The sequence below is a fragment of the Triturus cristatus genome, chromosome 11 (assembly GCF_964204655.1).
Source record: "Triturus cristatus chromosome 11, aTriCri1.1, whole genome shotgun sequence".
NCBI classification, from domain to species: Eukaryota; Metazoa; Chordata; class Amphibia; order Caudata; family Salamandridae; genus Triturus; species Triturus cristatus.
In genome coordinates this window covers 873,676,251-873,748,339 of record NC_140594.1, presented here as the reverse complement: position 1 = coordinate 873,748,339, position 72,089 = coordinate 873,676,251, and positions in this window count along the sequence as shown.

Genomic DNA, 72,089 nt, shown 5'->3' with positions numbered 1-72,089 from the left:
AGCATGGCCTAGATGCCGTATTATATCTCGAATTGTGGGTAGATTACACCAAGGATTTAGCAGAGAATCAGAGATGGCCCACTACTGGGACATGGGATGCAGATTGCATCATGAGAGTAGAAGAAGCATTATGGAAAAAGAAAGCCAGACAGTCACAGAAAGATGCCATTGAATTATGGCGTAAAGAATCGCATAGACGCACAGAGAAAGCGCTCAGAAAAGAAGAAAGAAGTAGGGAGGATTCAGACAAAGCCCGAGAAAATGTATTAATTAAGGAAGGTATCCGAGCAAAAGCCGAACAAGTAGACAGACAACGAAACACTCTTATGAATGGTATGTATCCTCTTCTGGCCGAGGGTTTACCTAAGGCCACCCCGGAAGTACCGAAAGATCTGCCACCTCCATTGCTTCCGACTAAATTGCACCCCAAGACTGCAAAGGACATTTTCCTTTCTTCCTATTTAGACGATGTAGCCCCCGAATATGTTAACCCTCCGCCGCCACGCACACCGCCTGCTAATGGCGCACGACCCCGAGAAAATCTGTCCCCACTCCCGCAGCAACATACTCCTCCGTCCGTTCAAAACCTTCCGCCCGTTCCTTCACTTCTCCCTGCATCTATTCTTCCTACCTTACACCCAACGAATCCTTTTGGACCTAGCACCTCAGGAGGTGCGACAGGAAGTTTTCATACGCCGCCATCAGTGCGTCGATTGACTTATAGGGATTTAGCACACCAACGTACACCGCAAACAACGAATTATGACATACTTAAAGAGCCTCTTACAGATTGTAGATATGATCCAGTACCAGGTAAAGACGACAGAATGATGCTATCATCAGTACGTCTACGACGAGTTGCGAACTATTTAATGATACTACCAGGAATGATTGGTCATCTAGACAAAATATATCACTTTGTCCAAACAGGGCAAGGTCCTGAAAGTATTGGCGAGGCCATGGCATACCAGAAAGTGGACACGCAGAAACTGTTGTTACGCTTCTTCATAAACTGCCTGATAAGACACAGAGATAGGCCAGGTGTAGACGCGGAAGAAATGAGAGCCCTTAACAAATGGGGCCAGAATATAGCAGACGGAAAACATGATAAACAGAATAGTATAGAAAGTATGTACCGAAGGATCAGAAAAAAAGTAGAACAAATATGTGAAAAAGAACAGCCTGAAAGAGAAACAGATGCAGATAAAACCGAGTCCTCAGGGGATGAGGAACAACTAGAAATGACAACAGGGCAATTACAATTACCAGCTAGAGAAACGATAGCTTATGTAGGAAAAGGAAGATCCTTCAATAATCCAATACGTCCGATACGTCCAGAAAGTAAGAGAAGTTTTCAAGCAGCCATGTCAAACCCAAAGACCCCTGAACACTTATTCCAGGCTACTGATAAAATACTTCAAGAACGAATGGGGTACCATGTACTCGATTCTATGGATGAACAAGAATTAGCCAGGTCAGCAGTGCAATGGGCTGACAGTTCTGATAAATATAGTGATGATGCGCTAGCACATACGTTTTTGAATCTTTCACCAGACGAACAGCGATTAGCTGGTATATACATGATACAACATCTCCTCATATTATATAAAGGCCAACACTCCGATCCTGGTCCCCTACCTGATATACTGATAGAACTACTCATGAATAAATGGAGAGGTCTAGGTACAGATCTAATTAAAATAATTCTAGAACATCGACACAGATATAGTGCCTTTCTGTGTCCAGAACACGATCCAGCTCCCTCCATGGAAAGGAAGACGTATTACATAGACAGACAGAATCCCTTACGCGAAGTACACCCAGTTAGAAATGAGGATAATACTTTTAGACGCGTGTTCGTGTACACGCCTATAACTAAAATAGAACTATTGGAAATGAAAAAAGTAGTGCCCAGCCATGACAGAGATCCAGCAGGTTTTCACCGTGAAATAAAAGACATGCTACTCATGGGTGATTATACCTATCCTGACATTATGAAAATATTGAAAGTATTATTGCCTGCCGGTATTTACGAGAAACTCAAAGAAAAAGAGTGGGAGGTGGGAGAACAAAAGATTGATTGGACAGCATTAGAAAACGAAGAAAATACCCGAACTGCAGGTCTAGGGCTTGGAGACAAAACTAAAGCGTTACCAGGATTATTAGTACAAGTGTTGCCACGTTTATTAACTACGAAAAAGGAAGACTGGGGAGCAATCTCAGCTTGCAAACAGAAACCCGATGAAGACACTAGTGATTTTTATTCCCGATTTGAAAAATGTTTTGGTATTAATAGCGGTCTGAAAGCAAGTAGCGATTCATATCCACATCTTTTTGTAACGAAACTAGTCGAAAATTCCTTGCCTCAGGTTAAGAACAGAGTATTGAAAGTAGAGAGCTCTTGGCAAGCTAATACCCCGTCACAAATGTTACAGATGTTACAGTACCACCAGAATAGAATTAGAGAAGAACAAGAACACGAACAAAAACGTATGAAAGACACGAAAATGAAAATGCTCGTCGCCCAGTCAGTTCCAGCTGACAGTCATAAAAAGGGTGCGACACAGTTCAGTAATTCAGCAGTTCCTGTTAAAGGGACATGCAACTATTGTAAACAGCCAGGTCATTATATAAACGATTGTGCAGTTCTGAAACATAATATCTCTACGGGTAAAACCAAGGAGAGACCGCGTCCACCTAGACAGGATCAGATCCAACAACAAGTACCTCAGAACGTACAGCCTATGCAAGCTGCACAACAGACCGTAGCGGTACCACAGCCACAGCCTAGTGCCGCAACACAAAACACGACACAACAGATGTACCAGTATGCACAAAATGACTATCCAGATTATCAGCGATACACATGAAACAGCCTAGAGAGGGAAGTTGGCTTACCCCTTATAGAGGTACCTGTAGATCAAGAGGGTCCTTATGTACATAGTCAAGTATTAGGGAAAGACAGAAAGTTTTTAATTGATACAGGGGCAAGCAGAACCACTATAAGTCACGACGAGGTTCCAGGGGCACCCCTCTCAGGCTCACAGAATATTTCCCTTGGATTTTCAGGAAAACCTATTGTTAATGAAGTATCGCAACCTCTGCCTCTTGCAGTTGGTCCATTGACACGGACTACAGATCTATTGCTTACAAAATCATGCCCAGAAAACTTGTTAGGTATAAAGACACTAAAAGCTCTAGGAGCTGTAATATGTTGTTCCCCGGAGGGGGTACGATTATTTTTGCGTGACTTTAAAGGTCACTATGTATTTAGAGACATGGATCACAGGTTACAGAATGTCCCTGCACATTTATGGGCGCAAGGCCCCACTGATGTAGGTTGTATGCATATTACACCATATCGAGTCACACTCAAAGCAGGAGTGGTATTACCACGAATCCGACAATACAAGTTACCTCCAGATGCTGTAGTGGCTTTGCTGCAAATCATTGACGAGCTCATTGCACAAGGAGTGGTTGTGGAAACGGACTCCAATGTGTGTAATTCTCCTATTATTCCAATTCTTAAACGAACTGATCCAAAAGCATCTCCAGTTTATCGATTAATTATTGATCTGCGCGAATTGAATAAATGCATTGTGCCACAATATCCCGTGGTTCCAGATATCTCTTCACTATTAACAGCTATTGATTCAGAAGCAACGTTCTTTACTGTAATTGACCTCAAGAATGCCTTCTTTAGCGTCCCAATTGATCCGGAAAGCCAATATTTGTTCGGATTTAGTTTAAATGGACGAAGCTTCAAATTTGCACGCGCACCTCAAGGATTCACAGAAAGCCCCAGCATCTATAGCCAAGCACTGAAAAGACAACTTGACAGTATCCACATGCCTGTTAACACTGCCCTGCTTCAGTATGTCGATGATCTGCTGATCACCGCCCGAAGCGAACCCGAATGTGAAAAAGCATCACTGACGGTTTTACATTTTCTGGCCGACAAGGGGCACAAGGTGTCCCCTTCGAAGCTGCAATTTTGTGTTCAGCAAGTTGTGTACCTTGGGCACTTGCTGTCCAAGGGGGGGAGACAGCTCACACCTGATCACATCCAGTTAATTGTAAACATGCCACCACCCAAGACACAAAAGGAGGTGCGGGCCTTCATAGGTCTCACTTCATACTGTAGACAATGGATTCCCCAATATGCATTTCTAGTAAAGCCACTCATTCAGTTGACAACCCAGGAGGCAGCGACTTCGACTGTCCTCCCTTGGACTCAGGCACATACACAAGCTTTTGAAGACTTAAAGAAAGCCTTATGTCAAGCACCTGTTTTAGCGACACCATGTTACAGTAAGCCTTTTACACTCTTTGTTACAGAACGCGAAGGTACTGCCTTGTCAGTACTCACCCAGGAACAAGCAGGTTCACACAATACGTGTGCTTACTTTTCTAGCACATTAGATCCAGTAGCTCAGGCTCTGCCTACATGCCTGAAATCAGTCGCAGCGACAGCTTTAGCAATCAGACAAAGCGATTCCATAGTATTAGGACATCAATTGACAGTGCAAGTTCCACATTCCGTGGAAGTTCTTTTAAACAGAACTCAGACTCAGCACTTGACTATAGCACGACTGACAGGTTACGAATTAACATTGTTTCAGCCACACATAGAAATCAGACGCTGTAGTACATTAAATCCTGCCACACTTTTGCCATTAAGTGGAACAGACCCATTGGCACATGATTGTATTGAAGTCATTACTATTACGACGAAACCCAGACAAGACTTGACAGACGTTCCATTATCAGATCCAGACCTGACACTTTATGTGGATGGTTCATGCATGAGAACAAGTACAGGAGAATTAGTGGCCGCTTACGCAGTCATGACAGACACCGAAGTTATTGAAACAAATTGTATTGACACATTGTCAGCTCAAGCAGCAGAGCTCATCGCTCCAGCGCAAGCCTGTATTCAAGCAAAAAATAAAAGAGTCAACATATACACAGATTCACGTTATGCATTCGGAGTTGTACACGACTTCGGAGTCCTTTGGCGAGAGAGAGGTTATTTGACTTCTCACGGTGCCAACATTCAACACGGTCCCCTTATTCAAGCTCTGTTAGATGCAATACATCTGCCTACTTCGATATCTATCATGAAGTGCAAGGCTCATACAAAAGTCACCGATATCATTTCCCAGGGTAACGACCTAGCAGACCGAACGGCTAAGCAAACAGCACAGAATCGGACTCATGCAACTGACTTGATAAAGCCAATAGTTCCGACATCGACACACTGCATGACAGTTAAGGATCCCGCCCTTGATGTAATCGACATACAGACACATGCTACGCCAGAGGAAATCAAGAAATGGACTGAACTAGGAGGGATCCAAACAGATCAGGGATGGATGACGAAGGGAAAATCTACATGGTTTCTCCCCGACTCCATGGTTCAAGTTATCATTAACACAATACATAGTCCAGCACATCTAGGAGAGAAAGCTATGTTAGACAGTATTCAAAACATTTGGTTTAATAAACACTTACGAGCTGCAGCCAAACAGAAAGTCCGTACCTGCATGATTTGTTGTCAGTTCAACCCAGGTAAAGGCGTACCTGTAGAGCAAGGTGGATTTCAACCTCCTGATCACCCTTTTGAAGTCCTCCAGATGGATTATATCCAGATGGAACGATGTCGAGGATTCAAATATGTCCTCGTAGTTGTATGCGCTCTTTCCCGTTGGACAGAAGCATATCCAGTCTCAGATTACACTGCCCCGACCACTGCCAAGCAGTTGGTTCGTGAATTCTTCCCACGGTATGGTTTGCCCCGTATCGTGTACTCAGATAATGGCCAACCGTTCTCATCCGAGCTAATGAAACACATTTCACTCCTGTTAGGCTATCAATGGAAATTCCACTGTGTCCGGCATCCCGAGGCAGCAGGTCTCGTGGAACGTCATAACCAGACTCTGAAAATTCGACTCTCTAAAATCTGTAGAGAGAAAGGCGTCGACTGGATAGTAGCCTTACCAGTTGCACTATTTTACATGAGAATTATAGCACATTCTCGAACAGGGCTATCCCCGTACGAGGTGGTCTTTGGTAGGCCACCAAATATGTGGGGGACGCCTATACCTCGTAAAATCACTGATGTTGATTGTAATATGCTGACAGATTACCTTGCTTCCTTGATGTCTGCACTACAATCTTGCCGTTCACAGGTAGCTGCAGCCTTTCCCGACAATACCGAGGTGAAGCCCCATGAAGTGGTTCCCGGAGATTTTGTCTTCATAAGAAATTTCGACAGGAGGAGCCCGCTGGAGCCTCGCTGGCAAACGCCGAAATTGGTACTTCTGACCACGAGGACAGCAGTGAAGGTCGAGGGTCGCAAGGGTTGGCTACACTCGAGCCATATCAAGAAATGTCATGGACTACCCTCTGATTTGAACTCTCAGCCCTGCCCCCCTCCACAGACTGATTCAAAACTTCCCCTGGTCGAGAACACTGCTTCCCAAAACTATAAACTGAAACTAAGGTCTAGCAAGTCAGACAATTTGATTGTTTAAGTCCTCTTCTAGGTGAACCGGTTAAATTAGTCTCTGACATGTATCCTCTAGACCGAAATCGAGAGAGAGATAGACAAAAACAGCTCAAGAAACGTGCATATTGTAAATTACTTCATAGTCACTGTATAGTGACATTGTTGATTATGTTTTTTCTAAATCTTCTGATTATTGCTGCAAGTATACTGTTGCACATATACTATCCTATTTTCAAACGAGCTCATTCTGCTTACAATGTTACTGCCGAACATTCTTTTAGCGAATTACCTTCACATGAGTTGCCTTATAGACTTGCGCTGCGCAATAACACATTCATTAGTATGTTACATCATTCCCATCAGGCCAACAACGCTACAAATTGTTGGATATGTGGCCGACTCCCTCCCTATCAGAAATACAAGGGAGTTCTGCCTCTCTTTCCTTATCCATTCACACACAATGGTTCCTGTGGTGCATGGTTTAGTTTGATTAATTCTTTAGATTCAAATACCGTAGTTTACCAGAGCAACTGGGTATGGGGAAACCTGAACTTAAACCTGAACTTAGTTTTGCTTGAAGCCTGCTACCCTAACAAGGAGGGACTTCCCAAAAGGACAGGAACTGATCTAGAAAACGAAGTATATGGATTAGGTAACTTTACACTTAACCTCATGATTCTGAATGTTGAATCTGAAACTGCACTAGTCTTGCCTGCTATGTCCGTATTACCAGTCAAAGGTGAATTATGTGTAAGAAAGAATGGTTCAGTACACCTGGGTCATAGTATATGTACTACTGTGATCGGATTCAGTGATAAAGGCAAGTCTACATCTAGAGCTTCCCGTCATTCCTACTTCATTTGTGGTCATACCGCATATATACGCTTACCTCTAGATTGGGATGGTACCTGTTACATTGCATTCCTTCTGCCACCTGTTTTCCTAGCCCCTCCTGATTATCATAGAAATACCCATCTAGTACACAATAGACCCCAGAGAGATCTCCCGATTGTCGACTACACTGAAACAGCATGGGAACAATATACAGACTTCAATAAAGGTCTCTTTCCCTACATAGGTGTTGTCTCTAACAGTAAACTGATACGCAGATTAACCAGAACCCTTGAAGCAGTAGTGAATGAAACTACCTCTGCCCTAGGCAACTTAACAGAGGAGCAGTCTGCGATGTGGATTGTTGTTCTCCAAAATCGTCTTGTCCTTGACGTCATCCTGGCCGATAGGGGCGGAGCCTGTAGAGTCATCGGATCAAGTTGCTGTGTTTTCATTCCAGAAAACGCGCCATCCGTATATAAAGCCATAACTCGTCTTCATAAGATTGCAAGCCAGATACATCAGAATCCAGGCACCTGGACATGGTCCGGTTGGTTCTGGAGCGTGTTGTCAGCCTGGGGATGGAAAGTCCTATCCTTCCTAGGTATTGGCCTTCTCATAGTATTCAGTTGCTGCCTGTGTCTACAATGTGGACCAGCGATTTGCGGCCTGTGTGCCACATCATGTATTCCACATTCAAGTTCTCGTTCAAAATCACGGAAGAAGAAAGAAGAGCAAATGATGTTACATGAACAGATTGATGGATTCCTGAGGATCGATATCTCATGAAGGGTCCGTAGGGGACAAGGAGGGAATGAGGAAATATGAATTTTTATGATCAATTGTGTCCCCTATCTTAGACCCCAACGGCTCCATGTACATACTACAAGTACATGTATGTTCCCTCCACTTCCAGTTATGAAGACGCAAATACATATGCGTCCAACGTTAACATGTCCTCTTTCAGATCCACCATGAATGGATCGAATATTCCGTTCCTAAGTATGCCTTGCCACCGTCTTTATATGGTATACTTTTCACGTTTCTCAGTTCTGGCAAGGTAGGCCCTGAATTCTGCCATCGAGCCTTTTCCTGCTTTCTGCCTCTGAATGCTCCAGCCTGGACCTGTATCTGTATCCATGACCTTTGTCTTACTTCCTGCGCGGCTAACGGTGCCTGGCCCGGCCTGTTGCCTGCCAAGACTGTATTCAGCCTTCAAGTTATCTGCTCCGCTCCTCGAGAAATACATTCCTGTCTAGTAGTTTAGGTAAACATCCTTCCAGCTACAGAGCAAAGGGCCCGGCCTTACTGTCTCCGTGCAAGTAATTCATGGCTCCTGTTGCCATGGTAGGCCCATGCCCCCTCGCATCTCATGTAGACACGTAGACGCTTATACACGCACTAGAAGTCAGTATAGGATAGCCTCTGCCTGAGAGACCTTTCCTTCCAGATAATACAGTTCCCTAAACACAAGATATTAGATACGATTTGGGATTAGGTTGTTCTGACATCCCAGACTTCTGTCTCCTCATGTAGGGCTAAATGTCAAGTCCCCTTCACCCTCCAGTTACACGTCAAACACACGTCATGCTACTGCGCGCACATCTCTGCCAAGTATTTCTGCTGACTTTGCAGGATTCACTTATGGATCCACCCACCTGTGTCATCATCAGAATGACGTTTCTAGTACACGCCCTTATGCACGCCTATTGTAACGCTTTTTTTTCATTACGTATGTGTATTCTTATCTCTCTTCTCAGCTGTTACGCCTTCTGCATATGTCTTCACTGTAATGCATTTACTATAAATATGACAACTTGTCAATAAAGTGTTGCCTCTATCCCTTCCCGAACCTTAGTGGTGACGGAATACGATTGCCTGGTTCGAACCAATTCCTTTGTAAGGAATAAACCCCCTTTTAAAACCTCAAATACCACGGATTCTGCCTCTTATTTTTACTGAGTTATTCTTATTGAATTTTACCGCATAAATTAAGTCCAGGTAATTTAAATTTACCACAAGGTGGTAGAGCAGTTTTTGTGATAGAGTCACATGAATCTCACCAGACAGAGGTATTCTATTCATGGATAGTATTCCCAGAATCAAATCCAGTTACTAAAACATTTCACTTCTACAAAGAAGATGAACCACCTGAGGAATATATTCCTTTCGAGGATATTGAAATTCCACTCACATGCCAGGAGCATGATCTCTGGTTGAAAGGCGCCCTAAAACATTACAATCACATTACCAGACTCAGTCCACTAGGTAGACCAGGAGCAACATGGCCGAGTTTAGCCGGCTACACACCTCATCCGGACATTGAAGCAATGTCAGACGTAGAATTACTTAATCAGATACAAAATTCAATAGAATTAAACAGTTAAACGACAACTGTTTGAAAGTCCTGAAAAGGCCTTTACTAAAAATAATCCTACCTCTTCTAAAAAGAAGAGGGAAAATAACAAACAACATTAAAAAGAGAAAGATTCTCATTCCCGAGGTAGGTCCCCTCAAAAGGAGCCCTCTGAAAGGAGGTATAACCTCAGGAATAGGGATAATTTTAGAAAACCTGACAGGTATCAAGATACTGATAAACGTTCCTCTCGTACCTTTCAGATATCGTCACAGACATCCGAAAGAAGAGGACGGTCAGATCAAAAAGAAGAACGCGTGAAGTCCAAAGACGATCAACATGTTCAGAAAAACAAACCAAAACCTCGATTCTCCAAGAAGAAAGTAGCAGGTCTGAAGATTAGACATGCCGAGGAGTCTGAGAACACAACTCAAGAACGGAGAATGGGCTCAGACAATGTTGGACAGTGCAGCAGAAGTGTCAATAGCTCGCCAGAACCTGAAGGGACTTCTGGAGTCAGTGGACCTAAATGAAGACATTCAAGTTGAGACTGCGGACACCAGGGTTAGTTCTCCACAAAGGTTATATGAAATAACACTCCGGAAGGAGGGAGGCATACCAAGAAAAGTGAAAGCACTCTTTTGGGAGCGACTTTCAAATGGTTATGATATACTTCTAGCAGAACGGGGCTGGCGACCTGAATTTGTCACGAGACTGCCCACATGGCGAAGACATCATCATGCCAGCCTTCTCTAACCATGTTCCAGTACATTTAAAATATACTGATGCCAGGAAATGGGCAGTGGCCCAAGCCCCAGCATTATACAAAAATCATGTAGGATGGGATGAGGACTCACCTCACCATAAGATCCAGTTAAAAAATCAACCAACTGCACAAAGTCAGTATCCAATTAAGCAAGAAGCTAAAAAACAGGTCAGGGAGATCTTAGATCAACTTGAATACCAAGGGGTGATTGAAACATGCACCTCATCAATGAACAATCCTTTGTTTCCTGTTTCCAAACCAGATAATACATAGGTGCCAATTCCGATCCGGTAAAAAAATTCCCCGTCCGACTCGTATCCGGATTTTTTTCCGTCCGAATCGTCAAAGTAGCGTACAAACTGCCAAGTACGATTCGAACGGAAAAAAGTCCATACGAATCGCATTGGGAAGATTTCCCCACACGTCCTCGGGTCGGGAAAAGTCACCGACACGTCCCCGGGCGAGAAACCCACCGTGCGGAAAAATAAAGTCCGACTGCGCAAGTACGATCCCTCCCGTCCTCCCCATTTCACAACCGTACGCAAAAAACACCGTCCGAACCGAACTCCCATAGCAACCATGGAGACATGTGCCCGCATACGCGCCGAACACCCCACCACCCCCCGCCCGCGTATGTACGCCCCGAACCCCCACCCGTGTATGTACGGACCGAACCCCCACCCCAGCAGAGTATGTACGCCCCGAACCCCCACCCGTGTATGTACGCACCAAACACCCACCCGTGTATGTACGCCCCCGAACCCCCCCCCAGCCGTGTATGTACGCACCGAACCACCAGCCGTGTATGTACGCCCCCGAACCCCCCCCAGCCGTGTATGTACGCACCGAACCACCAGCCGTGTATGTACGCACCAAACCCCCCCCAGCCGTGTATGTACGCACCGAACCACCAGCCGTGTATGTACGCCCCCGAACCCCCCCCCAGCCGTGTATGTACGCACCGAACCACCAGCCGTGTATGTACGCACCAAACACCCACCCGTGTATGTACGCCCCCGAACCCCCCCCAGCCGTGTATGTACGCACCGAACCACCAGCCGTGTATGTACGCCCCCGAACCCCCCCCAGCCGTGTATGTACGCACCGAACCACCACCCGTGTATGTACGCCCCCGAACCCCCCCCAGCCGTGTATGTACGCACCGAACCACCAGCCGTGTATGTACGCACCAAACACCCACCCGTGTATGTACGCCCCCGAACCCCCCCCCAGCCGTGTATGTACGCACCGAACCACCACCCGTGTATGTACGCACCAAACACCCACCCCAGCCGTGTATGTACGCACCAAACCCCCACCCCAGCCGTGTATGTACGCACCAAACCCCCACCCCAGCCGTGTATGTACGCACCTAACCACCAGCCGTGTATGTACGCCCCCGAACCCCCCCCAGCCGTGTATGTACGCACCTAACCACCAGCCGTGTATGTACGCCCCCGAACCCCCCCCAGCCGTGTATGTACGCACCGAACCAACAGCCGTGTATGTACGCCCCCGAACCCCCCCCAGCCGTGTATGTACGCACCGAACCACCACCCGTGTATGTACGCACCAAACACCCACCCCAGCCGTGTATGTACGCACCAAACCCCCACCCCAGCCGTGTATGTACGCACCAAACCCCCACCCCAGCCGTGTATGTACGCACCTAACCACCAGCCGTGTATGTACGCCCCCGAACCCCCCCCCCAGCCGTGTATGTACGCACCTAACCACCAGCCGTGTATGTACGCCCCCGAACCCCCCCCAGCCGTGTATGTACGCACCGAACCAACAGCCGTGTATGTACGCCCCCGAACCCCCCCCAGCCGTGTATGTACGCACCGAACCAACAGCCGTGTATGTACGCACCAAACCCCCACCCCAGCCGTGTATGTACGCACCGAACCACCAGCCGTGTATGTACGCACCAAACACCCACCCGTGTATGTACGCCCCCGAACCCCCCCCCCAGCCGTGTATGTACGCACCGAACCACCAGCCGTGTATGTACGCCCCCGAACCCCCCCCCCAGCCGTGTATGTACGCACCGAACCACCAGCCGTGTATGTACGCCCCCGAACCCCCCCCCAGCCGTGTATGTACGCCCCGAACCACCAGCCGTGTATGTACGCACCAAACACCCACCCGTGTATGTACGCCCCCGAACCCCCCCCCAGCCGTGTATGTACGCACCGAACCACCACCCGTGTATGTACGCCCCCGAACCCCCCCCAGCCGTGTATGTACGCACCGAACCACCAGCCGTGTATGTACGCACCAAACCCCCACCCCAGCCGTGTATGTACGCACCGAACCACCACCCGTGTATGTACGCCCCCGAACCCCCCCAGCCGTGTATGTACGCACCGAACCACCACCCGTGTATGTACGCACCAAACACCCACCCCAGCCGTGTATGTACGCACCAAACCCCCACCCCAGCCGTGTATGTACGCACCAAACCCCCACCCCAGCCGTGTATGTACGCACCTAACCACCAGCCGTGTATGTACGCCCCCGAACCCCCCCCAGCCGTGTATGTACGCACCGAACCACCACCCGTGTATGTACGCCCCCGAACCCCCCCCAGCCGTGTATGTACGCACCGAACCACCACCCGTGTATGTACGCACCAAACACCCACCCCAGCCGTGTATGTACGCACCAAACCCCCACCCCAGCCGTGTATGTACGCACCAAACCCCCACCCCAGCCGTGTATGTACGCACCTAACCACCAGCCGTGTATGTACGCCCCCGAACCCCCCCCAGCCGTGTATGTACGCACCGAACCACCACCCGTGTATGTACGCACCAAACACCCACCCCAGCCGTGTATGTACGCACCGAACCACCACCCCACCAGGGAATGTACGGACCGCACCCCCACCAGTGCATGTACGGACCGTACTGACGCCAAAAAAACACGTACTGAACCCGGACAAACCATATTTACACAAGGAGAGTCAAGTAGAGTTTCCCCACACCACCAAACAGGCCCAACAACCCCACAAACATCACATACACTCACCTGCAACTGCCAAACTGCCAAACAGAGGCCCAAAACTCAATCACTCCTCATAACACACCCACACAAATTTCAAACACAGCCACACCCACAAATGGACCAATAAAAATGGACCACACACACAAACCATGAGCCTTTGCAACAGACCCACTGCTGCCAGAGCCCACAGACGACCCACACCACCATACTTGAACCTCACACTTGCATACCTTCACACAACCACCTACACAAACACCCCCTCATCACATTCACACACACACCTCCACTACCACACCCACACACCCACAGCCATCCACACCCACACCCCCACAACCACACCCCACGCCATGTCCACCACCAAGAATCCAAAGTTCACAAAGGAGGAGCTGGAGATCCTTGTCGACGAAATCCTCAGAGTCGAGCCACAGCTCTTTGGGACATTGGTCAGACAGACCAGCATATCCGAAAAAACCGCCATGTGGCAGAGGATCGTCGATTCTGTGAATGCTGTTGGGACAACCAGAAGGACCAGGCACGAGTGCCAATCCAGGTGGTACGATCTGCGGAGGACGGTCAAGAGGAAGATGACTGACAATCACAACCAGGGGAACATCACTGGAGGAGGGCCGCCCCCCAGACCGGTACAATACCATCCCTGGGAGGAGAAGGTGATGTCCACGCTGGCGGTGGAGGGACTACACGGACTGCCAGGACTCCCAGACCCTGGTGAGTACACAAACAACTCACCTCACATGGGGGGGATGCCATACACAATCAATCATGCATGCCACCCCCCCCCAAGCCACCACCGGACACAACAACACTCCACAAACACACACATGCCACTGGCGCCTCCATGCCCCATGCATCAATCAGGGCCATGCCAAGTCACAGGCCACACAAAACACCAACACAACACAGGATGTGGTCGATGCTGGGAGTGGGGGCAGCAAAACTAACATTGAGCAACTCACAAGCACACAACAATGCCCTCAGCCCATATGGCCCAGGGCACAGCCATACAAACTGTGTGTACCCACACAGTACTGTCTTGCCTGCAAATGATGGCTGCCATGCAGGATGCCATGGGTCTGAAGGCACAATTTGCACATAACAGCAGACAATGAAGATGCATCGCTCTGATAGAGTCTCAGCACACACCGCCACAGCAGCAGCCGACACTCAGACACACTGCCCAATGGGTGCCCGGAGAACAGGGACTAACTCACATGAACAAGCCAATGGCCATTCAAAGACCGGCTAACTGTGTGTGCCCAGGAAGCTGGCCTGAGGTGACAGAGAGTGACAAAGAGAGGGAGGGAGAGGGGGAATGAGAGGGAAGGAGACAGAGGGGGGACACAGGGAGACAGACAGAGGGAGGGAGTAGGGTGACAGAGGGAGACCGACAGAGGGAGGGAGGAGGGTGACAGAGGGAGGGAGGAAGGGAGACACAGGGAGACTAAATCACCCTTGGGTGGTGTGGCCATGTCCACTCGTCAGCCGGTGGACTGTGTGCATGCAGACCAGGTCTGGCAGTGCCTCAACCCCCCCTTCCGTAGATGAAGACCGGTCCATGTGTCAATCTGTGCACGAGTCCATCCGTGCTGCAGGCACAGACCTAACCACACACCCAGTATACCCACCCACCGTGTCGGTAAGAACCCTGTCACAAATGCTTCAGTCCCCTACCTGCAACATCAAATTGCCTTGCCAAAACACCATTTGGCCACGTACAGTGCAACACGTAAGGCGCCTCTGCATGGCTCGCTACGCCCGCACACCACACTGCTGACTGTGTACCCAAATAGATGCATCAACTAAGATAGTGTCTCACACATGCGTAAAGCCCTGACAGCTGTGGCCAAGGGACATAGCCATGCACAAGTGCACTGTGAGAGGAATGCAGGACAGATCCAACTACCCAGAGGAAGAGTGCCAAATCAGAAATGCATGCAACATGGATGCCACATGTGACACTGTTAACATTGTCTCTCTCACACACAGGTCAACGTCGACGAACACCCCCCAACACTGGGGGGGAAGTCACACAGGACCAGGCTCCGCGGGATGATGACCCCACCGCCAGCGATGACTCTCACCACTCCGTGGATGACCCAGACCAACCTGGCCCCTCTGGTGTCCAACCACCTGCAGCACCTGCGTCAGGTACAACTGTGCCAACCACCACCCCCATTCCTGCCACATCCCAGGAGACGTCCAGGAGCCCTGCCCGCACACGACCACCCAGCCAGTCTGCCCAGGAGGGACACGGTCCTCCGGGCACCCAGGAGGAGGCAGGCGGCAACGCAGATGCCATCCCTCAGGGGTCCCGGAGACCCGATGCACCCACAACGGCAGGCCAGGTGCACGTGGGCAGGGGTGGCGGGAGTGGAGGACGGCGGAGGCGCGAACCTGACCAGGCAGCTCAGGACCCGGTAGTGTCCCAGGTCAGCAACATCCTGGATACATACCGGCGTGACACCAGGGGCATGGACCAGATTGCGTCCACCCTCAATGACATCAAGGGGACCCTCCAGGAGATGAAGACCCTGCAGTCCCAGCAACATGCCTGTCAACTGCAACACCAAGGAAGGATGGAGGATAGACAGGCTGAGCTCGTGGCGGTGCAAACCCAAATGACCGGTGTACTCCGTCGGATTGCCGACAACATGGGCAACCCTCCCTGTGGCACCAGGCGAAGGCCATTACCAGACACAGGGAGGGATCAGGAGGAGGAGGATTCATCCGACGGAGCGTCACAGACATCGTCATGGACTGCTTCCGAGGGTCCCCGCAGGAAGGTGGGTCGTCCACGAAAAAGACTGTGAGAGTCAGCAGAACATCACCATCTCCCAGGTCACCTGGCCTGGCACCTGGCCCTCTGGCCCAATAGCAGCACATGACATTCTCTGCCACATGGACTTGCTGGTCACTGTCTGACCTATGTTGACGAAGACTGTGGCATGGACTCTGACATTTTGCTACGACAAGGATACCAACTCCCCCAGTGAACTTTGGATTCTACACTCCCGCTGTGCACCTCTTGTCATCCCCACAAACCCGTACCCCACCACAAATAAATTAATCACACTTACAAGATGATGCCGTGATTCTACATTATTACAATACATGTGTGTGTCGTACAGTCAAAGCATGCCTGATCTCAGAATTAACTCCAACCATCCAAACCGTGGGGTCGCAGTCTTGCCCAGGACACACATGGGTCCCAATGTCTCATCTGATACAGACATGGAGTACCAAACTCACCTGTGCTGGGCCCAACCAGCTGAGTGGTTCCCGCACAACTGTGGCTACAGACACATTCAGGGGAGCAACAGTCATGCGCAGAGGTCAGGGATCATGTTGAGTGACCTGGCTTGCCGCTCCCAGGTATGTCTAGACATGTGTCCCTACAATGTGCAGCATGCTTGCGTCAGGCGGATGTTGAGAATGGTGGCTAGGCCAAGGTTGGATGCATGGAGATGCCAGAATGCAGTTTAGGATCACTGTGCCACATGGTTGTGTTGGGGTTGTGGGCTGCATCATGAGTGTGGGCGTGGATCTAGAAGGTCATCCTGCAGCTGGCTGTGAAACATTCCCCCCATCCCGTTAGGACGTTGATGTGGCCTGGTTGCCCGACGCAGTAGCAGAGCTGTGCAGATGCACTCCGGATATGGACAAGTACCATGGGAGTCGTGAGGCACATGTCCGTAGACTGCAGGGTAGGATTCGACACGGATGTTGTAGTTGCCCTGGGGGATGGTCTCTCTTGCCTTGAGGTGGATGGAACTGTGCATCTTGTGCATAATACAGTTCCCACTCCCTGACAAACCCCTAGCATCTTGTCACTCTACACATAGACACATATGCACCACCTATGAAAACTATGCCAGACCTGCGGCACGCACAGTGGCAACAGGGCACCATTGACAGGGAAGAGGCACCTTGGAGACAGAGGGACAAATTTATTAGTCATGTGTGTTGGAATGACAATGATACTCTGTCAACACATACACAGGTCATGTGGATGTACATGTGGGAGCAACACTGGCACCCCCCATTGCAACACAGATGCTGGCATCCCATTGACCTGGCACACAAGTGACGGATAACAGCTAAACACCCCCTGCTGCCACGGAGAGGCCGCTATACACCATTGAGGCCCTGATGGGGCAATCACACACCATGTCAACCCGGTGCAACCTGTATGTTTCCGAGGCCAGTGTTACACACAATGATGGCCTCATCACAATCCCCAATCCCCTGCCACATGACAGTCACCAAGTCTGAGCATGGCTCCAGGTGAAGCCTGCCCCATGTCATGTTCCCCATGTAGGATCACCATGTATGCAAATGGAACACACATGAACCGGAGAAGTGCACACAGACTACAAACAATTCACACACCCAAAACGACGTGAGGCATCCCTTACCCTGAGGAGATTTCAACACTTGCCCGTGCATGTGACGCTGAATCAGCACATGTCGCTGTGTTCATGAGGAGTAGCAGGAGCACAACAATGCCACCAGCAGACAGCATGCACATGGACCTGTGGAAGAGAGACACACAAGGATTCAGCACAAAGGAGCACATCCGCAAGCATGTACTTAACACGTATCATGTTGTTAACATGACAGGTGACAATGATGACCCTCAGACAACATCCTTCCATTGCGCCATCACTTGAGTGACACTTCAATACACACCACTGACTCACTTGGCAGACATGCAGATGGACACACACATTGCAACACATGCCACACACGGCCCAATGCGTGCACACTCAGACACTGGAACTCACCACTAAGCAAAGAAGTTGCGTATGAGCCGACTCCGCATGTCCTCCACAGCCTCCTCCTCCTCCACATCACTTGCCCCGTCACCAAGCCCTTCATCCTCCACGGGTGGATGGTCCTGGTCATCTTGATCCAGTATGAGTGGAACAGCTTCCTCCACTGCCATGTTGTGCAGCATGCAGCAGACGATGATGATCTTGCACACCTTCACCGGGGCATATGGGAGTGCTCCGCCGGTCTTGTGGAGGCACCGGAATCGGCTCTTCAGAAGTCCAAACGTCCTCTCAATGACTCTCCTGGTCCGCCCATGTGCGTTGTTGTAGCGGTGCTCGGCAGCCGTGCTGGGGTTGCGGACAGGCGTCATCAGCCATGGCATGTTGGGATAGCCAGCGTCCCCTACAAGGAAACATCATGGACAGAAGTGTGTCAGCACAGGCAGTGAGATTGGAAGATGACGCCAAACACTGAACTGCCAGAGTCTACCCACCAACAATACATGCTCGCTCGTTCCGCAGCTGCAGCATCATTTCTGGCACCCTGCTACGCCTCATGATGAAGGCATCGTGTGCTGATCCTGGAAAGCGAACACAGACATGTGAAATCACCATGTTGGACAGACACACCACAAGGGCATTAATGGAGTGATAATGTTTGCGATTCCTATACACCACCTCCTGTGCCTGTGGTGGTACCAACGCAACATGTGTCCCATCTATGGACCCAATGACATGGGGCATCCCTCCCAGGGCATAGAACTCACGCTTGACATCTGTCAACTGCTCACGATTTGGGAATTTAATGTACTCATCCAGGTGAACCAACATGGCCTCTAAGAAATCATGCAGAACACGGCTGAACATCGTCTGGGACATGCCCCCGACATCAGCAATGGTATGTTGGAACGTACCCGTGGCAAGGAAATGTAGGGCTGCCATCACCTTCAACTTGGGTGTCAGTGCACTTGGATACCTGTGGCGCGGGAGGAGTTGTGCTTCCAGCCGGCCAGTCAACTCATCAATCAACCGTTGGCTGAATCTGTAGCGGCGTATACAGTCCCGTTCATGCAGGGCAGCAATGTCTGGCATACGTCGAGGGAGAGGCGGAGCCCTGCAGTGAAATGGAAGGAACACCTAAGAGTGAGCACTGTACAACAACATCGTCAATGCACTGAGCACATGTTACACAGCCAATACACATATGCCACGTTGTGAGTCAGGTCTGTGCCCCAGTTCCTGGACACGTACGCCAGTCAGGTTACACTCCTACCAAGGGACAGCCACTAACGGAGGGGGGCAAGATCACGATGACATGGCATGAGACTAGCTGTGGGCCAGTGTAAGTGAACATGCACACGCATCACAGGATTCACAGACATCCACACATGTGCAGAAGTAGTATGCGTATGGTACAGACAGGTAGTTGGATGCGATATGCACTGGTCACATGTCATAGGAATAGGACAGGCCACACACATTGCCTTTGAGGAGTACATGTCGAGACAGAACATACATAGGGAGCATGTGGATATGTACTTGTGTTGATACTCCGTGTAGTTGGATACATACACACCTCATGGCAAATCACATATGTGGGCTGGTGTGCGGAACAGTGTGCCATGCCCATCGACACACAGACACATGTTGGCAGCAGCAACTGCTGACGCATTGAACCACACACCTACAGCAAAATCATGGAAAGACATGCCACACACATGACATGGTTGCAGCATGCAACGCAGCCATACACGTGTCATATGTAATATTCCGTGTACCTGGCATCAGGGGACAGGTGCGGGTGTCCGTGACTGGGACATGCAAGTGACTCATGGCTCCACTAGTGTGTACGACATGCACACATGTCAAAGGAGTGCAGGGGATGTGTGGTACAATGCGCACCATCACACACGACATGTGTACACAGCTCATCGTACATGTGCTTTGCCCACACCTCAGGGGTAAAGTGCCACATCACATCCTGACACACCTGTGTCACACACAGGTGGTATTGCACAGACAATGCATTTGTGTCCACCCTTGGCAATACCTGTCCGCTCCATTCCTGTCTGTGTGCCGCCTGTCACCACTGACAGTTGTTATACGCACCGTACATACGCTCGGAGCGCGTGTATAGGGTCCCTGGGCCAATATTGCCGCTGGCGTATGCGTACGCCACAGTAGTACGGACTGTACACGCGCTTGTGCGGTCCGGATCACAATAAGGGCGCTGGCGTATGCGTACGCCACAGTAGTACGGACTGTACACGCGCTTGTGCGGTCCGGATCACAATATGGGCGCTGGCGTATGCGTACGCCACAGTAGTACGGACCGTACAAGCGCGTGTACAGTCCGTACTACTGTGGCGTACGCATACGCCAGCGCCCTTATTGTGATCCGGACCGCACAAGCGCGTGTACAGTCCGTACTACTGTGGCGTACGCATACGCCAGCGCCCATATTGTGATCCGGACCGCACAAGCGCGTGTACAGTCCGTACTACTGTGGCGTACGCATACGCCAGCGCCCATATTGTGATCCGGACCGTACAAGCGCATGTACGGTCGGTATCACTGCTTGTGGGGTGCCTAGGGCGTGGAACGCACCGTACCTGTGTGTAAATGTATGAAAACACATAGGGGACACATGAGGGACAAGTATAAGGGCCTAAATGCCTGATGGTTGCCATGGAGACTGAGTTAAATTTTTGAATTTGAGCACCAGGTGCACAGCAGAAGTCAGTTTGAAAGCATCTACATTGTTGCAATGTGGATGTTGACTTGACATCATTATCAAAACTGAAACCATGCAAAGCCACACACTGGGGTAGGTTTGAAGGGATTGGATGAAACGTAGGATGCTAATGTGACTGACCAATCAATCTGTACTCCTATACATGAACAGGCCAGCCAGGCATATATAAGGCAGCCAGGTCCCATGAGAGAGCACTTGCCTGCACATCCATTCATCCATGACCACTGCTGCTGATAGTGATTCCTCTGGCACCATGTCCAGGACTGTGGAGAGGTCACAGCCATTCACCCAGGAGGAGAACCTTGCCCTGATAGATGTGATCCTCCCACAGTTCCAGAGCCTGTATGGTCGACCAGGGGTTCAGGTGAGTGCAGACTCCACTAGCTTAGACTGTGCCCCTTTTGTGTGACAGTGACTTCTGGCATTGTGTCCATGTGTGACAGACATGCACTGTTGTTTGGAGTGGGTCCCAGGGTGTGGAAGGCCTCATGTCACCCATGCAGAGCATGCTGTGTTTCCTGTGTGCACTCCTCACTTGCATAGTGCCTACTGTGACAATGAATGCAAGGTGCATGCCACATTCTGCCTGCATACTCCTCCTGGGGATGTTGTTTCCACAGTCCTGATGTGATCCTGTGTTCCCCCCAGTGTGACAGGTGTCAGTACCCATGGATGTGTGTTTGTTCAGTGTACCTGTGCTGTGAGTGTCCAAAGGCCGTGTTCGTCCCCTGCACATTGGTGTGTGTGTTAGTCCCCTGTCATGTGGGTGAGTGCATATGGGGAGTGTTGCACACAAGCAGCATGAGGGATGGATATGGCCTGGCCATCGGATGTGAGCAGGGAGCAGTGCTGTGTGCATGCCGTGCTGAGCCAGCCCCACACCTGTGACACCCCCGTCTACTGGCACATGGGCAGAGTGAGGTGTGTACCCGCAGTTGGCAATGCCATGTGATTGTCCTGTACCTGTGTGTGTCTGTGTACTCTGCTGAGGTAGCATCAGTGTGCTGGGGCAGGTGACTGCTGTGAGGTGCTGTACATAATCCTGGTGTAGCCTGTGAGGCACAGTGTGATCCCTGGTCAGTGAGTGTGTGGTACCCCTCATGCCACCCGTGTGCTTCCACTGGCACGTAGTGCATTTGGCCTTCCACAGTGGATAATGTCCCTATGACAAAGGTGCAATTAGTTGCATGCATACCATGGCCTGTTCATAATGAGGATTGTTCTATATGTGTGTCTCTGTGTCTTTGCTCATGTGGATTAATGTATTCTCTCTTTTGCATCCTCACAGGTAGGCGCCATTGCCAAGGGGGAGATCTGGAGGGAAGCCGTCAGTGCCGTGAGGGGTACAGAGGGTCGGAGGCGGAGCCTGTCTCAGGTGAGGAAACGCTGGCAGGACATCCGGTGCTGGACGAGGAGGATTGCACGGCTCCTGCTGGGGGACTCACCTGAGAGCCGTAAGAACCGTGGCCGCCGTCGTCTGACCCACATCCAGAAGCGTGTGCTGGCGGTGGTCTTCCCCGATATGGACAGGCGCCTACAGGAGAGGCAGCAGCAGGAAGGGGGTAGGTACATGTGTGTCAGGTGTGTGTCCCCAGCCAATGTAAGTGTGCAGTTGCATGGATACACTGCCAGGGTTTGATTGTGCAGTGCGTCAACTTCTCCACAAAGTAGCACAGTGCTGTTCTCACTCCCTCCCTTCCCCTCCTTGCAATGTGTTCCCTGGTCTGTCGCCACTCTTGCACACGGTTATTTAGGCAGGCAGTTCATGCAGGTGCCCTATGCTATCAGCATCATGTGTGGGGGTGATGTGCCACAGGTATGGGGACCTTGCGTGTGCCATGGCCAATTTCAGTCATTGTGGTGTCCATGTCACTTGGCACTGATTGTGAATCACGACATAGGGGTGTGTCTCCAAAATGTACAGCCTTCCAGCATGCATGTCCAATTGTGTGCCCTCTGACATGATGTGCCTGAGTGGGAGGCCTGCTAAGTGCAGGGACGGTTGCTTAATTTGCAGTTATGTCCATCCTGGACCATGGAGGAGTGTGGGCACTACTGTGCCCTGGGGCACCTCTTCCTAGGTATCATGTGCGTCATCCAACAATATGGCCATTCACTGTGTCTTTGCCATGGGTTGCGTAGGGTGGCATTGTACCCTGGGCTCAACTGTTAGGACCTACAGGTTGCTACATGTGTCCACTGTACAGGGGGACCCATTTTGCTTGTGCATACTCATAGTGGGCATTACCTGTGTGTGTTGTTGAGACAATCTGATGATGTTTGCCTGTCAATGATGTGTGGACATGGCCACCAGGGGCTGTGTGTGTACAGTCATGAATTAGTGGAGGCCATGTGTTTCCATCCCAGAGTAAGAGGTGTACATACTTCCTCCGTCTCAATGAGATTGTCTCAGGTGTGGGTGGTTTGTGCGTACAAGGCCTACATGTCAGAAGCTTCATCCTCCTTGCTGGGTTTAGCCTGTGTGTGATGTTTGACTGGACATACGCTCAAGGTGCAGTGACCCTGTCATGTGTGGCCTGGTTTCATGTATTGCCTTTGCAGCATGCGGCAAGAGTAAATGGATATGATTCATGCTCATCCCTTTTTGACGACGCAGTGTGGTGCAGGTGCTGTGCACATTTGTCCCCAGAGGCTGACTCCTCTCTAAAATTTCAGGTGCAGTGATTTGCTGTTGTGTCATGATCTCCATTGTGTCTCAGTGGCATGGTGGGTAGAAAAACTGTGTGTTCCATGGCCTACATGTGTACATTGTTTTGTAGGTGTTACTCCTGTTGCTTTTCAGGCTATGCAATGTGACCTATGTATATTTGACTCATGTGACATAAGTGTACAGGTGTCTGATTTTCTCCTGTCTCTTCACCTTGCCCACAGCATCGCCGGGGGACACGGAAGGAGACACTAGCACGGACCGGGAGGAGAGATTGAGCACCAGTACCAGCAGTGCTGTCCTGTCTGGCACATGGAGTGGCACGGAGGCCGAAGGGAGTGAGGCGGAGGACCTGTTGACTGCCAACACAGACTATGACGCAGACGGGTCCGAGGCTGAGCTCCCAGAGGTGGCGGAGTCTGCCCCCCCAGCTGATGGCAGCCCTCCACATCCCCCCGCCACCTCAGGTTCCATCACCGGCCTCCCACATGCTCGTGGCCCTTCCCTCCGTGCTCGGTCCCCACATGTCTCCTTCCTGCCAGGCACCGCACCCCCTGCCCCTGTCACCACTGCTGCGGTGAGTGCGGAGTCTGTGGACATCCTGAGGCAGTTGCAGGTTGGTCAGACTGCGATGCTAAATGTCCTCCATGCCCACACCCAGGTGCTGACCCAGATGGAGGCATACATGGAGGGCATGTCGGCTGCGCAGTCTGACCAACGGCAGTTGCTGAGGTCCATAGACTCCACACTGACTGCAGCACTGGATCTCCTGCAGCGCTGCGTAACACCCCCTACCCCTGCCCCATCCACAATTCCCACTCCCGTGCCTGTCCCACGCACATCCAGACGTCAGCGTGCACGCACCCCAACAGACACAGGCACCACACCACCAGGGAAGGCGAAGCGCACACCTCCTGTCACGCACACACAGGGTGAGGAAGGCACACCCACTGGGTCGGGGGAGAAACGTAGAACACGCAGCCACAGTGGGAGTCCGCATTCCACACAACCCACTCCCTCCAAATCCACTCCCCTTAGCTCTCCTGGCCAACAGTCAGTGACAGCATCATCCACTGCGAGTGTGCCCCCCAGCCCCAGGATGACACCACCCCGCAAGCGGTGGAGGCGGGACCCGGCCAGGGGAGTTGAGTCCCCCACCCTGTCCACACCCTCCCCCAGTGGCGCTGCGACCCATCCCTTTGCCCCCCCCCCCTCCTTGGGGCCTGTGGTTGGTTTGGGTACGGGGGAGTCGCTGGGGGAACTTGCCGACGTGTGCAGCGCCATTCTGTCCTCCACCTTTGGCGCTGGCACCCCCCCTGTGGCAGATTCATCCCTCCCTGCACCCACAACACCTACCCTTTCCCCTCCTGTCCCTGCGGTGCCTGTTTCCACCCTCCCCCCTGATGCCCCCTCTTCTGTGGATGAAATGGACTTGTGAACTGTGCAGGCAAGCTAGGGGACACACGTCCCGATGTGTACCCCCCCCCCCCGGACATTGCTGCTGGGCTGGCCCATGGCCCTTGTACATAGTGGACATTTTCTCTGATATATTTTCCTGCTGAATAAAGCCTTTTCTTTTTGTTTTGCACACTGATGCTTTCCTGGACTTGCTGTTGGTGCTGGTGCTCCCTGCGTTGGGGTGGTGATAATGTGTTAGGGGTCTGTGAAATGTTGGAGTGTGCTGCTCATGGGGTGTACCCTGCCATCTGCGTGCCATCACAAAGGTCTCTGCAAATGGTATTTGGTCATGTTTGCTCTCACTGTATGGTGACATTGTCCCAAGGTGTGTTCCATCCTCTGTGGCCCAGGCCATTTTTCCTGCAGGGTGTCTCCCAAATGCTGTGCTGTGCTGTGTCTACATTTCCTGGATGTGTGAGGGTTGCCTTTCAATATAGCCATGCTGGCTCAGCGATGGCTCCGCCTGCATCTGGGGTATCACCCTTGTAGGTCACTGAACTTGTTGATGGGGTATATTGTCCGATGTCTGGGCACTGCTGGGAGTGATAGGTACACACCCCTCCTGTGTCTGGGCACTGCTGGGAGTGATAGGCACACACCCCTCCTGTGTCTGGGCACTGCTGGGAGGACCCTGCACCCACCCCTCCTGTGTCTGGGCACTGCTGGGGGTGTTTTGCACACCCCATTCTTATAGCAGGTTCGGTGCGTACATGCACGGGTGGGGGTTGGGTGCGTACATACACGGGTGGGGGTTCGGTCCGTACATACACGGGTGGGGGTTCGGGGCGTACATACTCTGCTGGGGTGGGGGTTCGGTCCGTACATACACGGCTGGTGGTTCGGTGCGTACATACACGGCTGGGGTGGGTGTTAGGTGCGTACATACACGGGTGGGAGTTTGGTGCGTACATACACGGCTGGTGGTTCGGTGCGTACATACTCTGCTGGGGTGGGTGTTAGGTGCGTACATACACGGGTGGGGGTTTGGTGCGTACATACACGGCTGGTGGTTCGGTGCGTACATACACGGCTGGGGGGGGTTCGGGGGCGTACATACACGGGTGGGGGGGGTTCGGGGGCGTACATACACGGGTGGTGGTTTGGTGCGTACATACACGGCTGGGGTGGGGGTTCGGTCCGTACATACACGGGTGGGGGTTCGGGGCGTACATACTCTGCTGGGGTGGGGGTTCGGTCCGTACATACACGGGTGGTGGTTCGGTGCGTACATACACGGCTGGGGTGGGTGTTAGGTGCGTACATACACGGGTGGGAGTTTGGTGCGTACATACACGGCTGGTGGTTCGGTGCGTACATACTCTGCTGGGGTGGGTGTTAGGTGCGTACATACACGGGTGGGGGTTTGGTGCGTACATACACGGCTGGTGGTTCGGTGCGTACATACACGGCTGGGGGGGGTTCGGGGGCGTACATACACGGGTGGGGGGGGTTCGGGGGCGTACATACACGGGTGGTGGTTTGGTGCGTACATACACGGCTGGGGTGGGGGTTCGGTCCGTACATACACGGGTGGGGGTTCGGGGCGTACATACTCTGCTGGGGTGGGGGTTCGGTCCGTACATACACGGGTGGTGGTTCGGTGCGTACATACACGGCTGGGGTGGGTGTTAGGTGCGTACATACACGGGTGGGAGTTTGGTGCGTACATACACGGCTGGTGGTTCGGTGCGTACATACTCTGCTGGGGTGGGTGTTAGGTGCGTACATACACGGGTGGGGGTTTGGTGCGTACATACACGGCTGGTGGTTCGGTGCGTACATACACGGCTGGGGGGGGTTCGGGGGCGTACATACACGGGTGGTGGTTTGGTGCGTACATACACGGCTGGGGTGGGGGTTCGGTCCGTACATACACGGGTGGGGGTTCGGGGCGTACATACTCTGCTGGGGTGGGGGTTCGGTCCGTACATACACGGGTGGTGGTTCGGTGCGTACATACACGGCTGGGGGGGGTTCGGGGGCGTACATACACGGGTGGGGGGGGTTCGGGGGCGTACATACACGGGTGGTGGTTTGGTGCGTACATACACGGCTGGGGTGGGGGTTCGGTCCGTACATACACGGGTGGGGGTTCGGGGCGTACATACTCTGCTGGGGTGGGGGTTCGGTCCGTACATACACGGGTGGTGGTTCGGTGCGTACATACACGGCTGGGGTGGGTGTTAGGTGCGTACATACACGGGTGGGAGTTTGGTGCGTACATACACGGCTGGTGGTTCGGTGCGTACATACTCTGCTGGGGTGGGTGTTAGGTGCGTACATACACGGGTGGGGGTTTGGTGCGTACATACACGGCTGGTGGTTCGGTGCGTACATACTCTGCTGGGGTGGGTGTTAGGTGCGTACATACACGGGTGGGGGTTTGGTGCGTACATACACGGCTGGTGGTTCGGTGCGTACATACACGGCTGGGGGGGGTTCGGGGGCGTACATACACGGGTGGTGGTTTGGTGCGTACATACACGGCTGGGGTGGGGGTTCGGTCCGTACATACACGGGTGGGGGTTCGGGGCGTACATACTCTGCTGGGGTGGGGGTTCGGTCCGTACATACACGGGTGGTGGTTCGGTGCGTACATACACGGCTGGGGGGGGTTCGGGGGCGTACATACACGGGTGGGGGGGGTTCGGGGGCGTACATACACGGGTGGTGGTTTGGTGCGTACATACACGGCTGGGGTGGGGGTTCGGTCCGTACATACACGGGTGGGGGTTCGGGGCGTACATACTCTGCTGGGGTGGGGGTTCGGTCCGTACATACACGGGTGGTGGTTCGGTGCGTACATACACGGCTGGGGTGGGTGTTAGGTGCGTACATACACGGGTGGGAGTTTGGTGCGTACATACACGGCTGGTGGTTCGGTGCGTACATACTCTGCTGGGGTGGGTGTTAGGTGCGTACATACACGGGTGGGGGTTTGGTGCGTACATACACGGCTGGTGGTTCGGTGCGTACATACACGGCTGGGGGGGGTTCGGGGGCGTACATACACGGGTGGTGGTTTGGTGCGTACATACACGGCTGGGGTGGGGGTTCGGTCCGTACATACACGGGTGGGGGTTCGGGGCGTACATACTCTGCTGGGGTGGGGGTTCGGTCCGTACATACACGGGTGGTGGTTCGGTGCGTACATACACGGCTGGGGGGGGTTCGGGGGCGTACATACACGGGTGGGGGGGGTTCGGGGGCGTACATACACGGGTGGTGGTTTGGTGCGTACATACACGGCTGGGGTGGGGGTTCGGTCCGTACATACACGGGTGGGGGTTCGGGGCGTACATACTCTGCTGGGGTGGGGGTTCGGTCCGTACATACACGGGTGGTGGTTCGGTGCGTACATACACGGCTGGGGTGGGTGTTAGGTGCGTACATACACGGGTGGGAGTTTGGTGCGTACATACACGGCTGGTGGTTCGGTGCGTACATACTCTGCTGGGGTGGGTGTTAGGTGCGTACATACACGGGTGGGGGTTTGGTGCGTACATACACGGCTGGTGGTTCGGTGCGTACATACTCTGCTGGGGTGGGTGTTAGGTGCGTACATACACGGGTGGGGGTTTGGTGCGTACATACACGGCTGGTGGTTCGGTGCGTACATACACGGCTGGGGGGGGTTCGGGGGCGTACATACACGGGTGGTGGTTTGGTGCGTACATACACGGCTGGGGTGGGGGTTCGGTCCGTACATACACGGGTGGGGGTTCGGGGCGTACATACTCTGCTGGGGTGGGGGTTCGGTCCGTACATACACGGGTGGTGGTTCGGTGCGTACATACACGGCTGGGGGGGGTTCGGGGGCGTACATACACGGGTGGGGGGGGTTCGGGGGCGTACATACACGGGTGGTGGTTTGGTGCGTACATACACGGCTGGGGTGGGGGTTCGGTCCGTACATACACGGGTGGGGGTTCGGGGCGTACATACTCTGCTGGGGTGGGGGTTCGGTCCGTACATACACGGGTGGTGGTTCGGTACGTACATACACGGCTGGGGTGGGTGTTAGGTGCGTACATACACGGGTGGGAGTTTGGTGCGTACATACACGGCTGGTGGTTCGGTGCGTACATACTCTGCTGGGGTGGGTGTTAGGTGCGTACATACACGGGTGGGGGTTTGGTGCGTACATACACGGCTGGTGGTTCGGTGCGTACATACACGGCTGGGGGGGGTTCGGGGGCGTACATACACGGGTGGTGGTTTGGTGCGTACATACACGGCTGGGGTGGGGGTTCGGTCCGTACATACACGGGTGGGGGTTCGGGCGTACATACTCTGCTGGGGTGGGGGTTCGGTGCGTACATACACGGGTGGTGGTTCGGTGCGTACATACACGGCTGGGGTGGGGGTTTGGTGCGTACATACACGGCTGGTGTGGTGGTTTGGTGCGTACATACACGGGTGGGGGTTTGGTGCGTACATACACGGCTGGGGTGGGGGTTTGGTGCGTCCATACACGGCTGGTGTGGTGGTTTGGTGCGTACATACACGGGTGGGGGTTTGGTGCGTACATACACGGCTGGGGGTTCGGGGCGTACATACCAGGGTGGGGTGGGGGTTCGGGGCGTACATACACGGGTGGCGCTTGGGTGCGTACATACACGGGTGGCGGTTCGGGCGTACATACACGGGTGGGGGTTCGGGGCGTACATACACGAGTGGGGGTTCGGGGCGTACATGCACGGGTGGGGGTACGGGCCGTACTTCCACGGGTGGGGGTACGGTCCGTACATACCCCTGCCCACGCTCTGTGTGCCTGGGTACGGGCCGTACCCATGCCTTTGGTGGGTGGGTACGGTGCGTCCCACCATTGTTGCGGGGCCGTGGGGTCCGCACCGTACACAGGCCTTGGGGGCGTGGCTACGGGTCGTACCACGCGTACCCCTACATGACCCCAGCAATGCTGGTACGAGCTGTACCAAGGCCTTTCTGACGTGGGTACGGGCCGTACCGCTATTGTTGGAGTGACGTAGGGGGACGCGTGGTACGTTCCGTACCCACGCTCTTGCGGCCTGGGTAGGGTACGTACCGGTTCGCGTGACCATCCACTTCCGTTGTGGCGGACGCTTGCGTTGCTGGCCTCGCCCCCACCCCCTGGAAGTGACCAGGCCCTGATGGTCAGGTATGTCCAGGCCATGTGTGATTTGGTACCATGTGTTGGTGTTGTGTGTCCTGCCCCTGCCCCCCCCTTTGCCCCTGGTTGTTGTGCTGACCTTCTGCGGCGTCTGCGTCGGTTCCTGTACGCCAGGTGGACTGCTAGGAGGGCAGGGATGGCACGTAGGTTCGGGTCCATGTCTGTTCGTCGCGTCCAGCTGCTCCTTGCGTGTGTCGTCCTGATTTCCCGGCAGTTTTTGGCAGCCGGTAAATATTTTCCGTGCGGGATGACGTCGGTTCGAATCGTACTTCCTGGTTCGTGAAACGTAGGCTGGATGCGTACCGACGTCACGTCGGCTCCTTTCAGGATCGGAATTGTGTTTAGTTTCTGTTCGGTCGGTGTTTTGTTCGAATCGTACGGAAATGGTGTTTCCGTATGAATCGTACTTGCATTTTCGGATGGATTTCGCACCGGGTACGAGTCGGACGGAGAAAAGGCTCCGTCCGACGGTTCGTACCCGGTTTTTACCGGATCGGAATTGGCACCATATTGTCTAGTTTTGGATTACAGACACTTAAACTCTTGTTGTAAATCATTTGTAGTGCAGAATGCACATAGTACAGCATTAATGAATAACATTGTGCGCAAAAAATATAAAACCACATTAGATATTTCTAACGTTTTTTTTTGTCAAAACATATCACCTGAAAGTAGGTATTTGTCAGCTTTCTCAATAATGGGGACCCAGCGTCAATTCTGTTGTCTCCCTCAGGGATTCAATAATAGTCCAGGGTTATTCTCAGCAAGGGTAGCAGAGTTACCACAAATTTATGATGACAAGGCATTGTCATATGTCGATGATATCTATCTGACAGACGATGACCTGAACAGGCACTTAAACAGGGTGAATACCATTATACTGGGCTTCACCTCTGAAGGTTATAAATTCAATTTAAAAATATCAAGAATTGCCCATCTCAACGTCCTTTTCCTAGGATATGAACTATCAAGTGAAGGCAAAAGCCTGACAGCCAACTTTTTATAAAAGTGTGCACTGCTCCAACCTCCAAAAACAATTAAAAACTTACAGTCGATTCTAGGTTATCTAAATTTTGGAAGAACATACATTCTAAACTACGCAGAAAGGGTTAAACCTCTCTACGAATTAATCAAACCTGATTTTAAAATCACACATTAGACACAGGAACACACAGATATCCTGCGTTCACTTCAAGCTGACATGTTAGCAACGAAACACTTACAAACACGCGTAAACGTACGCAACTTAGTGATCCAAATCATTCCGGGTCAATGCGGATTCACCTACTTAACTTTTAATGAAGGTGAAAAAGTACCAATTGCTTACAAATCATATTTGTATACGCAAGCAGAAATGAAATTTACATCGACAGAAAACATTCTGACAGCAGTTCAAAGCGCTGTAGCAAAAGAAAGAGCCCCAGCACAGGGGAAACGCATTATGGTCGTAATCGCTGTACCAGCCTTAGAGGCAGTTACAAAAGCGAGTATTCCGAATGCAAAAGCTTTACATCCAAGATGGATACAATGGGTTAATTCTCTTGCTGCAACTGATGTTAAATATGTTTTTGATCCTTATTTTAAAACACAAGCATTCCTGTAATGCGAATATGAATTTCCTCTGCCTACTGAAATTCTCCCTCTTGACCAGTACGAATTTATAATTTATACTGACGGATCTGCACAACCCGCTACGAGGGGTAAGCAAGCTTATAGTGCAGCATGCGCGATCGTTAAAGGTTGTATGCTCGAAGGCAAATTTAGACCAATGGTCACAAAAACGCAGCCTCTAGGAGATTGTACAGCTCAGCGAGCTGAACTACAAGCATTTAAATTGGCACTTGAAAATACGGATCACGAATTCCCCACACTCATAGTGTGCGATTCTTTTTATTGTGTTCAATCATACAATTAATATTTACAGAATTGGCTACAAAATGGTTTCAAAGATGCAAAAGGTGGGACAATCAAGCATAAAATGCTTTGGGAACAAGTAGTTCAGTTGCGAAATGGACTACAAAACACTCACGTAATACACACGCTGAGTCATCAACGTGATGGCGTTCACGTTGAAGGGAATTCATTGGCTGAAAAAGCAGCGAAAGGGGCTTTGCAAATGGCGTCCGTAGCTGCAATCACTAGTTCAAAAACAAAAATTGCCAGTGAAATAATAATGGCTGTCAATGCTTAAAGCAAAGGCAGCGGTGAAGCGTTACCTAAAAGGTTTCCACTCAAATACTCATATATAATTGATGTGAACAATGTTCCGTTTGCTCGATTTCCTGGAGTGGGGGATAGGGTAATACCAAACATGGAACATAGATTAGGACTAATCCTAGCAGCACATGAAGGAATCGCCTCAGTATTGTTATTAAAACAGAGATACTGGTGGCCAGGCATTAGGAAACAGACTAGGAATTATGTTTTGGACTGCGAAATATGCCAGAAGATGAAAGTCTCTACTGTGAAACATCCCGTGCAGATGCCCCTGTTAATTTCAGATAAACCATTAGCATGTGTTTACCTGGACTACTGCGGTCCCTTACAAAGGGATGGTAACTATAAATATCATGGTCGCAGTGGATTTATGTTCAAGGTTCCTTTGGATGTGGCCTCAGCGCTCGGCTGACGCTCGAACTGTTATAAAAGATTTGCGAGTCTTTATCGGCACATACGCAATTGGCACACTACATTCTGACCAGGGTCCTGGGTTTAGCTGTTGAGCTTACAAGGAGCCATGGCCAGTTTGGGCGTAGCATTGCAGTATTCTTCTCCATTCCATCCTGAGGGAAATTCTGTTGTGGAAGGAAAAAACCGGGACATAAAGCAGTCTATAACAGCTAGGGTATTAGGTCAGGGTGATGGGTGGGTCAAATATCTTTATGGAGTCCAACCCTCATTAAACAATTTGCCAAGAAGTTCTCTAGGGGGTGTCACTCCATATGAAGTCCTATTTGGAACTAGAATGTTGATTCCAGACCTTGACATGAAAGGCCCAGTGGTGGAAAATAAAGTTTGATATCAAAGATCGTTTGGCTGTTTTACAGGACTTAAATGAACTAAGATCGAAATACAGCAACGTGTTCCTGAAGCCAACCACCACTGGGGAAAACCAACCGTCCCAGCAAGGCCTGTCTGGATCCCAAAGCTTGGTGATCTAGTCAGAGAAAAGATCGCGGACAAGAAGGAATTTGGGCCTTCTTACAGACAACCAGTACCTGTCCTAGCAATCCACGGATCGAGAAGAGTACTACTGCCGCCCCTTGCTGGTAAAAAGGAGAAAAGATTTGTGTCCATAGACCTGATCAAACCACACTATGTGGCCGATACTAAGCAGTAGGTCAAGTGGACGGCGACAATGTAGCAGATGTACTCCGTGAGCTACAATCCAAGAAGGTTCAAACTGAGAGACTCATCACCTTTGAAGATTCTACAGTGAGAAATGAAGGACTAAGCAACAAAGCTATGGAACTCGTCCCTCTTGAGACCCAAATAACAGTTCGTCCTGATACACCTGTCTACAACGAAGTAACAAGTGATCAACTGGTTCCAGCGATTTCAACGAATCCTGATGCAATTCCAAACATTGACAGAACTGCCTCTGGCTATTTCATTAACTTTGATACGTTTTCTGAGGATCCCAGCGAACCTGAAAAGACACCAGCACAAAGAACTTTCAAAGAACAAGCAACAGACTTTTTTCAACTCCTGAAAAAGACCTATCTGGTTTCACCATGGATTGTTTTGGGAATATTCTTCTTTCTACTTTGGTTAGCTCTGGTAATAACTCTGGGTATGCTGATAAATGGAAGATATATTCAAATGGACACAGCAAGTAAAAGATTGAATTTACTTCTCCAGCCACACAGATCATCCCATCGTGATGCAAGAGACTTGTCAGTAGTAAACATCACAGCCGTTCCTATACCAGATAGTATAGTTTGGGACAGAACTGAATATGACATTTTTGGCCAGTCAGAACATTTGAAGATTCCACACTTATTTAACATTTCATTAAGTGACTTTATTTCCTCTTGTACCTTTTCTGATGATTGGGACTTGGAGACTGTTACTAACATGATGTCTGATCTAGAAATGTCTGCAGTATTCACAAATCATGAATATTTAGAGGGTTTATCAGACTATGAACAAATGTATTGTTATAACCACTATGGTCATCATTTCTTGCATAAAACTGCATCACCTAGAAATGTATTTATGTATGACCAATGGGAACATTGTCCTACACCTCCAAAGGGTAGCTCAAAAACTTTTGCAATGAAATTTCCATATTTTTCAGGGTTCAACTTATGAAATCCAGATTTGTTTTATTTTAAGAATATAAATAAGACAGGAATGAAAAATATGATAACCAATACGAAACAGATTTATTCTGCAGCCTTTATTGCCCAACTGTCTAGACAGGGTTTCGACTTTTGGAAAGACAACATTGAGACAAAATCTGTCTGGGGTACAAAAGATTGGCAAGTGCAGGGGGTATAACCTATGTTTAAAGCCTGTATAAGTTAAGAGTTAAGAGTTAAGAGGTCTTTTAGTAGAAGCCAACTGATGGCTCTGAATAATGTCAGTTGCACTGGTGGGGAGAAATGGGTAGTCCTTCAGAGTTCCTCTAGGACTTGCCCTGATTGCAAGTTTTGTTTTTGCACCAAGGAGGTATACCCCACCTTGCGCACTGAGAGACTGACTAAAATTCAGGCTGCACTTATCAATTCACGCACTATGGTTAAACATTCCCTCGACATCCACGAACTTCTCACTGATGAACTCCTAGATGTGCTATTTATAACTGAAACTTCGCTTAATGAATCCTGTGCCCCAGTGATTGAACAGGCTATTCCTTCAGGATATAAAATTGCAAGACTGGATCGGAAAACAGGGAGAGGGGGCGGAATTGCTGTGGTGTTCAGGGATACTTGGGCTTTTTCCAGTGAAGCCTCTGTGGGGTTATTAGAGGGGGAGGCGCTCAACTTTTCCATAGGTATATCGCCCCATTTCACTCTGGGCAGTACTTTGGTTTACCGTCCCCCTGGCCCTCCGGGTGCATTTCTGAAAGCCCTGGACAATGTGATCATTCCACGCGCTCTACGCTTCCCTAACTTCCTCCTTCTCGGTGATTTTAATATTCATTTAGATTGCCCTGAAGCCTCTGGTGTTAGGGAGCTTACTGACCTGTTAGATCTGGCTCAACTAACCCCGTGGATTAAATCCCCCTCTCATCAAGGGGGCCATATAATTAACTTGGTTTGCTCCAACTTTGCTTTATCTGTATTGGAACCCTTGCAGGTCACCTGGTCAGATCATTATTTGGTACATTTTTCTTGGTCTATAGGGAAACTCACGCCCCCTCCACTTTTGGCCCATAATAAGCCGATTCGTGAGATTGACATCCCAGCCCTATCTGAGGCTCTCTTAATGTCCTGCCCACCAGTCTCCTGTGATCTAGAAGGCACGGTAGCTAGTTTTTCTTCGTGGATTAGTCAAGGAGTTGGTGCAGCGTCAAAATCCCCCTCCACCAGTCGTCCGAGACTAACTCCATCCAAACCATGGTATTTAGGCTCTCTTAGAGACCTCAAATTGGCCTGTAAAATACTGGAACGGTGTTGGCGTCGGGACTACTGTCCCCTGGCTAAAACTGCCTTGCATGAAGCCCAGAGGAATTATTATGCAGCCATTGGAGCAGCTAAAAGCAGCTTCTGTGCTGAACGAATCGCTAAAGCTAGCAACAATAGTAAAGAGATATTTTCTATTGTAAGAAGCTTTCTGTCTCCTGTCTCTGAACAAACGGCCCTCCCAGCCGTATCTGAATGGTGCGAGGAGCTGTCCTCCTTCTTCATAGAAAAAATTCAGACTATCCAAGACAGTTTTGGATCGGATCCCCTTTCACCTGGTGAGCCTCTCTTTTCGTTGTCTTTAGTGTCCACTATCTCCACTCCTCTATTTACGAAGTTCGTGCCTGTAGCCGGTCCCGATACTTTTGCCATCCTCAAGTCCCTCAAGTCGGGGTCTCCGTCTGACCCCATTCCTGCCAGGGTGCTTGCAGGGGTCGCTGAGGTGTTTCTTCCTGAGGCCAATAGGATTATAAACCTATCCCTACAGACTGCTGTCATTCTGAGGAGCTGGAAACAGGCTAAACTTCTTCCACTTTTGAAATAACCTTCCTTAGACCCGACAAAGCTTGTTAGTTATCGCCCTATCTCTTTTCTTCCAGCCATGTCCAAAGTCTGTGAGAAGGTGGTTTTTCATCAGCTGGAGACCTATGTGGAAACATCTGGTCTTCTCCATCCTGTTCAGTCTGGGTTCAGGGCATCCTATAGTACCGAGACTGCTTTGGTGGAAATGGCCGAAGCAATTCGGGAGTGCCTAGACGAGGGCGGCAGAGCGGCCCTGATTTTACTTGACCTCACTGCTGCCTTCGATACGGTGCCCCATCAATTGCTTCTTGCTCGCCTCTCAAACATCGGCATTGCTGGTCCTGCTTGGGACTGGTTGAAATCCTTTCTGGAAGATCGGACCCAGTAGGTATGGATGCCTACTTTCTCCTCTACCACTAAGAATATGTCCATCGGTGTCCCGCAGGGCTCTACCTTGAGCCCTTTGCTTTTTAATATCTATCTGACCCCTCTGATCTATCTGGCTGAGGAGATGGGTGCAAAAATAATTGCAGATGCTGAAGACACCGAGCTTCTCTTCACTTGGAAGGACTCCGATCTGTTAACAGAGACTGCCCAGAATTGCCTATCCGCGGGGTTCAGGTGGCTGGCCTCCGCCCAATTGAAATGTAACGAGGATAAGTCAGAGGTCCTATTGTATGGTCGTTTTACATCCGCCTTTAGAGAATCTTTATGGCCCCCTGACTTTCCTCGTCCTAATTCTGAGGGTGCCCCAGCAAAAAACTTGGGGGTTTGGTTTGAAGAGGACTTACGGTTTACTCAACAAATCAAAAAACTCTCTGGAATATGTTTCGGCACCCTCAAGTCTTTAAGAAGATTCCTTCCTTTGCTGCCACGGTCAGCTAAGGAAATGGTTGTTTGTGCCCTCATCCTCTCTCGTCTCGACTATGCCAATGCTCAGTATGTGGGGATTCCAGGTTACCTACTTAAAAAACTACAGACTGTACAGAATGCCGCTGCCAGACTTCTGTTTAACATCTCTGGAAGATCTAGCGTAAAAAAATATTTATGCGACTTGCATTGGTTGCCTGTTGCCCAGAGAGTGCAATTCAAAGCTCTTACCCTGGTTCATAGAGCACTGCATGATCTTGGTCCTATGAATATTCAGAAGCGTTTTGCTTTCTATGTCCCGAATAGAGCGCTGCGTTCAGCCACCCACAGACGGATGGTGATTCCACGCTTCCGCAGGACTCGGCTGGGGGGCCAGTCTCTGTCTGTCAAAACAGCTATGGCATGGAACGCCTTGCCTCAGGAATTACGTACTATCCAGGTTCTTAAACTTTTAAAAAAACAATTGAAAACTTTCCTATTTCCAAAAACGTGCTAAAGCCGTGTTGCATTGGATCACCTTTATTTTGCGCGCCAGGACACTCTTGAGTATTTGTGCGCGGTATAAGTCCATTACATATCATCCCTGAGCAAATTATGTTTTTGAATGACACTGTCCAACAAACGTCTTGCCTTGGGTTAGCCATGATCAAAGACATGAACACACTGACCATACCTTTATGCACTACATGGGGGGAGGTCGACGTACATAATATTTTGCATCACAACAGATCAGATCCAGAATAGAAAAAATGGTTGCTCTGGCCCACAGACACAATCAACTGTCAAGATCGATTCCTGAACAAAACACATGGTTTCACTATCAATAGGCCAGACCCACGCTATGTTCAAAGACAGCATCCAGGGGTAGTAACAACATACAGTGTAGGGGAACTCTGCCTTGATTGGCTACAGAAAGCTACACTGCAGGATGTAAAACAACACTTATCTTTACTTAAAGAAGGCGCAGACCTTAGGGAATTCTTGCTAGGACCAAGAAAACCGTGTCAAAAAGTTTCATATATGCCGGTATCTACGCTTCTTATAATGAAATATGGGAGATTGCCCAAGCAGAGACTGCAGAACGAATACAAGAAATTGATCGTATTAATTTAGAGAAATCTCTCTCTGTAGTAGACAATGGGTTAACGACTCTGTCATCCAGGATATATTCATTGGACAGCATTGTGTCTTCTGCCATAGACATCATGGAACCAGACTTGGTCATGCTGCAACATGGTCAGTCTCAATTACGTTCTATAATGCTATTAGGCTGGACGCTCAAAAACTAGCGTTCAGGCTATGTGCCTTGGCGTTTAATCAACACTACTTCACTGTTTTCTGAATTCAATCTCACTGATAAACAGATCAAACTGACAGAAAGGGGAGCAGACTATATGGTGCTGAGCATTGAAAAACTGGAGAAATTACCATTCACTGTGGCAGAAAAAACAGCTACTGAGTGGATCATACATGGTAAAATTACTCTGCCTGTTACAACTTTCCATTTTCAGTATTGCCTAAAACATACCAGCAGGCAAATATGAAAGGTTAGGTAAAGAATACATCAAGATATCTTGGGATTTACCTTACACACATAGATGTCGGAGTGGGGGCGTGAAGTGTTTCTTAGCGGTACAAACTGTGAAAACGCACTAAGCAGTTCTCTCCTTTGTCAGGGTATTAATTTACACGGGGCCTGCGATGGTTCCACTACAAACTTATCCTGTCACCTGCAAGGCTCACCAGCTGCGGTGATTACTCCAGTTTTTGGAATACTTCAAATGGAAGTTAACTCATGTTGAATGATCACAGCTGCTGTGGCATGTTGCCAGGTATCCCATATCTAGTAACGGTTACATCCAGGGTCACTTGCTGTATGCAAGTCTTGTTTCCACAAATACAGACAATCTGGGAGTTGCCTCTATGGCCTTCACTGAACATCTCTTCTATACGAATTGATACTCTAAGCAGAATGAAAGCAATTCTTTTACAACAAACTGTGCCACTGACCTCGGCCAAAGAAACCTATGATCTACAAGTCGCAAGGACTTCTGCCGAGATACATGCCCTTTTGAATACAAACTGCCCTATACATTTCACAGAAATGTTAGAATGTATCTTAAACATGTCTGAGACGAGCGGTATTGTACATGTATTTAAGACCGTGTGTTCAGGACTTGTTGGCACCTTTTCAAGCAGTCCTCGGAATAATTCCCAACTTCGTGCACTCTATGTTTGGCGGACTGCCACTACTTTTTGGACTCGTCACAGGGATCCTATTTTTGCTCCAACTGCTCCGATATGGCAAGCCAAATCCCCGACGTCACTCCATGCACCATAGAGAGAGCTCTGTTGGAGATGAGGTGTCGTGAGCGCATCGTCCAAATTTTAGGTTTACCTCATCTACGAGAATTAAATACCACATGGTTTCTGTCATTCAGACCAATCTGGCAAGATTGCATCTTACCTGTTCTACGCTGCCTGCTTTGCGGTGAAGAATGTGTGCTAGACATCTGTCTAACACTCCCATCAGTCATGCATACGGATATCGATACTCTGCTGGACCCTGTAACGGCCCATGCTGTGTGTTGTCCCCAGCGGCTACCAATCCTGATGACGGCATTCATTAAGATCTCACAGACGCAAATTGCTACTGCTGAGGTACGAGAGGAAACAACAGGCGCACAGGTAACATCCGATATGAACATTGCTGATGCGACCAATGCTGACGGCGATGCTTCTCATCTATGTGCGGTTAGTCTTCTAAACGAGGTAATCCAACTTTCACCTAGAACGGTAGATGACTTTTTGTCTACAGGATTAGAAGATTTCATGTTTTCTCCATCCTCAAACACTGACTTTTGATTCAGCACACAGTGTACCGGGAAGACTCTGAATTTGTCCTTCATTTTTCAAAACAAAGACTAAACTTGGAACTTTTTCCTATGATTAATTTTTTTTCTCCAAATTGTTTTTTTCTTCTTTTTATGGCACAGTAATCTGCTTTTAGTAGAACTATTCATAGAGAACAGAATTCTTTGATACAGTTTCAGAGACAATATGTCACCTTGTCAATAACAATTGATTTATGTAAGTTGACATGAAATTTTTTCGGCCTTTTTTCTTCTGTATTTACGAGCCATTTCATACTGTGTATATATATGTATGTTCATTCATTCAGCATTTGATGTAAATATATGCTTGGAATGAAACATTGCTTTAATATGTACAGCACCAATGCATTTTTATGCTTGACAACAGTTTTTCTGCATTTTATACTGTATTTTTAGTCTTGTTCTTAGCCATCCATATGTAGGTATATTTTAGATATGTTTAGCATGTTTAGAATTTAGTAATGTCATTCTTATGAAAGTGGAATGGGTGTTGTGTGTCGATTTAGATGGATCTCTGACATATTATCGAAAGACACATTATCGAACTACACAAATATCGCATCAAATATATCGACATCAAAATTATCGACATTGTATACTTAATTAAAAAACTACACTAATATCGACACTACAATATCGTAATACAATTATATCGATCACACAAAAATCGCACACATCAATATCGCAATACTAAATATCGACATAAGTAAATAAATATAACACATGTAACAAATATCGATAACCAAAATATAGACATCAATAATATCGTTTTTTTTAAATATATCGACAATTCTAATACTAATAAAACCAATACATAAATACAATATTTTCCGAAAACATACATTTTCCAATTATATTCTACTTAAACATAAACATAACATTTATAACGATCTAAATATTTAACAACATAATAAAAAAACACTGAAATAATTATCACATAGGCATTTCGAACACATTTAAAAAAATTACAACACATTATAAACAATCTTTTTATATATAATTATTTAAAACTCTCCTCCTTTAAAACTAAATATACTCTTACTTAGCATTTTCCATAAAAGGAAACCAATTAACTAAAAAAAATTCAAACCATCCAATAGAAAGGCCACATACAGAAAACAACCAATAACATTCAAGAAACAATTTAAAACCACTATATAAACCAATTAAAACAAGTCTTCTACTGTGCCTTAAACCAAAGCATTGAACGAAGAAGAAACTCTGCTAAACAGAAGAAACCTACATCCTACTACTATTCTAAAAATGTAAGTAAATAATCTAAACTGCCAAATTAAACTAAAACACTAATTTATCTTTACTCAAATAAATAACTAACTTATATATTCCATCTCTTTATGTTTCCACTACAGATATTACTCAAAACAGCTAAAGAAAATATTGAAGATTGCCAGAAAGGACTCACTAAAAAGTAAGTATACTATCAAAATACTTTATAAAATATTAATTAAATCCTTCTCAAACCCCAAAACATCCTAAACCCCTAAACAAATCCATGTTCTCTTTTTTAAGTTTTTAAAAACCTGTCTAAATTAACACCTATAGTCTATACCACTCGGCATGAGGGAAGGCTCTGTTTGCTTAGGGAGAGGTTGGGCTCCTGCATCTTATTTATTAGGGAGGAGGGGCACATAGGAAGAGGGGTAGGGGACGGGGGTACATTGACATGGGGTGGGGGAGGGGGGGGTAGAGAACTGGGTGGGAAGGTTGTTCCTTCTCTTGAATAATTGGTCTTGATGATAAATGTGTGGTACTTCCGGGACGGGTGAAGGCGGGGGAATGTTTGTTGAGTTGTTGATTTGTAAAACAATAAAAAACGTTTCAACAAAAAAAATAGTCTATACCAAACAGCAATACCACCCCACTTAAAAAACTAAACCAACCAAAACAATATATCTTCTTTAACTTTCAGAGACTACATCAACTAAACAGCATTTTGTCTACAAAGAACATCTTCATTCAAATACAACCAAAAACACTTGGTAAGTATATATAAAATAGTTTTTTGTTTCCTATTTTTATAGAAATATATAAAGTACTATTGCATATATTTTCATATACATTTTTTCCAGATTTCTAACACATCACGATGACAGAAGAAGCCCAATTTATAACTTCGCAGAAAGGAAAATTCCTATTGTGTTACATGGGTTACACATACACCCAAGAAAAGCAGACAGACCGAAAAGTGAACTGGAAGTGTTCTAAATATTATTCTAACAAATGCTACGGACGAGCAACAACAAGAGAAACAACTGTACTATATACAAGAGAGCATAACCATCCACCCAATCTCTCTGAAATAGAAGTCAGATCAACCCTTGAAAATATAAAAGAATTAAGCACTGGTTCACAAACTGCTACAAGTGTAATCCTAAAAGAACTATTACCTAGAGTGCCCAAAGAAGCAAGAGGCCAATTACCATCAATTGCTAATATAAAAAGAACAATTGCTAGGACCAAAAAATCAACCACGACAACTATACCATCCCCTAAAACTTTTCAAGATATCATCATTCCACCAGAATTAACTATCACCCACAATAATGAACCTTTTATTTTTTTTTATAACAAAAGCACAGAAAAAAGAATCATAATGTTTGCTACTGCAAACAATATAACTAAACTCCAACAATGCCAAACATGGATGATGGATGGCACCTTTACAATATGCCCAAAACCATTCTACCAGCTTTACACAATACACGGTCAATATCACAACACTTCCATACCTTTAATTTATGCACTATTACCTAACAAACAAAACACAACATATAATGAAATGCTAGGAAAACTAAAACAAGAATCAAATGATTTTTACCCTCAAAGAATTATCATAGACTTTGAGCAAGCCATGATAAATTGCATTCTAAAAATGTACCCCCATACAGCTATCCAAGGATGTTACTTCCATCTAAACCAATGTATATGGAGACATTTACAAAAATCTTCACTAAGTGTAGAATATGCCACAAACATAAGTTGTGCACATCAAATAAAACTTCTAACAGCCCTAGCTTATGTACCAACCACAGATGTTGCAGAACATTACAATCTTTTATTAGAAAGTCCATTCTACAAACAAAATGAAGTAAAGTTATCTCCCCTCTTAGAATATTTTGAGGATACCTGGGTGGGGAGACTACACAGATCAGGCCATAGACGTCAGCCCAAGTTCCAAATACCTTGGTGGAATGTATATGTAAGTACACTCAACCAACAAGCCAAAACTAACAACGCCGACGAGGGCTGGCATAATGCATTCCTAACTTCTACTGGGAGAACAACTCCAACACTACAAAAACTACTAATTGCCATACAAAAGGAACAAAGTTTCCAAGAATTAAGAATGCAACAATCTGTCCTACAATTAAAACCAAAACAATCTAGACAAACTACTCAAATGTATAATTACCTACAACAACAGGTACAGCTATACCCATCCACAAGAGGACTTGAGTACTTAAATATAATAGCTCAAACTATTTTCTAAACCCTTTCCAAAATATTAACCCACAATTCTACTAAAACAACTATCACAACATAAATAAACCACTTTATTATATCACATATTTAATTATGTGGTCTAAAATATATAAATAATTTATATCTACATATATTTAGACAACATAATTAAACAAACCAAGTACACAACAACAATATTAAGGTGCCGATCACGATCCGGTAAAAAATGTCCCCGTACGACTCGTATCGGGTCTTTTTACCGTACGAATCGTACAAGTGCCGTACGAACTGGCAATCACGATTCGCATGGTAAAAAGTCCATACGAACCGCACTGGGAATCATTCCCCACACGTCCTCGGGTCGGAAAATGTGTCCGACACGTCCTCGGACGATTTACCTTACAAACGTGAAAAGCCAAGTCCGACCGAGGAATCACGATCCATCCCGTGCGTCCGAGCGTACAACCGTATGGAAAAAACACCGTCCGCACCGAACTCCTATAGCAACCATGGAGACATGTGCCCGCATACGCGCCCAACACTCCCCCCAGCCCCCGTACGTCCAACACGTACCCCCGTGTATGTATACCCCCACCCGTCTAGGTACACCCCAGTACGTTCAAGTCGTACCCCCACCCCAGTACGTGTCGTACCACCGTCTATGTACACCCCAGTACGTTTGAGCCCCACCCCCACCCCTGTACGTGTCGCACCACCGTGTACCTACACCCCAGTACGTTCCAGTCGTACCCCCACCCCAGTACGTGTCATACCCCCGTGTACCTACACCCCAGTACGTTCCAGTCGTACCCCCACCCCAGTACGTGTCGTACCACCGTCTATGTACACCCCAGTACGTTCGAGCCCCACCCCCACCCCAGTACGTGTCATACCCCCGTGTACCTACACCCCAGTACGTTCCAGTCGTACCCCCACCCCAGTACGTGTCATACCCCCGTGTACCTACACCCCAGTACGTTCCAGTCGTACCCCCACCCCAGTACGTGTCATACCCCCGTGTACCTACACCCCAGTGCGTTCCAGTTGTACCCCCACCCCAGTACGTGTCGTACCAACCTCTATGTACACCCCAGTACGTTCGAGCCCCACCCCCACCCCAGTACATGTCATACCCCCCGTGTACCTACACCCCAGTACGTTCCAGTCGTACCCCCACCCCAGTACGTGTCATACCCCCGTGTACCTACACCCCAGTACGTTCCAGTCGTACCCCCACCCCAGTACGTGTCGTACCACCGTGTACCTACACCCCAGTACGTTCGAGCCCCACCCCCACCCCAGTACGTGTCATACCCCCCGTGTACCTACACCCCAGTACGTTCCAGTCGTACCCCCACCCCAGTACGTGTCATACCCCCGTGTACCTACACCCCAGTACGTTCCAGTCGTACCCCCACCCCAGTACGTGTCGTACCACCGTGTACCTACACCCCAGTACGTTCGAGCCCCACCCCCACCCCAGTACGTGTCATACCCCCCGTGTACCTACACCCCAGTACGTTCCAGTCGTACCCCCACCCCAGTACGTGTCATACCCCCGTGTACCTACACCCCAGTACGTTCCAGTCGTACCCCCACCCCAGTACGTGTCATACCCCCGTGTACCTACACCCCAGTATGTTCCAGTCGTACCCCCACCCCAGTACGTGTCATACCCCCGTGTACCTACACCCCAGTACGTTCCAGTTGTACCCCCACCCCAGTACGTGTCGTACCACCCTCTATGTACACCCCAGTATGTTCGAGCCCCACCCCCAGCCCAGTACGTGTCATACCCCCCGTGTACCTACACCCCAGTACGTTCCAGTCGTACCCCCACCCCAGTACGTGTCATACCCCCGTGTACCTACACCCCAGTACGTTCCAGTCGTACCCCCACCCCAGTACGTGTCGTACCACCGTGTACCTACACCCCAGTACATTCGAGCCCCACCCCCACCCCAGTACGTGTCATACCCCCCGTGTACCTACACCCCAGTATGTTCCAGTCGTACCCCCACCCCAGTACGTGTCGTACCACCGTCTATGTACACCCCAGTACGTTCGAGCCCCACCCCCACCCCAGTACGTGTCATACCCCCGTGTACCTACACCCCAGTACGTTCCAGTTGTACCCCCACCCCAGTACGTGTCGTACCACCCTCTATGTACACCCCAGTACGTTCGAGCCCCACCCCCACCCCAGTACGTGTCATACCCCCGTGTACCTATACCCCAGTACGTTCCAGTCGTACCCCCACCCCAGTACGTGTCGTACCACCGTCTATGTACACCCCAGTACGTTCGAGCCCCACCCCCACCCCAGTACGTGTCATACCCCCCGTGTACCTACACCCCAGTACGTTCCAGTCATACCCCCACCCCAGTACGTGTCATACCCCCGTGTACCTACACCCCAGTATGTTCCAGTCGTACCCCCACCCCAGTACGTGTCATACCCCGTGTACCTACACCCCAGTACGTTCCAGTTGTACCCCCACCCCAGTACGTGTCGTACCACCCTCTATGTACACCCCAGTACGTTCGAGCCCCACCCCCACCCCTGTACGTGTCGCACCACCGTGTACCTACACCCCAGTACGTTCCAGTCGTACCCCCACCCCAGTACGTGTCATACCCCCATGTACCTACACCCCAGTACGTTCCAGTCGTACCCCCACCCCAGTACGTGTCGTACCACCGTGTACCTACACCCCAGTACGTTCGAGCCCCACCCCCACCCCAGTACGTGTCATACCCCCCGTGTACCTACACCCCAGTACGTTCCAGTCGTACCCCCACCCCAGTACGTGTCATACCCCCCGTGTACCTACACCCCAGTACGTTCCAGTCATACCCCCACCCCAGTACGTGTCATACCCCCGTGTACCTACACCCCAGTACGTTCCAGTCGTACCCCCACCCCAGTACGTGTCGTACCACCGTGTACCTACACCCCAGTACGTTCGAGCCCCACCCCCACCCCAGTACGTGTCATACCCCCCGTGTACCTACACCCCAGTACGTTCCAGTCGTACCCCCACCCCAGTACGTGTCGTACCACCGTCTATGTACACCCCAGTACGTTCGAGCCTCACCCCCACCCCAGTACGTGTCATACCCCCGTGTACCTACACCCCAGTACGTTCCAGTCGTACCCCCACCCCAGTACGTGTCGTACCACCGTCTATGTACACCCCAGTACGTTCGAGCCCCACCCCCACCCCAGTACGTGTCATACCCCCGTGTACCTACACCCCAGTACGTTCCAGTCGTACCCCCACCCCAGTACGTGTCGTACCACCGTCTATGTACACCCCAGTACGTTCGAGCCCCACCCCCACCCCAGTACGTGTCATACCCCCGTGTACCTATACCCCAGTACGTTCCAGTCGTACCCCCACCCCAGTACGTGTCGTACCACCGTCTATGTACACCCCAGTACGTTCGAGCCCCACCCCCACCCCAGTACGTGTCATACCCCCCGTGTACCTACACCCCAGTACGTTCCAGTCATACCCCCACCCCAGTACGTGTCATACCCCCGTGTACCTACACCCCAGTACGTTCCAGTCGTACCCCCACCCCAGTACGTGTCATACCCCGTGTACCTACACCCCAGTACGTTCCAGTTGTACCCCCACCCCAGTACGTGTCGTACCACCCTCTATGTACACCCCAGTACGTTCGAGCCCCACCCCTGTACGTGTCGCACCACCGTGTACCTACACCCCAGTACGTTCCAGTCGTACCCCCACCCCAGTACGTGTCATACCCCCGTGTACCTACACCCCAGTACGTTCCAGTCGTACCCCCACCCCAGTACGTGTCATACCCCCGTGTACCTACACCCCAGTACGTTCCAGTTGTACCCCCACCCCAGTACGTGTCATACCACCCTCTATGTACACCCCAGTACGTTCGAGCCCCACCCCCACCCCAGTACGTGTCATACCCCCCGTGTACCTACACCCCAGTACGTTCCAGTCATACCCCCACCCCAGTACGTGTCATACCCCTGTGTACCTACACCCCAGTACGTTCCAGTCGTACCCCCACCCCAGTACGTGTCGTACCACCGTGTACCTACACCCCAGTACGTTCGAGCCCCACCCCCACCCCAGTACGTGTCATACCCCCCGTGTACCTACACCCCAGTACGTTCCAGTCGTACCCCCACCCCAGTACGTGTCGTACCACCGTCTATGTACACCCCAGTACGTTCGAGCCTCACCCCCACCCCAGTACGTGTCATACCCCCGTGTACCTACACCCCAGTACGTTCCAGTCGTACCCCCACCCCAGTACGTGTCGTACCACCCTCTATGTACACCCCAGTACGTTCGAGCCCCACCCCCACCCCAGTACGTGTCATACCCCCCGTGTACCTACACCCCAGTACGTTCCAGTCGTACCCCCACCCCAGTACGTGTCGTACCACCGTCTATGTACACCCCAGTACGTTCGAGCCCCACCCCCACCCCAGTACGTGTCATACCCCCCGTGTACCTACACCCCAGTACGTTCCAGTCGTACCCCCACCCCAGTACGTGTCGTACCACCGTCTATGTACACCCCAGTACGTTCGAGCCCCACCCCCACCCCAGTACGTGTCATAACCCCCGTGTACCTACACCCCAGTACGTTCCAGTCGTACCCCCACCCCAGTACATGTCGTACCACCGTCTATGTACACCCCAGTACGTTCGAGCCCCACCCCCACCCCAGTATGTGTCATACCCCCCGTGTACCTACACCCCAGTACGTTCCAGTCGTACCCCCACCCCAGTACGTGTCGTACCACCCTCTATGTACACCCCAGTACGTTCGAGCCCCACCCCCACCCCAGTACGTGTCATACCCCCCGTGTACCTACACCCCAGTACGTTCCAGTCGTACCCCCACCCCAGTACGTGTCGTACCCCCGTGTACCTACACCCCAGTACGTTCCAGTCGTACCCCCAACACAACCTCCTAAGTACGGTGCGCACCCCAGGCCCCAACATCACATCCGCATGTACGAGTCGTACCAACCCACACACAAGGACAGCACCGTACAACCAAATGGCCCATCTACACACCGTACACACGCTCAAAACGCACGTACACAACCAGGACAAAACAAAACAACAGAAGAAGACACTATTCGAATGGCACAAAGCCACTAAACATGGCCAACAAACACTACAAATACACCTTCACTGACCTGCAACTGCCAAAGACAAACAGAGGGCCAAAACACCACCACTACTTATAACACACCCACCCAAAATTCAAACACTGCCACACCCACCCATGGACCAATAAAAAGGGCCCACACACACAAACCATGAGCCTTTGCAACAGACTCACTGCTGCCAGACACCACAGAACCATACAACAAGCTACACCACACCTTACACTTGCACACCTTCACACAACCACCATCACAAACACCCCCTCATCACATTCACACACACACACACAACCATCCACACCCCCCCCCACATCCACACCCTCCCCACCCACACCCCTCACCATGCCCACTACCAAGAATCCAAAGTTCAGTAACCGAGAGTTGGAGGTCCTTGTTGATCAAATCCTCAGAGTCGAGCCACAGATCTTTGGAACATTGGTCAGAAATACCAGCCTGGCAGCAAAAACAGCCATGTGGCAGACCATCGTCGATGCTGTGAATGCTGTTGCGGACACCAGGAGGACCAGGCAGGAATGCCAGAACAGGTGGTACGATCTGCGGAGGAGGGTCAGAGCCAAGAGGCAGGAGGAACACGACCAGGCCAACGCCACCGGAGGAGGGCCCTCCCGCAGACCCGTACAGTACCATCCCTGGGAGGAGAGGGTGATGGCCATACTGCCGGTGGAGGCAGTCGAAGGATTAGAAGAACTCCGAGACCCGGGTGAGTACACAAACAACGCACATCACATGGGGGGAACGGCATCCACAACCAAAATCACTAACAGGCACGCAACCACCACAAGCCATCGCATTACTCAACCACACTCCATGAGCACGCACATGCCACTGCTGCCACCATGCCCCATGCACCCAGCTGGACAATGGCAAGTCACAGAAGACAACAACACATGACACGGTAACCCGGATGGCGGGAGGCTGGGCCCCAAAAATCACATAGTGCGACTCCGAAGCAGACAACAATGCACTCTGCCCATATGGCCTAGGTCACAGCCAGACAAACAGTGAGTCCCAACACAGGAATGACTTGCCAGCACATGGCGGACGCCTTGCATCAACACATGGGGGTGAAGGCACTGTTTTGCACATGACAGCAGCTAATGAACAGCCAACATTGTGAAAGAGTGGCAGCACACACCACCACAGCAGCAGCGCACAGACACACATCACACCCAATGGGTGCCTGGAGATCAGAAACAAACTCACATCAACAAGCCAAGGGCCACTCAAAGATCTGCTAACAGTGTGTGCCCAGGAAGCTGGGCTGAGGTGACAGAGGGTGACACACAGAGGGAGGGAGAGGGGGACAGAGAGGGAGGGAGAGGGGGACAGAGAGGGAGGGAGACACAGGGAGACGGACAGAGGGAGGAGGCTGACACACAGAGGGAGGGAGAGGGTGACAGAGAGGGAGGGAGAGGGGGACAGAGAGGGAGGGAGAGGGGGACAGAGAGGGAGGGAGACACAGGGAGAGCAAATCAGCCGTGTGGTGTGTGGGAATGTCTGCTTGTCAGCAGGTAGACTGCGTGCATGTAGCCAAGGGTGGCCCGTGCCAGAACCCCCCCTCTTCACCATGGCAAAACACAGGGCCATGTCACAACCTGTGCACGAGCACAATGACAGCTACCTGCATCACATAAGGGTGTGGAACAACTCCATGTGCACATGTACAGTGCTACACGGAAGGCGCCAATGCATGGCTCGCAACACCGGCCCACTCCACTGCTGACTGCAGTCACACTTGACGCAGCAAGTAAGACTGTGCCACACATAGTTAAAGGTGCCAAAGTGGTGCCCAAGGGACACACCCATGCACAAGTGCACTGTGAGTGGAATGCAAGACAGATCCTAATTCCAAGAGGAAATGTGCCAACTTATGAAATGATGAAACATGGATGTTGCATGGACCAAAATTAACATTGTCTCTCTCACACACAGGTCAACGTCGTGGTGCAACCCCCAACACTGGGGGGGAACACTCACAGGACCCGGATCTGCAGGAGCCCGATCCCACCGGCAGCGACCACTCTCACCACTCTGTGGACGACCCCGACCGACCTGGCCCCTCTGGTGTCCAACCGCCTGCAGCACCTGCGTCAGGTACAACTGTGCCAACCACCACCCCCACTCCTGCCACATCCCAGGAGACACCCAGGATCCCTGCCCCAACACCACAATGCAGCCAGGCTGGCCAGGAGGGACACGGTGTCCCGGGCACCCAGGAGGAGGCAGGTGACAACGCAAATGCCACCCCTCAGGGGTCCCGGAGACCCGATGTGCCCGCAAGGGCAGGCCAGGCGCAAGTGGGCAGGGGTGGTGGGAGTGGAGGACGGCGGAGGCACGAGCCTGACCAGTTGGCTGGGGATCCGGTATTTTCCCATGTCCGTAACATCCTGGACTCATACCGGCAGGACACCACGGGCATGGCCCAGGTTGTGTCCGTCCTCGAGGGGATAAAGGCCCAGCAGGCCCAGCAACATGCGAAGCTACATGCCTGTCTACTGGTACACCAACGGAGGATGGAGGACAGACAGGCTGAGCAAGTGACGGCATTCCAGGGGATTCACGCTACACTCCGTCGGATGGCCGACAACATGGCCGACCCTCCCTGTGCCAGAAGGCGGAGAACATGACCACCCACAGGGAGGGATCAGGAGGAGGAGGAGGAAACATCCGACGGAGCATCCCAGATGTCGTCACGGCCTGCTGGTGAGGTTCCCCGCAGGAGGCCAGGTCGTCCACGGAAAGGACCGTGAGGGTCGGCGCTACATCACCATCTCCCAGGACACCTGGCCTGGCACCTGGCCCACTGGAGCAACAGCATCACAGCATCAAGAGACATTCTCTACCACATGGCCCTGCTGGTCACTGGCTGACCAATGTTGACAAAGACTGTGGCATGGACTCTGAGGACATCCAATGGCAAGGACACCAACTCCCCTACTGGACTTTGGATTCAAACTTCCCGGAAAGACACTCACTTTGTTCCCCCCCCCCCAATAATAAATCACACTATGAAGAGTAGATGCCTGCTGGTAGAATTATTACCTAACATGTGTCTTGTAAAGTCAAAACATGCCTGAGTCATCTTTTGTCTTCAACCACCCACACCCTGGGGCCTGAGTCTGGCACAGGACACATGGGTCACAGTGTATTAGGCAAGACAGACATGGAGCACCATACACACCCGTGATGGGCCCAACCAGCTGAGGGGGTTACCGAACAACCATGCTGACAGACACATTGAGTACAGCAACAGTCATGCGCAGAGGTCAGGGATCCAGTCCAGTGTCCTGGGGGGCACCCAGGTATGTGTAGACAGGTGGCAGAAACATGTCCTGCAAGCTTGAGTCCGGTGGATGCAGAGAATGGGGGCCTGGCCAACGTTGGATGCATGGGGATGGCACATGTCACAATACCCACACAGTCATGGACATCATGCCCAATACACAGTCTCAGCCCACACACACAGCTTGCATCTTGCCACTCGACACATTGACACATAGCCACAATCAGGGAATACCATGCCAGACAAGCAGGATGCACCATGGCAACACACCAGCATTGACTGAGAAGAGGCACCTTGGAGGCATAGGGACACCTTTATTAGTCATGTATTCGGGATTGCAGAGGCAACTCGAAGTACACATGAACACATCATGTGGAGTAACATGTGGGTCCAACACTGGCACCCCCCTTCAGCAGCACACATGCGTGTTCGCCATGGAACTGGCACACAAGCGTCGGCTAACAGCTAAATACCCACAGCTGCACACGGAGAGCCTGCCATACACCATAGATCCGCGGATGTCTAAGTCCCACACCATGTCAAGCCAATGCTAACTGAATGTGTCCGAGGGCAGTGTCACACACATTGATGCCATCATCACAATCCCCTATCCCATCACTGATGACTGTCAACCAGGCAGACCATCTATTCAGGTGTACACAGCTGCATGTCGTGTCCCATGGGGATGCGACATGGCTGCAGAGGAACCAGACAGGGGCAGTGTGCACACATCGTGAACAACTGCCACACCCAATACACCCCAGATGCATCCCTTACCCCATGGAGACTTCCAAACGTGTCCGTGCCTGTAACGCTGAGTCAGCCCACGATGTCATGTCCATGAGGAATAGCAGTGCCACAACAATGCAACCAGCAGACGGCATGCGCAGGTACCTGGGGAAGAGAAACACACAAGAAGTCAGCCACAAAAAGCACAGCCACTTGCATGTGCATTTACTCGACACATGTATGGATGACAACATGCTAGGTCACAATTATGACTGCAGAAGTACAACCATTACTGGCACCATCACTCCAGTGACACACCCACACACACCTCTGACTCACGTGCCATACATGCAGGTGGAGACACACATCACAACGCATGCCACACGGGGACCAATGCGTGCACACTCAGACACTGGTACTCACCACTATGCAAAGAAGTCGCGTATGAGCCGAGTCCGGATGTCCTCTTGCGGCTCCACATCCTCCACATCACTAGCCCCATTGCCAAGCCCTTCGTCCTCCACGGGTGGATGGTCCTCGTCATGTTGATTCAGGATGAGTGGCACAGCTCTTTCAACTGCCATGTTGTGCAGCATGCAGCAGACCATGAAGATCTTGCAGACCTTCGCCGGGGCATATGGGAGTGCACCGCCGGTCTTGTGGAGGCACCTGAATTGGCTCTTCAGCATGCCAAACGTCCTCTCTATCACTCGCCTTGTCCGGCCATGGGCAGTGTTGTATCGGAGCTGGGCCGGCGTGATGGGGTTGCGGAGAGGTGTGAGCAGCCAAGGCATGTTGGGATAGCCAGCGTCCCCTACATGGAAAGCACATGGTCATCGTTAGAAGTGGTGAAGCGGTCGTGCTGGTAGGCTATACTGAATACAGGACAGACAGACTGTACCCACCAACAACACATGCCCGTTCGTTGCGCAGCTGCATCATCATATCAGGCATCCCGCTACGCCTCATGATGTAGGCATCGTGTGCTGATCCTGGAAAACGAGCACAGACATGTGAAATCACCATGTTGGACAGACACACCACAAGGGCATTGATGGAGTGGTAGTGCTTCCGATTGCGGTACGCCACCTCCCGTGCGTGTGGTGGTACCAAAGCTACATGTGTCCCATCTATGGACCCAATGACATGGGGCATCCCTCCCAGGGCATAGAATCCACGCTTGACCTCAGTCATCTGTTCAGGGGTTGGGAACTTGATGAAGTCATCCAGGTGAATCAACATGGCCTCTAAGAAATCATGCAGCACACCACTGAACGTGCTCTGGGACATGCCACCAACATGAGCTATGGTATTTTGAAAGGTACCCGTGGCAAGAAAATGTAGGGCAGCCATTACCTTCAGCTGGGGTGTCAGTGCCGTGGGATACCTGTGCTGCGGTTGCAGGTGTGGTGCCAGTCTCGCTGTCAACTCCAGAATCAACGGTTGGGTGAAGCGGTAGAGCCGGATGCTGTCATTATCCTGCATGGCAGCCAAGTCTGGAATTCTTCGGGCAAGAGGCGGCGCTCTGCAGTAATTTTGAAGTGACAAGGAAGAGTGAGTGCACTACGACAACAACTCATGTGTACTGAGCACATGTTAATCTGGCAATACACACATGCTACATAGGGAGTCAGGTATGTGCTACATGGCCAGGACACGTATGGATGCAAGGTGACACTCCTTCAAAGACCCAGCTACACACGGAGATTGAGAACCTCCCCATGCCACGCCATGGGAATAGCTGTGTCCCAGTGCAAGTGAACAGCCAGACGCAACACAGGAGTGACATACGCCCACACATCAGCAGCAGTAGGATGCCGATTGCAGAGATTGGTAGCGGAACACTGGAGCCACAGGTCACATGACATTACACTAGGCCAGCCCACACACCTTGCCATGAAGGTGCACATGTCATGACTCACCACACATACCTTGTGAGGATGCTGACATGTCCTTGTCACGCTACTCCGTGTCCCATGCATACATGTGCACCTCACATCCGATACCACATGTGGCATGGTGTGCGGAACAGTGTGCAATGACAATCTACACACAGACACATGTTTGTTGCTGCAATGGCTGCAGCTTTTGAGGGTGCTCCAACATCAACCTGATGTGAAGCCCCCACACATACATGACATAGTCACATTGTGTACCGTGGGTAGTGACAAGTCAGGTGTCATAACCCCTGTACCGGGCATCAGGGGACACTTCCGTGTGTTGGTGTCTGTACCATGCCAGTGACGCTCACCCCAAGTGCGCAGTACGACATGCACACATGTCAAAGGAGTCAAGGGCATGCCTGGCACACATCGCACCATCACACAGTACATTTGTACACATCTCATCATACATCTGGTGCCTTCTCGACTCAGGAGTAATGTTCCACATCACAGGCCTTTCACACCTGTGCCCCACACATGTAGTGATGCACAGACGATGCCTCAATGTCAATTAATGGACAAGTATGTCCATCCATGGACAAGTATGTCCGCCCTATCCCTACCTGTGTGCCGCCTGTCACCACTGTGATGTGTGAATCCCGCTGTACTGCTGCAAAGAGGGCCTGTGTACGTTCCCATATCACTATGGGAGTGCAGCCGTATGTGTACCCATCGTGATGGCGAGCGTACAGGCATGTGTACGGCCCGTACCACTACGAGTACGCATACGCGAGGCCACACATACTGATAGGGAGCGTACAGGCGTGTGTACGCTCCCTATCAGTATGTGTGGTTCGCGTATGCGTACTCGTAGTGGTACGGGCCGTACACACGCCTGTACGCTCCCTATCACTATGAGTACGCATACGCGAGACCACCCATACTGATAGGGAGCGTACAGGCGTGTGTACGGCCCGTACCACTACGAGTACGCATACGCGAGGCCACACATACTGATAGGGAGCGTACACATGCCTGTATGCTCCCTATCACTACGAGTACGCATACGCGAGGCCACACATACTGATAGGGAGCGTACAGGCGTGTGTACGCTCCCTATCAGTATGTGTGGTTCGCGTATGCGTACTCGTAGTGGTACGGGCCGTACACACGCCTGTACGCTCCCTATCACTACGAGTACGCATACGCGAGACCACCCATACTGATAGGGAGCGTACAGGCGTGTGTACGGCCCGTACCACTACGAGTACGCATAAGCGAGGCCACACATACTGATAGTGAACGTAGTCACGCGTGTACGGGCCGTTGCAATGCATTTGGGGTGCCCTAGGGCCCCGGAACGCACCGTACCTGTGTGTGGAGCTCAGAATCACATAGGGGACACATGAGGGACAAGTATTAAGGCCTACATGCATGCTGGTTGTCATGGAGACCAAGTTCTAAATTCGAATTTCTTCTGGAAGGTGAACAGCAGAAGTCAGTTGGAATAAAAATACTTTGTTGCAATGTGTTTGTGGAGCTGACATCATGCAGGAGAATGAAACCGATAGAGTACACACAGACTGCTAGGTTTGAAGGGATTGGTGGAAACATAGGATGCAAATGTGAGTGACCAATCACTCTGTACTCCTGTGCATGAGACAGGGCAGAAAGGCACATATAAGGCAGCCAGGTCCCATGAGGGAGTACTTGCCTGCACATCTTTGAATTCGTCGACCCAGCTGCTGCTACTGATTCCCTGGAACCATGTCAAGGGCTGTGGAGAGGTCACAGCCATTCACCCTGGAGGAGAACATGGCATTGCTGGATGTGATCCTCCCACAGTACCCCATGCTGTATGGGCGACCAGGGTATCAGGTGAGTGCATAGGCCACTGGCACAGACTGTCCCTATGTTGTGACTGTGACTTCTGCCATTGTGTCCTGGTGTGACACACATGCCATGTACTGTTGGGGGGGTCCCAGGGGGGGGGGATGCCTGATGTCTCCCAGCAGTGCCCTGAGACAGGAGGGGTGTGTGCCTATCACTAACAGCAGTGCCCTGAGACAGGAGGGGTGTGTGCCTATCACTAACAGCAGTGCCCTGAGACAGGAGGGGTGGGTACAGAGTGCTCCCAGCAGTGCCCTGAGACAGGAGGGGTGGGTACAGAGTGCTCCCAGCAGTGCCCTGAGAAAGGAGGGGTGGGTACAGAGTGCTCCCAGCAGTGCCCTGAGACAGGAGGGGTGTGTGCCTATCACTAACAGCAGTGCCCTGAGACAGGAGGGGTGTGTGCCTATCACTAACAGCAGTGCCCTGAGACAGGAGGGGTGTGTGCCTATCACTAACAGCAGTGCCCTGAGACAGGAGGGGTGTGTGCCTATCACTAACAGCAGTGCCCTGAGACAGGAGGGGTGTGTGCCTATCACTAACAGCAGTGCCCTGAGACAGGAGGGGTGGGTACAGAGTGCTCCCAGCAGTGCCCTGAGACAGGAGGGGTGGGTACAGAGTGCTCCCAGCAGTGCCCTGAGACAGGAGGGGTGTGTGCCTATCACTAACAGCAGTGCCCTGAGACAGGAGGGGTGGGTGTGATGCACAGTCTGAGCCTTGATCATTGATTGTGACATTGCCATCATTCCACCTGTGTACCCACTATGGCACGTACTGCTTTTTCCCTCACCAGAGGATCATGTCCCTATGACAAAGGTGCAATGCGTTGGCTGCATGACATGCCTTGTTGTTACCAGCTAATTTGTTATCAAATGTCTCTCTGTGACATGTCGCTGGTGTATTGATGTGGTGTCACTTGTTCTTCCTCACAGGTAGGCGCCACTGCCAAGGAGCAGATCTGGCTGACCGCCGTCAGTGCCGTGAGGGGTGTGGATGGTCGGAGGCGGAGCCTGTCCCAGGTGAGGAAACGCTGGCAGGATATCCGGTGCTGGACGCGGAGGATTGCACGGGTCCTGCTGGAGGACTCACCTGAGAGCCACAAGAACCGCGGGCGCCGCCGTCTGAGCCACCTCCACAGGCGTGTGCTGCCGGTGGTCTTTCCAGACTTGGATCGGCGCTTACAGGCGAAGCAGCAGCCGGAAGGGGGTAGGTACATGTGTGTGTTGTGTGTCACCGGCATTTGTAAGGGCACAGTAGCATGAATTCACTGCCAGGGTTTAAAGGTGCTGTGCAGATCCATTTTGCCCCAGTATAGCGCTGCGCCCCTGCCACCCTTCCCCTCCTTGCAATGTGTTCCCTGGTCTGTGTGTAGCCACTCCTTCACAAGGTAATGTAGGCTGGCGCTTTGTCCACGAGAACTATGCCTGTAGCATCATGTGTGGGGGTGGTGGGTAACAGGTTTTGGGACCTTGGCTGTGCCCTGTCAAGTTCACTGCATGTGGGTTCCATGTCAGTTGGCACTGATGCTGACTCCAGACATGGGAGTTGGTCTCTCATGTGTCATGCCTTACAGTGCGCATGTCCTATGTAGTGGCCTGTGACATGATGTGCATGAGTGTGCGATACGCATACTGCAGGGATGGTGGCGTGGGTTGCAGTCATTACCATTCAGGAGCATGGAGTTGCGTGGCCACTACTGTCCCCTGGGGCACCTTTTCATCGGTGTTGTATGTGTCATCATAAACGTGGACACTCTCAGTGTCTACAGCGTAGGTTGTGCTCTGTGCCATTGTCCCCTGGCACCATGTATATAGACGTGCTATATTGTACAGGTGTCCACTGTGCAGCCTGACCTGAATGTCCTTCTTCATACTCACAGTTGCTAGTGCCTGTGTGTCTTGTTATACTCATCTGAGGATGGGCACTGGTGCCTCATTATTTGTACAGGCGCACCTTCGCTGTTTGGCGTCCAATCTTGCATTTTGCCTGCCCCTGTGTTTATCACCCAGACTATGAGATGTTGGTGCCACCTGTGTCTCAACTATTTGCCTCGTGTAGGGGGTGGTTGGGGCGGGCAAAGCCTATATGTCAAATCCAGATATCTACTTGCTGGGCCTGGGCAGTGTGTGATGTTTGTCTGGACACACACGCAAGGTGCAGTGACCGAGTCATGTTGTGCATGTTTTCTGCATTACCTATGCAGCATGTGTCTCAAGTTCATGGATATGGTCCCTGGTCATCGGTATTTTCGCCAACTCTGTGTGGTGCAGATGCAGTGCTGGATTGTCCCCAGGACATGGGTGCTATGTCAGACTCCGTTTCCTGTCTTTAGCTATTGTCTCATGCTCTCCATGGTATTTCAGTGGCATGGTGGCTCAACCAACTGTGTGTTTCATGCCCTACATCGGTACCTTGTTTCGTAGATGTTAGGGATCTTCCTTTTCAGGCTATGCAATGTTACCTATGTAGATTGGACTCATGTGACAGATGTGTACAGGTGTCTGATTAATTTCTGTCTCTCCACCCTGCCCACAGCATCGTCGGGGGACACAGAGGGAGACATGGACACAGACCAGGCGGAGGGACCGAGCACCAGTGCCAGCCGTGACATCGGGGCTGGCACATCGAGTGGGACAGAGGCGGAGGAGAGTGTGGCCGAGGACCTGTCGACTGGCACATCAGAATACGAAGCTGACAGGTCCGAGGAGGATGTCTCCGAGTGGGCGGAGGCTGCACCAGCAGCTGACAGCGGAACAACACCTCGCACCGCCCCCTCAGTTCCCATCAGCCGCCTCCCACTTGCTCGTGTCCCTTCCCAGCGTGCCCAGTCACCGCATGTCTCCTTCATGCCAGGCACCGCACCCCCTGCCCCTGTCTCCACTGCTGCCGCCAATGCTGAGTCTGTGGACATCCAGCGGCAACTGCAGGTTGGTCAGGCTGCGATCCTTAATGTCCTCCATGCCCACGGGCAAACACTCAACAACATCGAGGCATACTTGGAGGGCATTCATTCATCGCAGGCTGACCAACGCAACTTGCTGAGGTCCATAGACTCGACACTGACTGCAGCAGTGGGTCTCCTGCAGCGCGACCTCCCCCCACCTACCCCTGCCCCATCCACACTTCCCACTCCCATGCCTGTCCCACGTACACCCAGACGTCGGCATGCACCCACATCAACAGACACAGGCACCACACCAGCAGGGAAGGTCCACCGCACTCCTCCTGACACGCACACACAGGGTGAGGTAGGCACACCCACTGGGTGGGGGGGCAAACGTGTGACACGCAGCCATAGTGGGAGTCCGCATTCCACCCAGTCCACTCCCTCCAAATCCCCTCCCCTCAGCTCTCCTGGCCACATCTCCCCCAAGGACTCCTTCATGGCCGCTCTGTCCCTGAGCCCCACAGTGACACCACCCCGCAAGCGGTCAAGGAAGTCCTCGGTCACGGTGGTTGATTCTCCCCCCCTGTCTACGCCCTCCCCCGGTGGCGCTGCGACCCATCCCTCTGACCCCCCCCTCCTTGGGACCTGTGGATCCTTCGGGTGCAGGGGACTCCCTGGAGGACCTTGCAAAGGTGTGTAGTGCCATCCTGGCCTCCGCCTTTGGCCCTGCCCCACCCCCTGTGGTGGAGTCCTCCATCCCTGCACCCACAACGCCTCCCCTTTGCCCTGATGTCCCTGCGGTGCCTGGTGCTTCCCCCCCCCTGATGGCCTCAACCCTGTGGAAGACGACGGCATGTGACTGTGCAGGCAAGCTAGGGGACACGCATCCCACTGTGTCCCCCATCCAGCTGAGACTTATTGACTGCCCTATGGGCTTTGTGAATATTTAACTGCCTGCAATCCACGGACACTGTGATCATGCTGAATAAAGCTTTATTTTTGTTTTCATTCTGACACTACTGCTATGCTGGTATTGGTGTTGGTTGCGCTGCTACATGGTTTTGGGTGGTGTTTATGTGTTGGGTGTGTGGGAAATGTAGTAGTGGGCTGCTCATTGGGGGGACCCTGGGATCTGTGTGCCATCACAAGGTGTTAGCTAACTTTCTTTGTTCATGTAAGCAGTTACTGCATGGTGCAATTGTCCCAGGGTGTATTCCTCCCTCTGTGTACCCTGATATCTTCCCTGCAGGGTGTTCCCAATCTTTAGCGCAGAGCTGTGTCTACATGAGCTGTGTGTGTGACGGAGCCCTTCTACTTTGGCCATGCATGCAGGGCCATGTCTCCACCTGCAACATTCGTGGCATCCTTGGTGATCACTGTACTTGTGTGTGGAGTCTGTTGACATGAGTTCATGGGGACATGTTCCCTTGTAGGCAGTATGCATGTGGGTACTTCCAGCCTCACACACATGTGTTGCACACCTCCTGTCTCTGGGCACTGCTGGGAGTGATAGGCACCCACCCCTCCTGTCTCTGGACACTGCTGGGAGTGTTAGGCACCCACCCCTCCTGTCTCAGGGCACTGCTGGGAGGACTCTGCACCTACCCCTCCTGTCTCAGGGCACTGCTGGGAGTGTTAGGCACCCACCCCTCCTGTCTCAGGGCACTGCTGGGAGGACTCTGCACCCACCCCTCCTGTCTCAGGGCACTGCTGGGAGGACTCTGCACCCACCCCTCCTGTCTCAGGGCACTGCTGGGAGTGTTAGGCACCCACCCCTCCTGTCTCAGGGCACTGCTGGGAGTGTTAGGCACCCACCCCTCCAGTCTCAGGGCACTGCTGGGAGGACTCCACACCCACCCCTCCTGTCTCAGGGCACTGCTGGTAGGACTCTGCACACACACCTCCTATTTCTGGATATGTACGCTTGGAACATACACGGTGGGGGTACGCTCCATGCATACGAGGGTGATGGTACGGGTCGTACTTACACTGTTGGGGTGGGTGTACGGTACGTACATACGCGGTTGGGGGTACGCTCCATGCATACGCGGGTGAGGGTACAGGTCGTACTTACACTGTTGGGGTGGGGGTATGCTACATGCATACGCGGGTGATGGTACAGTACGTACATACGAGGTTGGGGTGGGTGTACGCTCCATGCATACGCGGGTGAGGGTACGGGTCGTACTTACACTGTTGGGGTGGGGGTACGGTACGTACATACGCGGTTGGGGGTACGCTCCATGCATACGCGGGTGAGGGTACGGGTCGTACTTACACTGTTGGGGTGGGGGTACGCTCCATGCATACGCGGGTGAGGGTACGGGTCGTACTTACACTGTTGGGGTGGGGGTACGGTACGTACATACGCGGTTGGGGTGGGGGTACGCTCCATGCATACGCGGGTGAGGGTACGGGTCGTACTTACACTGTTGGGGTGGGGGTACGCTCCAGGCATACGCGGGTGAGGGTACGGTACGTACATACGAGGTTGGGGTGGGGGTACGCTCCATGCATACGCGGGTGAGGGTACGGGTCGTACTTACACTGTTGGGGTGGGGGTACGGTACGTACATACGCGGTTGGGGGTACGCTCCATGCATACGCAGGTGAGGGTACGGGTCGTACTTACACTGTTGGGGTGGGGGTACGCTCCATGCATACGCGGGTGAGGGTACGGGTCGTACTTACACTGTTGGGGTGGGGGTACGGTACGTACATACGCAGTTGGGGTGGGGGTACGCTCCATGCATACGCGGGTGAGGGTACGGGTCGTACTTACACTGTTGGGGTGGGGGTACGGTACGTACATACGCGGTTGGGGTGGGGGTACGCTCCATGCATACGCGGGTGAGGGTACGGGTCGTACTTACACTGTTGGGGTGGGGGTACGTTCCATGCATAGGGGGGGTGGGGGTAGGGTCCGTACATCTCTATCCCCACGCTATGTGATGCTTGTGCGGGCCGTACCCAGGCCTTTGCCACGTGGGTACGATCCGTCCCGCCATTGTTGGGGTGACGTGGGTGTGGGCGTGGTACGTCTCGTACCCACGCTCTTGAGGCGTGGGTACGGGACGTACCGGTCTGGTTGTGTTGCTGGTTCGCGTGGTGACGGACTTCCGTTGTGGCGGTCCCTGGCTTAGCTGGACACGCCCCCACCCCCTCGTAGTGACCAGGGCATGGGTGTCAGGTATGTCCTGGGCATGTGTGGTGTGTGACTTTGGTGGGGGTTTTGTGGCCTGCCCTGGTCCTGCCACCCCCACCCCCCCCCTTTCCCCCCTCCCTTAGTTGTTCTGACCTTCTGCGGCGTCTGCGTCGTAACCTGTAGAGGAGGTGGACTGCTATGAGGGCCGGGATGACCCGTAGGTTCGGGTCCATGTCTGTCCGTCGCGTACGGGTCCTCCTTGTTCGCGTCGTCCTGTGTGTCCATCGCGTACTGGTGGTCCTTGTTCGCGTCGTCCTGATTTCCTGGCAGTTTTTGGCAGCCGGAAAATATTCACCGTGCGGGATGACGTCGGTGCGAATCGTGATTCCTGGTTCGTGAATGGCAGGCTGCGCGCGTCCCGACGTCAGGTCAGCCCTTTCCCGGATCGCAGTGGTAGGTTTATTTTGTTCGGTCGGGCTTTTTTACGAATCGTACGGAAATGGTGTTCCGTGCGAATCGTAATTCCTTGTTTGTAAATTTTGACGACCGGGTACGCGTCGGACGGAGAATATGCTCCGTCCGACGGTTCGTACCCGGTTTTTACCGGATCGTGATCGGCACCTCAATATCTAAGATTTGCCCACCCACAATTAAAATATTTAAATAAACTTACCTGTGTAGTTGCTCCAATGGGATAATAACATTCCTTCCAAATAAATCCAGGTAGTACAAAATCCATAGGTATCAAAAAGAAATCCAAATAAAATGGAAAAATACAACTGTTTTTCGAAAAAAACGTCTACGCCAAAAAACGACTATCCATTAACCATAAAAATCCCGAAAAATATTAAAAAGGTAAATAACCGCTCCTGGAAACCCGAACAATAAAGGAAGTGTAAAATAAAGATTAGTAAACACAACGGTGCCGATCACGATCCGGTAAAAACCGGGTACGAACCGTCGGACGGAGCATATTCTCCGTCCGACGCGTACCCGGTCGTCAAAATTTACAAACAAGGAATTACGATTCGCACGGAACACCATTTCCGTACGATTCGTAAAAAAGCCCGACCGAACAAAATAAACCTACCAATGCGATCTGGGAAAGGGCCGACCTGACGTCGGGACGCGCGCAGCCTGCCATTCACGAACCAGGAATCACGATTCGCACCGACGTCATCCCGCACGGTGAATATTTTCCGGCTGCCAAAACTGCCGGGAAATCAGGACGACGCGAACAAGGACCACCAGTACGCGACGGACACACAGGATGACGCGAACAAGGAGGACCCGTACGCGGCGGACAGACATGGACCCGAACCTACGGGTCATCCCGGCCCTCATAGCAGTCCACCTCCTCTACAGGTTACGACGCAGACGCCGCAGAAGGTCAGAACAACTAAGGGAGGGGGGAAAGGGGGGGGGGGTGGGGGTGGCAGGACCAGGGCAGGCCACAAAACCCCCACCAAAGTCACACACCACACATGCCCAGGACATACCTGACACCCATGCCCTGGTCACTACGAGGGGGTGGGGGCGTGTCCAGCTAAGCCAGCGACCGCCACAACGGAAGTCCGTCACCACGCGAACCGGCAAGACAACCAGACCGGTACGTCCCGTACCCACGCCTCAAGAGCGTGGGTACGAGACGTACTGGGGTGGGGGTACGACTGGAACGTACTGGGGTGTAGGTACACGGGGGGTATGACACGTACTGGGGTGGGGGTGGGGCTCGAACGTACTGGGGTGTACATAGACGGTGGTACGACACGTACTGGGGTGGGGGTACGACTGGAACGTACTGGGGTGTAGGTACACGGGGGGTATGACACGTACTGGGGTGGGGGTGGGGCTCGAACGTACTGGGGTGTAGGTACACGGGGGTATGACACGTACTGGGGTGGGGGTGGGGCTCGAACGTACTGGGGTGTACATAGACGGTGGTACGACACGTACTTGGGTGGGGGTACGACTGGAACATACTGGGGTGTAGGTAGACGGGGGTATGACACGTACTGGGGTGGGGGTGGGGCTCGAACGTACTGGGGTGTAGGTACACAGTGGTACGACACGTACTGGGGTGGGGGTACGACTGGAACGTACTGGGGTGTAGGTACACGGGGGGTATGACACGTACTGGGATGGGGGTGGGGCTCGAACGTACTGGGGTGTAGGTACACGGTGGTACGACACGTACTGGGGTGGGGGTACGACTGGAACGTATTGGGGTGTAGGTACACGGGGGGTATGACACGTACTGAGGTGGGGCTCGAACGTACTGGGGTGTACATAGACGGTGGTACGACACGTACTGGGGTGGGGGTACGACTTGAACGTACTGGGGTGTACCTAGACGGGTGGGGGTATACATACACGGGGGTACGTGTCGGACGTACGGGGGCTCGGGGGAGTGTTGGGCGCGTATGCGGGCACATGTCTCCATGGTTGCTATAGGAGTTCGGTGCGGACGGTGTTTTTTCCATACGGTTGTACGCTCGGACGCACGGGATGGATCGTGATTCCTCGGTCGGACTTGGCTTTTCACGTTTGTAAGGTAAATCGTCCGAGGACGTGTCGGACACATTTTCCGACCCGAGGACGTGTGGGGAATGATTCCCAGTGCGGTTCGTATGGACTTTTTACCATGCGAATCGTGTTTGCCAGTTCGTACGGCACTTGTATGATTCGTACGTTAAAAAGACCCGATACGAGTCGTACGGGGACATTTTTTACCGGATCGTGATCGGCACCAACTAATACACACTTCCTTAAATAAATAAGGTGTTTGAAAGAGACGAAAATATCTTCTCCGTAAAACCTACAAAAGAGAAACAAACATTCCCACCCACACACAAACACACATAATGCACCTAAAAACATCACTACAAACATTATTCAAACACTATAAAACTTTAACACACCTAAATAACAAAACACTAACAAAGCCACAAACACGGAACACAACGTTAATTATAAAACCGTATACAAACTATTACTAACACCCTAACTTCTAAAACATCAATCCATACACACTTATTACAACATTACTACTTCCACAAAACACTTACAACTATTTAATAATAAAGAAAATAACTCTTACCTTCTCAAACGCGAAACAGCTCCCGACCGCGACCTGGATTCTACCAAAATAACCCAAAACAACAGCGAGCGGTTACAAAATAAAAGACCCAAACAAACATAACAACTAAAAAAATACCAATAAATGCCCTAACTATTTATTTAACATTACACATTACTTTAAAAATTAGTAAAACATTAGAATAAAATACTCAAAAACAATACCTATTTTTTTATATATGTGAAAATTATTTAACTTATAAAAATAAATATAATAAATAAAATATATTTATTAATATAATAATACAACTGTATATATTACCAAAAAAAATGGATGAACATGATATAATTAATATATTGTATCTACAACATACCAAAACTAAAAATAAAAAGAAATATTCTAAAATGTAAACAATTTCAACATTAATTATCTAATATAAATATTAATAATTAAAATATATTTATCATATATTTCAAAACATACAATGTCTTATAAATCCAAATAAAGTCTAAAAATATTGAGAGTACACAATATAAATTTAAAAATATTAAACAGCTATAAAAATCAGAATTGTTTATTTTTTATTATTTTGTCTGTTCATATATTAATGTCCAAAATATACATTAAACAAATATATATCCATTATAAAAAAATTATTACAATAATACAAATGTTAAATATTAATTATTTTATTACATGTTTATTTCAATGATTTAATTAATATAATATGCGTAATAATAAACAATATTTTCTCTCTAATTAATATACATTCCAACAACTATAAAACAAATCTTATTTTCCTTTCTACTATTTTATACAAAAATTTGGAATTTGCATTCTGATATAACTTCTATCTTTTATCCAACCAAAACTAAAATCTACAGATTTGTTGTAAATTAAAACAAATTAATTTAACTGTTCCTATTCAACTCTATATTTAATTCTAATATTTGCTATTTACCACACTTAATTAACATACTACTCCCACTACAGACTGAACTTAATTAATTTACTATTCTCACTCCAACCTATATTAAATTAGAGTAGGTGCTGGACACTGAACTGAATTAATTTACTATTCCCACTCCAGTCTATATATAATTAAGATAAGTGCTGGACACTGAACTTAATTAATTTACTATTCTCACTCCAACCTATATTAAATTAGAGTAGGTGCTGGACACTGAACTGAATTAATTTACTATTCCCACTCCAGTCTATATTTAATTAAGATAAGTGCTGGACACTGAACTTAATTAATTTACTATTCTCACTCCAACCTATATTTAATTAGAGTATGTGCTGGACACTGAACTTAATTAATTTACTATTCCCACTCCAGTCTATATTTAATTAAGATAAGTGCTGGACACTGAACTTAATTAATATACTATTCTCACTCCAATCTATATTTAATTAGGGTAGGTGCTGGACACTGAACTGAATTAATTTACTATTCCCACTCCAGTCTATATTAAATTAAGATAAGTGCTGGACACTGAACATAATTAATTTACTATTCTCACTCCAACCTATATTAAATTAGAGTAGCTGCTGGACACTTAACTTAATAAATTTACTATTCCCACTCCAGTCTATATTTAATTAAGATAAGTGCTGGACACTGAACTTAATTAATTTACTATTCTCACTCCAACCTATATTACATTAGGGTAGGTGCTGGACACTGAACTAAATTTATTTACTATTCCCACTCCAGTCTATATTTAATTAAGATAAGTGCTGGACACTGAACTTAATTAATGTACTATTCTCACTCCAACCTATATTTAATTAGAGTATGTGCTGGACACTGAACTTAATTAATTTACTATTCCCACTCCAGTCTATATTTAATTAAGATAAGTGCTGGACACTGAACTTAATTAATTTACTATTCTCACTCCAACCTATATTAAATTAGACTAGCTGCTGGACACTGAACTTAATTAATTTACTATTCCCACTCCAGTCTATATTAAATTAAGATAAGTGCTGGACACTGAACTTAATAAATTTACTATTCTCACTCCAACCTATATTTAATTAGAGTATGTGCTGGACACTGAACTGAATTAATTTACTATTCCCACTCCAGTCTATATTTAATTAAGATAAGTGCTGGACACTGAACTTAATTAATTTACTATTCTCACTCCAACCTATATTACATTAGAGTAGGTGCTGGACACTGAACTTAATTAATTTACTATTCCCACTCCTGTCTATATTTAATTAAGATAAGTGCTGGACACTGAACTTAATTAATTTACTATTCTCACTCCAACCTATATTTAATTAGAGTATGTGCTGGACACTGAACTTAATTAATTTACTATTCCCACTCCAATCTATATTTAATTAAGATAAGTGCTGGACACTGAACTTAATTAATTTACTATTTTCACTCCAATCTATATTTAATTAGGGTAGCTGCTAGACACTGAACTAAATTTATTTACTATTCCCACTCCAGTCTATATTTAATTAAGATAAGTGCTGGACACTGAACTTAATTAATTTACTATTCTCATTCCAACCTATATTTAATTAGAGTATGTGCTGGACACTGAACTTAATTAATTTACTATTCCCACTCCAGTCTATATTTAATTAAGATAAGTGCTGGACACTGAACTTAATTAATTTACTATTCTCACTCCAACCTATATTAAATTAGACTAGCTGCTGGACACTGAACTTAATTAATTTACTATTCCCACTCCAGTCTATATTAAATTAAGATAAGTGCTGGACACTGAACTTAATAAATTTACTATTCTCACTCCAACCTATATTTAATTAGAGTATGTGCTGGACACTGAACTGAATTAATTTACTATTCCCACTCCAGTCTATATTTAATTAAGATAAGTGCTGGACACTGAACATAATTAATTTACTATTCTCACTCCAACCTATATTAAATTAGAGTAGGTGCTGGACACTGAACTTAATAAATTTACTATTCCCACTCCAGTCTATATTTAATTAAGATAACTGCTGGACACTGAACTTAATTAATTTACTATTCTCACTCCAACCTATATTAAAGTAGGGTAGGTGCTTGACACTGAACTAAATTAATTTACTATTCCCACTCCAGTCTATATTAAATTAAGATAAGTGCTGGACACTGAACTTAATTAATTTACTATTCTCACTCCAACCTATATTTAATTATAGTATGTGCTGGACACTGAACTGAATTAATTTACTATTCCCACTCCAGTCTATATTTAATTAAGATAAGTGCAGGGCACTGAACTTAATTAATTTACTATTCTCACTCCAACCTATATTAAATTACAGTAGGTGCTGGACACTGAACTGAATAAATTTACTATTCCCACTCCAGTCTATATTTAATTAAGATAACTGCTGGACACTGAACTTAATTAATTTACTATTCTCACTCCAACCTATATTAAATTAGGGTAGGTGCTGGACACTGAAATAAATTAATTTACTATTCCCACTCCAGTCTATATTAAATTAAGATAAGTGCTGGACACTGAACTTAATTAATTTACTATTCTCACTCCAACCTATATTTAATTATAGTATGTGCTGGACACTGAACTGAATTAATTTACTATTCCCACTCCAGTCTATATTTAATTAAGATAAGTGCTGGACACTGAACTTAATTAATCTACTATTCTCACTCCAACCTATATTAAATTACAGTAGATGCTGGACAATGAACGTAATTAATTTACTATTCCCACTCCAGTCTATATTTAATTAAGATAAGTGCTGGACACTGAACTTAATTAATTTACTATTCTCACTCAAATCTATATTTAATTATGGTAGGTGCAAAACACTAAACTTCATTAATTTAGTATTCCCACTCATAAATATATTTAATTACACTAGATCATGTATACTAATCTTAATTAATTTTATATTCCCACTCCAATATGTATTCAATTACAGTAATTGCAATACAAATATATAAATATAAATATATTTAAAAAAAATATGTTTTAATCATTATTAAAAAATTTACATAAAATAATACCCACACTTATCCTCTACAAATCCAAATCCCCAATCTAAAATGTATCCCAAAATATTATATTACAATATATTATTTTTTAATATAAATTACTCAATATTACTAATTTCAAATACATTTTTAAAACACTCCCCACCCTTATCCCCTATAAGCCAACATCCCAAGCCCCAAAAAAATTTAAAATTGTACAATCAAAATAAAAATTGATACATACTTTTTATACAATAATACCAACATTTTACACATTTTTATCAAACTCCACACCATTATCCCCATCACACAACATCTCACTCCTAAAATTAAATATAACATTCGAAATTTTATTATAATTTTCTAAATTTTGTATACAAATTATTCATACATAAATCAAAATATTTTAAAACACTCCCCACCCTCATCCCCTATAACCCAACATCCCACTCCTAAAAGATAATATAAAAAATATATTTTTATTCCAAATTTCAAATAAAATGTATTAAATATTCCAAATTAAAAAAAAAATTTTACAACACTTCCCACCCTTATCCCCTGTAACTCAACATCCCACTCTGAAAATTTTAACTAAATATATAAATTACATTTAAAATTATAAAAAATTTTTAAAAAACATTCAAAAATATATAAACATTTGCAAAACACTTCCCACCCTTATTCCCTATAACCCAACATCCCACTCCTAAAATTATTTTTAAATTTCTAAATTAAAATTAAAATTTCTACATTAATTTTTTTAAACATTCTAAAACATATAAACATTTTTAAAACACTTCCCACCCTTATCCCCTATAACCCAACATCCCGCTCCTAAAATTTTTTGTAAAATTCTAAATTATATTTAAATTTTCTAAATAATTTTTTTTTTATTTCAAAATTATATAAACATTTTTAAAACACTTCCCACCCTTATCCCCTATAACCCAACATGCCGCTCCTAAAATTATTTGTAAAATTCTAAATTTAATTTACAATTTCTAAATAATTTTTTTTTAAAATTAAAAAATATATAAACATTTTTAAAACACTTCCCACCCTTATCCCCTATACACCAACATCCCGCTCCTAAAATTATTTGTAAAATTCTAAATTTAATTTACAATTTCTAAATATTTTTTTTAAAAAATTAAAAAATATATAAACATTTTTAAAACACTTCCCACCCTTATCCCCTATACACCAACATCCCGCTCCTAAAATTATTTGTAAAATTCTAAATTTAATTTACAATTTCTAAATATTTTTTTTAAAAAATTAAAAAATATATAAACATTTTTAAAACACTTCCCACCCTTATCCCCTATAACCCAACATCCTGCTCTTAAAATTATTTGTAAAATTCTAAATTTAATTTACAATTTCTAAATAATTTTTTGTAAAAATTAAAAAACTATATAAGCATTTTTAAAACACTTCCCACCCTTATCCCCTATACACCAACATCCCGCTCCTAAAATTATTTGTAAAATTCTAAATTTAACTTACAATTTCTAAATAATTTTTTGTAAAAATTAAAAAATATATAAACATTTTTAAAACACTTCCCACCCTTATCCCCTATAAACCAATTTTAAAATTAATTGTAAAATTCTAAATTTAATTTAAAACTTCTAAATAATTTTTTTTTAAATTCTAAAATATATAAACATTTTTAAAACACTTCCCACCCTTATCCCCTATAATCCAACATCCCGCTCCTAAAAATTATTTTAAAATTCTAAATTTATATTAAAATTTCTAAATAAATTTTTGTAAAAATTCAAAAATATATAAACATTTTTAAAACACTTCCCACCCTTATCCCCTGTAACCCAACATCCCGCTCCTAAAATTAAATATACATTTCAAATTTGAAATAAAATGTACTAATTAAATTTTACAATATATTAAAAAAAAAATTAACTTTTTTAAAACACTCCCCACCCTTATCTCCTATAACCCAACATCCCGCCCCTAAAACAATATAAATATTTCTCATATTATATACATTTTAACTATTTATACAAACAACTTCAAAATATTTACTAAACACACAATAACGATATTTTCACATGTCGATATTATTACTAACGATATTACTTACATCGACATATAATTAAAAAAAAAAACGATATTTTTCACATCGATATTATCTATTTCGATATTTTGTACATTAGATATTTTTGACTCAATATTTATGTCCCTCGATATTTAAAAGTCGATATATAGACTGCTCACCCATTAACTTTTTTAAAACACTCCCCACCCTTATCTCCTATAACCCAACATCCCGCCCCTAAAACAATA